This window comes from Ascaphus truei, chromosome 22, assembly GCF_040206685.1.
Source record: "Ascaphus truei isolate aAscTru1 chromosome 22, aAscTru1.hap1, whole genome shotgun sequence".
In the NCBI taxonomy this organism is placed as follows: Eukaryota; Metazoa; Chordata; class Amphibia; order Anura; family Ascaphidae; genus Ascaphus; species Ascaphus truei.
Window position 1 is genome coordinate 9,904,869 of NC_134504.1, and position 71,798 is coordinate 9,976,666.

At 46.1% G+C, this 71,798-nt stretch overlaps 3 protein-coding genes across 11 annotated transcripts in view; 1 reads left to right on the plus strand and 2 right to left on the minus strand.

Moving 5' to 3' along the window:
- Window positions 1-6,818: 6,818 nt before the first annotated feature.
- COPRS (coordinator of PRMT5 and differentiation stimulator) lies at window positions 6,819-14,630 on the minus strand. 2 transcript variants are annotated; one of them, XM_075579569.1, is made up of 5 exons: window positions 14,487-14,630; window positions 11,789-11,882; window positions 11,561-11,665; window positions 10,547-10,822; window positions 6,819-7,848 (listed from the first exon to the last, which is right to left on the minus strand). In XM_075579569.1, exons 1-5 carry the CDS (start codon window positions 14,529-14,531, stop codon window positions 7,682-7,684), a joined length of 687 nt encoding a protein of 228 aa, XP_075435684.1. In that variant the 5' UTR covers window positions 14,532-14,630; the 3' UTR covers window positions 6,819-7,681. The 2 variants fall into 2 exon arrangements, with proteins under 2 accessions (XP_075435684.1, XP_075435685.1); XM_075579570.1 differs by lacking the exon at window positions 11,561-11,665.
- A 6,965-nt stretch (window positions 14,631-21,595) lies between these two features.
- Window positions 21,596-51,020, minus strand: UTP6 (UTP6 small subunit processome component). Its single transcript, XM_075579900.1, has 19 exons — window positions 50,852-51,020; window positions 46,946-47,030; window positions 46,018-46,059; window positions 43,717-43,809; window positions 41,847-41,894; window positions 41,686-41,749; window positions 41,125-41,243; window positions 39,922-39,999; window positions 39,319-39,400; window positions 37,026-37,107; window positions 36,086-36,267; window positions 35,142-35,221; window positions 33,904-33,981; window positions 29,579-29,758; window positions 28,895-28,975; window positions 26,698-26,807; window positions 24,981-25,047; window positions 23,612-23,684; window positions 21,596-22,395 (listed from the first exon to the last, which is right to left on the minus strand). Exons 1-19 carry the CDS (start codon window positions 50,941-50,943, stop codon window positions 22,238-22,240), a joined length of 1,794 nt encoding a protein of 597 aa, XP_075436015.1. The 5' UTR covers window positions 50,944-51,020; the 3' UTR covers window positions 21,596-22,237.
- A 14,829-nt stretch (window positions 51,021-65,849) lies between these two features.
- The window catches only part of SUZ12 (SUZ12 polycomb repressive complex 2 subunit), a 38,635-nt gene continuing 32,686 nt past the window's right edge, over window positions 65,850-71,798 (plus strand). For 2 of the 8 annotated variants that reach the window (XM_075579901.1, XM_075579902.1), the window contains exons 1-3: window positions 65,850-66,530; window positions 71,044-71,090; window positions 71,175-71,239. In XM_075579901.1, coding sequence (XP_075436016.1) covers window positions 66,338-66,530; window positions 71,044-71,090; window positions 71,175-71,239 — 305 coding nt within the window. In that variant the 5' untranslated portion in view covers window positions 65,850-66,337. The remainder of the gene's footprint in view (window positions 66,531-71,043; window positions 71,091-71,174; window positions 71,240-71,798) is intronic. The other 6 variants (XM_075579903.1, XM_075579904.1, XM_075579905.1 and 3 more) reach the window with 3 other exon arrangements.

Below are 71,798 nucleotides of genomic sequence, written 5' to 3' on the forward strand. Positions count from 1 at the left end.
GACAACAGTTAGTGGGACGCATTCCGTCGCAAAAGCGAGGACAGCCTGTATATACATATTCGTATGTATGTATGTATGTATGTATATACAGTAGTCAACAAATCACCAAAAAATCTACTCGCCACCTAGTACCAAACGTGTGATGCTTTGGCCAATAGGAGCTCGCCACGATGTTAAATCCAGTCGCCCGGGGTGTGCAAATGTATAGGTTTGTCGAACACTGTGTGTATATATATATATATATATATATATATATATACTGTATACACACAAAAAATTGCCACACTAACTGAAAAATAGAGCCCTTATGGCTCGTCTGTGCAAGGTATGATGTACACACAGTTCATCCTTCATCAAATAATTATGAAATAATGAGAGGCTCCTGTTGAGTCAAAATGTTGATAGTTCTGTATTAAACCTTATTCGTTAATTTAATCTCAAGTCCTGGAGTGCCTGTCTCCATCATAAACTATATATATATATATTTTTATTTTTTTTTATTTAGATTTATATATTTACTAAAGCTGATTAACGCCAATGACATTGATGAACAAGAAATGTATTTAGACTTGCGAGGTGGGACTGTGCCTTTATATCATGGTAACGGGACCCCCCTATGGGAAACGATAAAAACAGATGCCACATCAGTTTTTAAAATAGGTAATGAGCGAGTTGTAATTGTGGAAGGCACCAGATAGCGATCTAAAATTAGCTTCTAAATTGATGGGGTGTAAATATCATATGACACGGTCGTAGTCAGTGCATACCCTTCCCCCAATTTACAGCTGCGGGGGGAAGATATTTTGTAAAAAAAAAAAAAAGTATATGTATTTTAACTGCTTTAACACAAGGCTTATGCTGCTTGATATTATCCCCAGCTAAAAAGATGTTGCATATTCGTACTTACAATTAAGTAAAACACGCACAGTCCCTGCAAGCTCAGAACCCAAACCCATCACACCATATATATTTGTGTCAAAAGGAGTGCTACTGGGATGGTGACCTCATGAATTATGGTTCTTGTTATTTCTTGTAATGATTACTGGATTACTGGAAGAATGAATATACCCATTTGTAGCCACGGGTTTGAAGTGCGTCTTTGTCAAAATTCTTCCATCATCACCCACAGAGAGCTCTAAATCTAAGAATGTTATATGTTGAGAATCAATTTGAAATGTAAATTTGAGGTCCATCTCATTGTCTCCGAATGAGGAGAGTACAGTTGACAAATTATCTCGATCCCCATCCCAGACAATGATCAGGTCATCAATGTACCAGCCATAGAAAACCATACCCGCCCCCAGCCGAGCATTATCCCACACATAGAAGTTCTCCCACAGCCACATGTAATGGTTTGCATAGCTAGGCGCGAATCTGGGTCCCATGGCCATTCCACATCTGTAAATAAAAATCCTTCTCAAAAAGAAAATAATTATGTTCAAGTATAAATAATATACTTGATGAGATGAATTCTCTCTGGGTGGTACATAGTGAGATGTCATTTTCCAAAAAATATCTAACTGCATTTGTACCCTTTAGATTAATAATGTATGTATACGACGACACGTCACATGTGGCCCACAAACAGGTGCTTTTCCATGTGATATTGGAGGTGGAGTCGATGACATGTAATGCATGCCTCAATTATGGTCTCGATTTTGTAACGTATGGTTACAATAATCAATATACTGGGACACTTTGGACGTCATCGACCCCACCCCCGAGACTATTGGACGACCAGGAGGATTGCTCAAGTACGTGAATTTTAGGGATATGATAGAAGACGGGCGTTCTTGGATGTTTTTTGTTAAGAAATGTATATTCTAGAGAACTGATAACCTTTCTCCTGTGCAGCCTTGAGGAGATCTCGAAAAGCAGATTGATACCCATCAACATGGTCCTGCTTCAAAGGGAGATAGGAGGCAGTGTCATGCAGGAGTCTATGGGCTTCATTCAAATATTCTGTCCAGTCCTGCAGGACAATGCCTTCCTCCTTGTCGGCTTGTCTGATGATCATATTTTTTCAGATCATTTAAGTCTGATTGTTCCTCTCTACAGATCCTTCATGTATGGCACCATATTGCTGTCACACATATTTTCCAGATCTTGAAGCACCAGTGTGTAAAATGTCTCAATGAAACCGCCTTTCGTTTGATATGGAAAATATGTGGACGGCGCTTGAAATGGCGAGTGCTTTACACTCGCTTGTGATGTAGATGCATTAGTTTCTATCTCAAGATGGACCGTGCAGGAGGAAGGACTAATGTTCAACTCCATTTGTGAATCTGCAGTAGGCACACATGTCCCTGGTGAACTAGAATAACCCAAATTAGAAATGCTCAGACGAATCAAGAGAATAAGAGTTACATATATATATATATATATATATATATATATATTTGTTTGTATTTGCGAATCAATGATTATTAAAGATGCAAGGTATTTGAGTTTAGGTACATGGTTATTTTGCTAAGTGCAAAAGTGCTGATCAGGGCACTACTGCAATTTAATGAATAACCCCTGTAGATGGCTAATGTGACCAACAATGATGTGTGGGAGTGCGGAACGCATTGGGGTTGTGTGATGACATTGGTTGCGAATCCAATGGGAGTTTCAGTGCGATAGTGCCCAGATGTTCACTTTAGGAGATCAATGAATAACCCTTGTAAACGTCTAACATAACTCCAAGATGATACTTAGCGATGTGAAACGCGATGGACGAGTGAAACGCGACAGACATATTAAACATCAAGATCTGGGTCATTGACTCAGGTTTTCTACCTAGAGGACGTATTTTATTGTAAGCATGGATATTTTATTGATTGTACAATATATCTACATTGTGTCAACTTTCAGTGCAGTTTCTTTCTATCTCTTGATGCTACCATATGAAGTAGAAACTCAGTGCTGTTGAAATGGGGGAAAGTCTTCGAGATCAGTCACCAAATGCAAAGTTGACGATTTTCCTTCCTTCCCATACACAATGAGAGATTGCCATCAAGTGGTGGACTCTTAGACTGCACAAAATAACATTAAGGGTTATGGACCGAGAAAACATGTCTTATCATTGGGATTCCATTGAAGTCGAAGGCCATGATCCCCAAAACTCCCTAAAATCAGTGACGTTACCTAAAACAGGAATGGACATTATGTGCCGTGAGTTACCATGTTATCCGCTAAGATAACTATATGCAAAAGCAACATTCAAACTACTCTACTTCTCATTGGCATAAGCTTCCTGCCCTCTTATTGCAGGTATCTTGTGTTATCTTCCAATAACGTGATGTTAAGCACAAGATCTTCTATTATTTTCTGCGGGTGACACATTTTGGATCCGTTAAAATAATTTTTTATTTGAAAAGGGGTTTTCTACCTCACGTAATTAAAAAAAAAATTATTGGCCTTTAAATGCGTTAGATTGTAAACTCATCTGGGCCACGTTTTTCCTTTTCTATTGTGCGATGTTGGTTGTTGCCCTTATTGTATTATAATTCCCTGTATTGTCTCTTTTGCAAAGCGCTGAGTACACTGTGCGCGCTATTTAAATAGATACATGCATACAAACCGTTCCTTTTACCGTTATGCTAGTGGTCTCCAATATAATGCAACATTGCATTTAACCACTTCTGCTAACACCGTATCCTTACTTTTTATTTTAGTTTGCTAAATGACCTGCAGACCCAGCAATATCCTACATGTTTGTTTTTAATAAATCAGTTCTGTACTATAAAAAAAAAATGCTACAAGTATTTCTCAAACTCTGAAGTTTAATGTATTAGAATGTAACAAGCATTTTTTGTTTCTATAGCAACTATTTACAAAGTCACATCCCCTTCCTAAACAGGCACTGGCACACCCCTTTTTGAACCCTGCCCTCTCTCTAGCAGTGCACCAATTGTATCTAGTGCCTGCCTGGTCACATGATCTTCCCCACAGAACTTTGCATCTTTGGTCCTTTTCTGCTGCACTGACCGCCATTTGGTGAACCCTCAGCTGAATTTTCGCCAATCAATCGGCAATTTCACTGATTACTTATTGTGTGGATTGTATTGATGCACATATTAAAGGGGGGGGGCACAGCTTGGACTGCTGCTTTAAAAGAAGGGAACAAAGTGCATAGGTTATACCAATGACAATTTTACTGTGTGAATGGAATTGCAAAAGGTCTATCCATATGAATTTCAGATGGGATTTTTACATAACTCCACTTTTTGACACAAGACTAAAATAATTAAAAAGCACAAAAACACTGGCAGGAGGAATTTTATTATAATGGGAAAAGAACATTGCCGGTCCTCAGCATATTAAATTATTGATCCAAAATGAGGTTCACAAAAATTGTACATAAGTTTTGCTTCTCCTGGTTACAACAAAAGAATTAACCAATTACCATCCATCTATAAAACTACCAACGATTGGGTCAGTACTGCGAATGGTCCGCAAATTGTGTCAGTTTCACACAAGGTCACATTGCTTGAAAAGATGCGGAATTCAACCCGAAATACAAAAGGGCTAGAATTAGACCCAGATTCACCAAGATCAACTAGGCCTTTTGATCCCGATGAGGGATACAGATCTCTTTAGTAGCTTATTATTAAAAAAAAAAAAAAGAAATATGTACACACATGGATGTATAAGAAGTTTGAATGCTCATAAATTATAGAACCACAGTATAGGTAACTAAAGGTTGGCAGTGTTTTCTGTATGGCGCTTAACGGAACGTAAACTACAAGCCACATACAACACAAAATCAACATACAGCCATTTAAAGCCCCCCACGTAACAAACATTTGACTTTCGATACACTGAAACAACTAAGGCACCAATTGCCTTCCCTAAACAAAAAGTAAAATCAGACTGAAACCAAACATGTGGACTGTTTCGGTTTCTTCGGCAATTAACTTTTCGCTTCATCTGTGCCTCTGGGTGTTTGCCAATCTGGGGGTACCCAGCCTTTAGCCCACCCAGTCAGGATAAGGAAGGAGAGAAGCGCGCCTTGCCTGTGCGAACCAGTATTGCTTTACTTTGATTCAATAAGGGTCCACATCAGCACAGAAATGCAAGGCGTTTAAAGGTACGTGTTCGTATAATCAAAAGCACTCTGACACCAACACTCCTAGGTGAAACTGCAAGGACTATTTGCACAGACTATGAAATGCATAGTGCTTTAGTTAGGTGCTTGTGCAGGAATTATACCTATATAAAAGTAAAAATGTTGCAGCGGTTCTTACATTTGCAGGTACGGTATTTGGGATTGGGAGGCATTTCTTAGAAACTCCTTACAATTGTGACAGAGATAAACTAAGGCGCTCTCTCAACAAATGTGCAGAATAAATAAATAGCGTGACGATACTCCCGTAAACCAGCGGACTCCTACGTGCACTCAAATACACAGTGCGCTACTGCGGTGTCTGCGGCTCAAACCTCAAGGAATCATTCCAGGATCCCCAAGACAAGAAACAAAATACAAGGTGAGCGCAAGAAAAACACACTGGAAACTCCTCAGACTATTGCTGAGTCAATTACTTATTTGTACACATATAGTGAGAAAAGAATTCTCACTCAAGAGTCCCTATAACTTGCACTCCAAGTACATTTATTTTTAGGGGAGATGTAATAATCTCCGAGAATATAATTATTCCCACATAGAGAATACTCTTAAGGTATAATTATTCTCTTATGTACCACTTTAAAGAACATCGGCGTATCCACAGCAGGGATATATTGGTAGATATTTCCGCAGACACATTGTTACCAGAGTCTCCGTATACAAGGATATTGTATCTGCTATGAGAATACTATAGCAATTAGATACACACCCTGTTATAATTGCCACACTCTCTAGACCTATCTATTTGGCTTACATTGACAGTAGCATTCTAAAGCACTATTAACCACATAATTATCAGATTAGAGTAACAGACTTGAACTACAATCTGTAGGTTGATGGTATATATCAATGAACATTTTTGCCATATGTCCCACATACTAATACTATAATGTGTGTTGGATAAACAACTTGTGGCAGTTTCCGAGGTTGCTATCTGTACTGTATAGCCTTATAGCAGTGTGAATATTACACCTAGTAGATAACACTGTTGCATAATACCTCAGACAGCTAATCACGAGTACTATTATCTCCGAGGAGGTAAAGTGCAATAGTGACGCTGCAGAGAGGTATACTACCACCTTATTGTATATACACCACCAATCTGGAATTAGCTTCTCCACGGGGGATTTTTAATCACATTGTAAATAGTTAAACACAGTTACGACTTTTTGCGGAATAAAAAACTTTATTGTTTTTTTTGTATTTTCAGTGGTACATGAGAGAATAATTATACCTTAAGAGTATTCTCTATGTGGGAATAATTATATTCTCGGAGATTATTACATCTCCCCTAAAAATAAATGTACTTAGAGTGCAAGTTATAGGGACTCTTGGGTGAAAATTCTTTTCTCACTCTATGTGTACAAATGTTTATAGATGTGTCCCTTTGCACCAGAGTTTAAATAAATACTTACCTGTTTTGGCACGTGGGATAGAGCACTCAATCCACTTGTTTAGTTGAGTCAATTACTTATTATGTTATACACAGCCGGTGCACTGGTAGGTGCCAATTCCAGGCTCCACCTTTGACGTGAGGGTTGGTGAACCCATGGTGGTTGCTGTAATCTACTGAGAAGACACTAGGCGGTGCACAACCTAACAGAACTGTAAAGATACCAGTTGAAGTTTTAACTCGCACAAGGCCGTGTGAGTAGTGATCATATTATATTATACTTCATTGTGATTACCCCAATATTTGGTTGACTGGCAAACTGTGCACCTACCAGTGCACAGGCTGTGTATAACACAATAAGTAATTGACTCAGCAATAGTCTGAGGAAACTCCTTACAATGCCAGACACATGTTATTTTGCATCGATAGTGCCCTGGATTTGTACCAGCTCCGGATGCAGGGGGGTGCGGGAGACACGGCACCCTCTGTAGCAAAGAAAGAAATCCTCTTGGCAGTTTAACAGGTTAAATTGGTGACTGGTGATTTAAAATCATTGTCAAATTGGGGATGTTTTGGACATCTCATTTGTACCCCCTTTGTAGCAAGGTGCTCTGGTATATGCATGTACCCCTGCCCGAGGCCCTGAGATATTGCCAGGACGGTGTAGAATGTTTAGCCACCACCGGGAGAATTCACCGCCAGGACACCTCGCTGCTCGCGATGTCGACGACGCCATCTTTAAATGTACCGCGCCACTCTGAGGACATTGACAATGTTGCATCGGAGTGGCGGGCACGCGGGACATTTAAAGATGCCGGCGGCAAGATGTCCCGGCGGAGGATTGGCCGCGCATCCCAATCCGTTGCCAGGAAACCCCACGCACCAGGTTACGATCTAAAAACATTTTTCGGATAGACTTCAGTAACCCCTTTTCCGCCAGAGGTTTAACATAGGGGTGGCCAACTCCTGTCCTCAAAGGCCACCAACAGGTCAGGTTTCCACGATATCCCAGCTTCAGCACTGGTGGCTCAATCAGTGGTTCAGTCATAACGACTGGAGTTGGCCACCCTTGGTTTAATATCCCCGCCATTAAGCGCCGTTGCAGTTGTTGACCAGTTGCTATGAACGAAACCAACATCAAAAAGGAATCCACTGGATCACAATCTGCGTTTTTTCCTTCACTGATCAGCGTCGTCAAACTGTCCCACCTCTGCTCTGCTGTACACAAAAGACCACGCTATAGGGGCGGGGTGACGTAAACTTGGGAGGTAAGGTGAGCCTTCCTGCCACTCGTACTTTGGGACATTGTTCCGCTGGGCGTCAGGGTTAACGAGATCTTCTCTGCCTAAGGTAAGAAAAGGCCATGGGCGGTTACAATGACCATTAGCAACAGGTACATCACGGTGAGGAAGAGAAATGCGTTGGAAATAGCACTATGCGGCCGTTTGTGGACATTTGGCAGCGACCAAATTAATGCTGGCGTTTAGCCGCAAGCCACCGCCCGGACACGCAGCCGCTGGCCGCTTCATTGCCAAGGTAACTCTTGCCCTAAAACCCCCTGATCTTAACACTACTCCTACCCTAAAAACCTTAACCCGTTACCTTAAAACCCATAAAGTTAACCCCCTACCCTAACCGCTAAAAACCCCTAAAACTTCCGTCATGGTAGAAGTGGCCAGCAGCTCAGTGTCCGTCGGCAGAGGTTCCCATCCGGCTGTGTGGCTATAGAAAACACTCCGCCACCAGTGCCAAAGCCATCAGTAAAACCGCTCCGACTGGTCTCCATGCATATAAATATTACTGTATGATCTATACATAAAAGGCAGGATGGCTGAATCCTCTTAATCCGGACCAGTAAAGGGAACCCAAACTTAATATCCAACAACAATATAAGCAATAGTACAATGATTAAAATGGTCATTAATATGTCTAAAGTGCTCTACAAATGCAAGATTACGTTTTCTCATCACCCAACTGCCTATTTACCTTGGAAGAATCAACGTGATCAGGATTTGAACCTCTGAATATCTGGTTTATACTTAAAGCTGCAGTTCAGTCTTTTTTTTTTTTTTTACATTTATTTTTTTACTTCAATAGTTTCATGTGTGCAATCTCTAATTACCTAAAGAACTGTATAGCTGTAGGTCAATTCGTTTTCCATGTATTGATAGGTCGAAATTTGGTGACATATTAAAAGCTGGGATTTGTTTATAATCTGCTTGACTGGCAGTGGAAGCTCATGAATATTCATCAGCACTCCTGCACTGACATGTGCTAGAGGGAGGGCAGGGCTGACAAAGGGGTGTGCCAGGGCTTGTGACAGGACATGAAGGGGCAGTGCCTTAGCAAATGGCTGTTAAAATAGAATACAAGAAAATTGGTCTTTCAAAGTTGTTTTTTTAAAAACAGAAAATGCTAAAAGTATTTTTTCTTACTACAGGACTGATTTATTTTAAAAAAACACACATGCAGGATATTGACTGAACTGCAGCTTTAAGACACCAGAAATATCTCTCCCGTATATACTGGATTTGAAATAAAGTAAAAACATGAAATTAACATTTCCAGATCTATTTTTAAGAGAGAGAACAGTTTATTTGCAGTGTGGGGGGGGGGGGGGGGCAGGAGAAATGAACTACCCTTTCTGTCACAGAGTAGCACGGATGGAGGCGATAGGTTTGTGCTGCTCCAGAAGAAGCTGTAGGCAGAAATATTACATGTATGGTTCTGCATACAACGTTTTGTGGTTGGGAAGCAGCAGGTTTTCAGACCTGAACCGCGTTGATTTCAGCTCCCGGGGACACCCTGCTGCTTTCAGCGATATTTATCTCTGAAAGTGCTCGCCGTACCATTACCCGCTGGGGAAAGAAAATGGAGGTTTAAAATCTCCAGCGGCACATGGGCCAATAGGAAGCAGCGACATCATCCTTCACAGCTTCCTATTGGCTCGCGTGACGCAGGGGATTGAAGGAGAAAGTTACCAAACGCACCTACTCGTATCTCTGGAACCAGGGGGTCCCCCTGGAACTTAAATTAACTGTTCAACTCCCGTTAAAAAAGTATGCTCCTTTAAATAATGATTTTTATTGGACTACAGCAAGAGTGGGCCAACCCCAGTCCTCAAGGGCCACCAAGAGGCCAGGTTTGCAGGATACCCCTGCTTCAGCACAGGTGGCTCAATCAGTGGCTCAGTCGAAGACTGAAGCTGGGACTGATTGAGCCACCTGTGCTGAAGCAGGGATACCCTGAAGACCAGAGTTGTTGGGTGCCCTTGAGGATTGGAGTTAGCCACCCCTGTGCTACAGACTGACAACTTGTGTTACAAATGATCTCACCAAGTCATTTGTAGATGAAATGACAGTGTACAGAGCTTGCAAAGCCTTACTGGTCACTTTACGTGTAAACATGAAGCAGAGACCTGCGAGGTTTGGAGAGCTCTGTACGTTATCGATGGAGGACGCCAACGTTGCTCTGGTAAAAGGAGCCTCGACCTTCAACAAAATCTACACTTCAATACATCTACCAGAACGTCTTACAAAAAAAAAAAACAACTTGCGAGCACATCCACGTCTCAGACAGGTCTGCTTCCACTGCAGCCAGGGATTCTGGGAAACGACACACAGTGCTTCTTATCCATTTTAACATGGATCCCTATAAGCTTAGGCCAGCCGTATTCCACACCTTGTTCGGCACAGCCTGGGTTAAAAGAAGTGCCAGGCCTGCAACCTACTCACAGACAGCCTTCTGGGTCCAGTTAATGTGAATATAGTTACTGGCCTTGCAGTGTGAAGCTGGTAGTGGTTATAACCAGACACAAAACAGGTTAGCCAAGTAAAAAAAAAAAAAAAAAAAAAAGTGGCAAAACCCTCCACCTTTATTTGAACTTTGAAATACACAAAATAACTAGCAAATCAATATGGAGATTAGTCATTTAATAACGTTATGACATTTTTCCTTCTGTAAATATCTGTGTGTGTATAGATTGTTACCAGCAAGGTTGTAAACCTGCCAGATTTTCTTTTGTTTGTTGCACGAACTCTTACCATAGGGAAACGTTTCGCAGGTACCCGACTCTTCGTCCCAGTCCTCCCTCTCGTAGTCGGGGTTCTGCTCACAGACAGACGCGCTGGGGACACCCGAAGATCCCTCTGCGTCAGAATCTAAGGAGTCGTAGCGCTCAAAGAGCCCCAGCCGGCAGTCGCAGTCAGTCGATGCTTCAGAAGAGGCATCTGAAGCCGCTGGGTGCGTTTCCTCTCCTTCATCCGGCGTCCTCCACGGATTACTCTGCCGGGGCTTAAAAGGAGTGTTAACTTTACCTCCTGTGGGGGGAAGACAAGCACACGATGCAGGTCTGCAAAATAATAAGTTATAAGCAGTAACCGCATCCAATATATTCAGTTAAAGAGGCAACCCAAACCGTTTTTTTTTTCTTCATTTTTTTTTATTGAAACAGGGGGTATCAGGAGCTGAACCCTGTAAATTTCATCTCCGGGGACCCCCCGTTTCCGGATACTTAGTAGTGGGTAACGGTAGCCGCTCTAGAGTTCACTATATATATATCTGCTTTTCAAAGCTACCATGGCCCTGCAGACCAATAGGAAGCCATGATGTCATCAGGTGGCTTCCTATTGGCCCATGTGATGAAGAAGCTGAAAACTGCAGGATACCGGCGCCCCCCGTCGGAGATATCTCAGAAAGCCAGGGGGTCCCCAGAGATGAAATGAATGGGGTTCAGCTCTGGAGACCCCCTGCTTTAAGTTCACCGTCGTGGTTTCTATGACAATCCAAACAATACGGTTTACCATTGTGACAAAAAGCCCTTTACTGAAAGAACCCATTAGTGTATGTCGGTCTTCAACAGGTCCCCAAATCAGTTTCTTGTACTTCACCATATGAAAAAAAAAAAAAATATGGATTAACATGTTTCTTTATTTTGACCAAACTTCAAAAAATTAAAATAAAATCAGCAGAGTACACGCCCTACGCGATATTTCGAAACATTGAATTCCTTTGAGAATTGCCCTGTTTTTGACGATGCGCCAAGTTAAAATTCGCACCTATTGCCTCCGCGTCACTCCCCGGGACGTCCTCATCCCGCGGTCGCTCCGGCAGGCTCCACTTACATTTATTCCGGCCGGCCAGGCCGTCAGCCCGCGCACCGCCTGGAAAACGAGGACATGCCCGTGAGGCTCTAGGTACGTCATAAAGGCCGTGGGCACTGCCGTGGGCACATGCCGTACCGCGTACAGCACAAGCGCACCTAGGTCTCAAAAGCGCAAACATACCTGTTCTAGACCTTAATGGGGAAACCGGACTTTCACCTTGACTGCTCTGTTCCTCATCCCCCTGACTGATACAGCTGAATAACCCAGCATCGGCCTAAACGGTTAAAAACCACGTTAGAGAAACAACTCCCCTCCACCCCCTCCAAAAAAAAAAAAACTGTTTATATTACAAAGAAACAGAATTTGAAGGCGGATCAGAACCATTCGGCCCACCCAGCCTGCCCATTTTCTAATCCGCTGTAACGCTTCACACTCTTAAAGCTGCAGTTCAGTCTTTTTATTTATTTATTTTTTTACTTCAATAGTTTCATGTGGGCAATCTCTAATTACCTAAAAAAAAAAAAAAAAAACTGCATAGCTGCCGGTCAATTCGTTCTCTGTCTATTGATCGGCAAAGTTTGGCGACATCTTTAAATATGGGGAATGTAAATCGTTGCTATAGGAACAAGCATGCTTGTTAAAATAGGATACAAGAAAATTGGTCTTTCAAAGTTGTTGTTTTTTCGAACAGAAAATGCTAAAAGTATTTTTTTTTACTACAGAATTGATTTATTAAAAAAACACGCACATGCAGGATATTGGCTGAACTGCAGCTTTAACTGGCTTTCTTTCGTATTTATCCCAAGCATGTTTGAATTGCCTTACTCAATTAGCCTTTACCACTTCTGTTGGGATGCTATTCCATGTATCCACCGCCCTTTCTGTAAAGAAGTACTTCCTCACCTTCTCCCTTAGCTGCCACCCCGTCCGGCTTCAGAGATCGACCTCTTGTTCCAGCACTCATTCATATGAAACTCAATGAGATATATATATACAGTGTTCGACAAACCTATACATTTGCTCGCCCCGGGCGAGCGGATTTAACCACCGGGCAAGTAAATATTGGCCCAAGCAGCACACGTTTGGTACTAGGTGGCGAGTAGATTTTTTTGTGTGGCGAGTAGATTTTTTGGTGATTTATATATATATATATATATTTGAAGCAGGTGGTCTCCAGAGCTGGACCGCATTGATTTCAGCTCTGGGGACCCCCGGCTTCCTGAGGTACATACCTACGAAGGGGCTGCCAGTGTCTCTGCACAGTTCCAATGTCCTACAGGACAAATAGGAAGCCACAAGGGATGACATCACGGCTTCATATTGGCCCGTGGGACATTTAAACGCCCATATTGATCGCCACGCTGGGGCTCCTACCAACAGCAACGCAGATAAGTATCTCGGGAAGCAGGGTGACCCCAGAGCCGACATTAACTTGGAGAATCCCTGCTTTATGCAGAGAGAAAATACGCTCTGCATTTGGATTGACCGTTTTTCACAGATTTTTTTTAATTTTTTTAAAAAAACCTGATTTTTTGTATTATTAAAGCCGGTTTTACCGATTTACACCGACTTATTAATATGCTCAATATTTTTCACGGGTACCTATCTCTCTTAAACACCAACGACATACACGAGTTTTGTGCTCTGCAGCTGGGAAAACTGCCGCGTTGCCGGTAAAACGCGACAAACGGTGGGGAGGGAATAAATAAATCAAGCCACCTGCGTATGGCGGGAATCGAACCCGCGATTGGCCCCTTGATTGGCTCCTCAATGGGGCCCGGGACGTTAGCTTTTTTTCTATAAGTTCACCAGTACGTCTGTTCTGTTAGCCCAAAAAATGCCCCAATTATGGCTATTCTTGGCTTTGGGGTAAGGGGCTGGCACCTCCGGTTACACGGTTGGTTTATGTGGATGTGTTATGGAAGTTGGCAGGGATGAGGTTTACACCCAAACGAAGCGCCTGTATCTTATTGGGGATTTGGGTGGTGCAGCCGCTCAGAAGGAATCTGCGGCCCAGTGGAGGCTGGAAAACCACGTTACATCGACGTGAGCCAATAACATATTACTAATCGATGACTCGATTTGAAAGCAGCGAACATTCAGTTTACACAGATATCAGCGCGTACGGTAATGACAAGTGTAGGTAGGGAAAGTATCCCACTCCCCCACTGAGCTCCCACTCACCCCCTACAACCACTGAGCTCCCACTCACCCACTGAGCTCCCACTCAGATCCCACTCACCCAGAGCTCCCACTCACCCCTACAACCACTGAGCTCCCACTCACCTCTCACTCACCCACTGAACTCCCACTCACCCAGAGCTCCAACTCACCCCCTGCAAACACTGAGCTCCCACTCCCCCACTGAGCTCCCACTCACCCCTACAACCACTGAGCTCCCACTCACCTCTCACTCACCCACTGAGCTCCCACTCACCCAGAGCTCCAACTCACCCCCTGCAAACACTGAGCTCCCACTCCCTCACTGAGCTCCCACTCACCCCTACAACCACTGAGCTCCCACTCACCTCTCACTCACCCAGAGCTCCTACTCACCCAGAGCTCCCACTCACCCCCTGCAAACACTGAGCTCCCACTCCCCTCACTGAGCTCCCACTTACCCCCTACAACCAGAGCTCCCACTCACCCCCTCCCACTCCACCTACTAAGCTCCCACTTACCCCACTCAGCACCCACTCACCCCACTCAGCACCCACTCACCCCCTACAACCACTGAGCTCCCACTTACCCTCTCCCACTCACCCCACTGAGCTCCACTCATCCCCAGCAACCACTGAGCTCCCACTCCCCCTAATGAGCTCTCACTCATCCCCCACTCAGCTCAGCTCTCACCCCCTCCTACTGAGCTCACACTCACCCCTCGCTGTGCCTGGGGAGCCAGAGCCGCCTCTTCCCCTGCCATTAAATCACAGCGCTGCCTCCGTGCGGCCTGTCACGTGTCAGGCTCCGCGGAGACACGTGACTCTCTTCCTCCCGGGAACAAGCGGCGCTACACGGAGCCACGCCCACCCGCTGCGGGCCGCATTTCGTGGAGGCGCAAACAAAAAAGCGCGGGAAGGGGGTGGGGCGGGAAGGGGGCGGGAAGGGGGTGGGGGGGGCGGGAAGGGGGTGGGGGGGGCGGGAAGGGGGTGGGGGGGGGGGCGGGAAGGGGGTGGGGGGGGCGGGAAGGGGGTGGGGGGGGCGGGAAGGGGGTGGGGGGGGCGGGAAGGGGGTGGGGGGGGCGGGAAGGGGGTGTGGCGGGAAGGGGGTGGGGGGGGCGGGAAGGGGGTGGGGGGGGCGGGAAGGGGGTGGGGGGGGGCGGGAAGGGGGTGGGGGGGGGCGGGAAGGGGGTGGGGGGGGGCGGGAAGGGGGTGTGGCGGGAAGGGGGTGGGGGGGGCGGGAAGGGGGTGGGGGGGGCGGGAAGGGGGTGGGGGGGGCGGGAAGGGGGTGGGGGGGGCGGGAAGGGCGGGAAGGGGGTGGGAAGGGTGGGAAGTGTGCGTGCGTGCGTGCGTCACGCGGGAAATATTGTCTGGGAGATGCGTGAGGCGACATATAGAAATATAGCTATACAGCTATATAAATATATATCACATTTGGTTTTATTTTCTTTGCCAATAAATTATTTTCACTACAGCATGAGTGATGGCATCTATATGCACCTGAGTATTAAATATAAATAATATGGGAGTATAAAGTACATTATATATATTGTTTTATATATGTGTGTATATATATATATATATATATATATATTGTTTTATATATGTGTATATACATATGTAATTATACTCTGTCTTTCTATATTCATTTACAACCTTGTGTGTCATTGGATCTGCACCTTGTAGGGGTATTTATTTAGGACAATCTTATAGCTGCAGCCTGTATTATGTAACTGTTGGTGTCTGAAAGTAAACAAAGTTTTTCCAGAATATAGTCATCACATCTCAGGATAACTACATTTCCACCTTTGTTTGATGACTATACTCAGGTCATCCTGTAGCGTTTTAAGGGCCTCCTGTTCTGATTTGGACAGATTTGTCATTTGCCATTATACAAGTGATTTTCTCTAGTAACAGTTTACAAAAACCTCAACGTTCGCATAAAATGTCGAACGGTGGTGTGAACGTTGATCTGGATTTCAGATCTGTGAACGGGGCAGGGACTCCTCTTCCGAAATGTTACTTTTATGTCTAAAGCACTTATTTCCATGATCTGTTATTTATATTATCTGTTATTTATTTGATTACCACATGTATTACTACTGTGAAGCGCTATGTACATTAATGGCGCTATATAAATAAAGACATATAATACAATACAATACATATAATACAATACAATACAATACAATACAATACAATTCTAAAAGAGATTGGGTCCTGTAAATACAGGTAATCCTTGGCTTCTAAGGTATTACATTCTTGTGAAGCATGAGCCTGCGTGCAAACAAATTGGTTTCTCTTACCCATTCAAAGCAGTTAAACGCAGCTGGTGAGAAAGATAAGCCTTTTCGTAAAAGACTAATTTGAGCCCCGGTCAGAGAGATGAATAACTTGTAGGTTATCAGAGCTGTCAGTGCTATTTAATAACTTTGTTTTCTCTTTGGCCTGGTGTTGTAATTCACAGGTGGCCTGTCTCTAAGCCTGTTCTTCTTTCGTGATGGGATGTGATTTGCCCTAAAAAAAAAAAAAAGGGAGGGGCAGTCACAGGTTTGGGTGTTTGGAATCGATTTATATTGGACTTCAGTCTAGTTTCTAGATTGATAAACGTCCCGATGAGATTTCCATTTGGATGTGGCTACAAAGTATTTTTCCAAGGTCCTCGTTCACCTCAGTGAGTTTTTTTTACACTCACGTGTGATGAGGAGCTCCATCAATTGTTTAGAACAGCTTAATGGAGGCGCGTGCACGTGTGAAAGCCGCAATCTGCGGTTTGTGGTTGAGCTGCAGGAGATCGCGACTGGGGAGGGGGGGGGAGGGGCATGACATCACATGGCTGGTTCGTCGCCATGATGTGGCCAGCGCTCCATCGCCACTAGAAAAGACAAAAATCTTGTCTTTTCAAAATTTGGTCACACATCGCGATCTCTCCATGTGCGTGCAGGCAGCTACTGGGCTCGGCACCAGAGGGGCGGATCTTGTTCCCGCCGCTGCTAACACTGGGACCGTAGCCTTAAGCTTTCATCAGTGATTAAATGTGTCTACAAGCACTCCTAAATCCTTCTCCATCAAGGATTCCCCCAATATATCCCCATTTAATTTGTAAGTCGCCTTTTTATTTTTGCATCCCAAATGCATAACCTTACATTTATCTGTATTAAACCTCATCTGCCATTTACCTGCCCACGTTTCCAGTCTCTCCAAGTCCTTCTGAAGAGAAATGACATCCTGCTCTGATTCTACTACCTTACACAATTTAGTATCATCAGCAAAGATGGAGACTTTGCTCTCGATCCCAACCTCAAGGTCATTAATAAACAAGTTACAAAGCAGGGGTCCCAGTACCGATCCCTGAGGTACTCCACTCACGACTTTAGCCCAACCTGAAAAAGTTCCATTTATGACAACCCTCTGTTGTTTGTCCTTTAACCAGTTTTCAATCCAGGTGCACACATTATTACTGAGTCCAATTTGCTTTTGATGCTCTGTTTCTATTTTGGACTTTTTAAGGAGGGTCTAATAAATTGGCCCTAAACTCTGCAAATGTAGAATAATAACTTTATTTCATATAGCAGTTTTCTCCCAATGGGACTCAAAGCGCCTTCGTCATTACAGTATAGCGCACGGTCTTAAGGCAGGGGGGTTCAAACTGGGGGGGGTAGGGGGGAAGCGCAGCGCCTCCAGAGGATCCACGCTCTTCCCCGACAACATTGGGGGAAAAAAAATCGGGGGAGCACGTGAGAACTCCGTATGTCTCCTACCTGCTCTCCGGCGGCTTCTGGTGACCCGTCGCCATGACAACGCAGAGTCCAATGGCAACGCGACATCACGAGGTTGTGACATCATATGATGCCGGAGGAAAGGTAAGTTGGGGGAGGGCGAGCGCAAACAGAAAAGGTTTGCGCGCCACTGCATTAAGGTACGATCTCACCCGCTTTCTTGCCAGAAATGCAAGCCACGCATTGCCAAGCCATGGCTACAGCAGGGTTAATCAGCGCGCCCCCCCCAAGCAGTATGTATTGAATATAGTGTGGCTATGCCAAACATGAGAATGACTTTATTTTACTATTGTAAATCCTACAGGTCATCTACATGAGCAACTGGCTAGAAAAATGTTTCGCTTCAAACGTTCGACGCCCTGACCGTGATGAACAGTTATTATGCTATGGGCACATACGGCCCGCTTATCCTTGCGGCACCCGTGGCTGTGGCAGTGGCCACAATGCTGTTATTCTTATATAGGACGGACAGAATTGTAAGACCTATTCAGGGCCCCAATGAGGAACGTGATCAGCTGCTCGAGGATGTCGCCCGCCTGGTGTTGGAAAACAAAGAGGTGACCGAGGAGAACGGGCATTTGCTGGTAGACAACATTCAGCTGTCCCAGAGAAACGCGGTGCTGATGTACGAGAACGCGCGGCTGAGAGGAGGGCGGCCAGTCTGAGGGCGGGAGATGGGATAACCGTCCCGGGACGCAACATGCAATAAAGAAAATCAATCTCTATATTCAACTGATCTTACAGGAGCAATAACGTTTTACTGGCGGTACAAAATCAATTATTAAGCAAATATTATATATATATATATATATATATATATATATATATATATATATATATATATATATATATATATATATATATATATCTATATCAGGGGTGCGCAAGTTCAGTCCTCAAGGGCCACCAACAGGCCGGGTTTTCAGGATATCCCTGCCTCAGCACAGGTGGCTCAGTCAAATTCTGAGCCACTGATCGAGCCACCTGCGCTGAAGCAGGGACTGATTGAGCCACCTGTGCTGAAGCTGTGACTGATTGAGCCACCTGTGCTGAAGCTGGGACTGATTGAGCCACCTGTGCTGAAGCGGGTGGGGTGCGAGGGAGGGAGGAGACAGAAAAGAAGCATACAGAACAGCGCTACACACTAAACAGCGCCCTCATTAAATGATGGTGATACCAAACAATTGATTAATATCCGTAGTGTCTTATGGTGAAGACAATGGTTGCAGCCTTAAAAAAAATTTAAAAAATGGCTCTCTGAGTCCCAAAAACATTCACGGTGCGTAGACGGTTCTGTTGGGCGCCGTGGGTCAGTCCAGAGGTTATCTGCAAAAAAAAGGAGAAGAAACAGCAGGGGGCGCAAATCATGTAATCAATTCCAACAATTGGAATTCTTGTGGTTTCAGAATGATGGAAGTCACACTTTGCTCCTCTCAGGGGTCTGTGTATCCTGTCAGCTGCCCATCAGATCGCTGCTTTAACCCCTCCAGGTCTGGATTTCAGTGGACACAGGATACAAAAGACCCATGAGAGGAGCATAAAACTCAAGCGGTGCGAGTTCAATAGTTCTAGAACTACAAGAAGAATTCAAATTGTTTGAATTTATTACAATATTTGTGCTCCCCGCTGTTTCTTCTCTTTTTTAGATAACCTCTGGACTGGCCGACTGCGTCCAAGAGAACCATCTACACACTGTGCTGAAGCTGGGACTGACTGAGCAACCTGTGCTGAAGCAGGGATATCCTGAAAACCTGACTTGTGGGTGGCCCTTTGAGGACTGGGGAGTTGCCCACCCCTGCTACATACTCATCTCCCGCACGGCAGCGGTTCAATTAGGGCATTTTATAGCAGCGACCATCACATAAGAAACCAAAAATATAGTTTACACACCAGCAACGGAATAAAAATACAAACTTATTTTTCATTAAATTAAAAAAAAAAAAAAACTATCCCTTTAGAATTCTCAGTATTTTTTTGGTTTCTTAGGCCGAGGCTCATGGTTGCGGCGGGGGGGGCGCGCTTCCGTGCCCGCCCCCGCGCGCACTCCTGCAGCCCCAGCGATGTGTGCGCTAGCTGCGGGAGATGGGTCGCGGCGATCAGGGGCGTGGCAAACGCGTCACGGAGCTGGTTCGCCCTCATTGGCTGAACCAGCTGCCGTGACACTGTCACGCGACTGGCGACAAAATGTAGCAGTGACGACACGCGCGGCGCCGCGGGCACTTGAGGAACTACCATAGGCAAGCAGGTAAGAGTCCTTGAAGTGCGCGCGGATACGTAGCGATGCCGCCACCATGTGCTTGGCCTTAGAATTCAACGCTAGGAACTTTCAGCTATTAATATATATATATATATAGCAACTGTAAATATTCCTGTATATTCATTTGCATGTCTTAGACAGGTCTGCAACCCTGTCTTTCACCATTATCACCCAGCACACAGCACTTCCACTGCAGCAAGGGATTCTGGGAAATGACATGCAAATGAGCACACAGTGCCACTTTTTATCTCATGCTCACATTACATGAGCAACCCTTAGTCAATGCATGCTGCTTTAAACACAGCTTTTAAGCAAGGACTTGGGAGATGCAAAGTCAGTTAACCCACTCACAGACATGTTTCAACCTTGATGGGTCTCATCAGTGTGAGGTTGGCTTACTGACATTTGCTCAAATGAGATAAGACTAGGTAATCACCACGACTATTAAGGTTATGGTGGGTAAAAAAAGTGACTAAAACCCTCCACAGTAAAGCATAAAGCAACTGTAAATATTCCTGTATATTCATTTGCATGTCTTAGACAGGTCTGCAACCCTGTCTTTATATATATCTCTCTCTCTCGCACGGCAGTAGTTCAATTAGCATGTTAAAGCAGAGACAAAAGGTTTTTTTTATCTGCTTATTTGATCCAGGGTGGGGAGAGGTGTGACCCGCAGCTGAAATGGGGTACCTTAAACTTGGGGGACACCCTGAACAACAAGAAACACAACTTTAAAAAAAAAAAAAAAATCAACAGGGCAAATACTTGCCCAGGATAATATGACCTCTGGGGTATCTGCTCGGGCAGCCAATAGAAAACCTGCATTGGGAGATGACAACGCGCCCGTCTTTTGGGTTACTCAGCAGCTAGAATTATTACTGTAAGTGTTGAGAAAACACACCACCATTTTGTTTTTCCCCTGTAGGTCATGTAATTTCACTCTTCTCCCGGCGGCTTTGAGATTGCATCTCCTTTCCTGGATTACAGCAGAGTTTGTGATCTCAGGTTACATGGCTGGACCCGTCGCAGGTGCAGTGGGAGAGAGAAGGAACGTCACGGCCTTTTCATCGTGCAACATTCGGATTTTTTTTCATCCGTACTCTCGGGATATTCTGGGTAACAGGCACCAAACGTGGCTGATCTCTGCCTTCTTATCTTTAATTTACATTTAATATATTTTGTATATGGTTTGACTATCCATGCGGGGAGAGGGGGGTGGGGGGGGTACCTTTTTGCTATTAAAAAAGGAGCAGTCCCCACCAGAAGCCTATATACCAGGGGTCTCAAACGCAGTCCTCAAGGGCCACCATCAGGCCAGCTTTTATGGATATCCCTGCTTCAGCACAGGTGGCTCAATTGAAGACTGAGCAACTGATTGAGCCACCTGTACTGAAGCAGGGATATCCATAAAACCTGACGTGGTGGTGGCCCCATGAAGACTGAGTTTGAGACCCCTGGTATAGATGTATAAATCATATAATCTTATCTTGCTCCCCGAGTATGTTCTGCTCTTTTTTTTTCTTTTCTAAAAGAAATGTGTTTTTTTTTTTGTTAGTTAAAAATAAAGATTTTCTCAAGTTCTAGGCTGGGTGCGGGTGCCGGGCGAGACTGGGTGCAGGGTGCCGGGCGAGGCTGGGTGCAGGGTGCCGGGCGAGGCTGGGTGCAGGGTGCAGGGTGAGGCTGGGTGCAGGGTGCCGGGCGAGGCTGGGTGCAGGGCGAGGCTGGGTGCAGGGTGAGGGGTTCAATACATTGTACGATTGGCATTATATTAAATTTACCACCACCAAAGAACTTCGAAAAGCTTTTTTAAATGACACAAAGAAGCTACTTAATAACAGACCAACGCCAGTGGAACAGGAACATATTTACCATCAAAACGTTTGTACAAACACGTTAGAAAAAAAATAGCATCACTGCTACAGTGTGTATTGATCAGCGATTCCCAACAGGGAACCCCTAGGGGTTTGTGACGGGTCTACAAGGGGTTCGCCCCCCAAAACATAATAATGGTGGATCGCAGGCAGTAGAGCGGGTTCCTGAACCCGTGTGGGGACTGCGCGCCTAGTAAGGCCCCGAACTGCACCGTAGCGTGGGGAGGTTGTCGCTGTCACTTACAGCAAGAGCTTCCAACGCTGCTCTCCCACAATGCTTTGCATCCACAGCAGCAAGGCATTGTGGGGCGTTACTTTAGAAGCTATACCCGCCATGTTGCCTGCACACACTGAGGGGCAGTTAGGGGAATTATTCATTATGACCTCAGGACACTATACTGCCTGGGATCGGTCACACAGATTTATTAGCGATCCCCCGATGAGTCGTTAATAAGATTTATTAATTAGGGGAACAAATATTATCTTGCAGGGGGAGCGCAGTGTAAGAAAGGTTGGGAACCGCCACTGTACATCAGGATGCCTGAAGTTGTTTTCCCCCCCCACTACAAGTGTCCCGTTTGCAGCAATGTGTACTTAGAAACAAAATGCTCCACGTCGTCCCCTTGCAGCATCTTCATGGCTCGCCAGTGGATAGGGCCACAGTTTTCGGGTTGTCCCTCGGCGTGACCAAGCTCTGCCTTGATATAATCCAGCCACAGGTCTTCCGAAACGAAAAGAAATATATTGGGAATCAAAGGCTGCCGTCCAGCTCATGTTATACATCTGTAAAAGCCCCTGATTGTGTGCCTAACAATGGCTGACCTTCTGACTCAATGCTGCAGCTGACCTTAAGTTGTTACAGCTTCCAGAGTAATAGACAGTCTGCCGTTTGGAATGCAGCAACAAATCTGTTTGTGATACTTTGTTGCCAAAGTGCAGAGCTAAAAAAAGGTGTATGCGAGAGCCTGTTTCAAGAGAGGAAGTGGATAGGACTACCAAAATGGTTGCTGTAGCAACCAAAGCATAATCAGTAAATTCAAATAAATCATTACGAACAGAATTAGGAGTAAACAAAATGCACACAGTATTATCGAATACAGGCAGTCCTCGTTTTACAACGCTTCGCTTTACAACGAATGGCTTATCCAACGCTGTGCAATGCATAACTATATTCATTTTTACAACGCCAAAATGGCTTATCCAACGCTCTTACGGCGCTTTGCAACGTTGTGTATGTGTATATAATATATATACACATTCACATAAACAACGTTGCAAAGCTTCGTAAGAGCGTATATATATATAATATTATACTCTATAATATTATATTATATAATATATTATTTATTATCTTATATTATATTATATATATATATATATAAAATACAGTAAAATGTAGAATCAATCTGAGTGCTGTCTCGGTTCTTGCTGTGTGGTCTTGGACTCCTGGTCTGCCTGGTAAGGAATCTACATTTTATTCAATATTATATGGGACAAGCACCGGCTTTCTATCTTTATTGCGAGTGACATCTGCCTTTGTATATATAATACAGTATATACACTATATAATGTATGTGTGTGCTGCATATCTTATTGCCTGCATAAAATATTTGGTGTATTTTAGTGTTAAAAATGCCTTAAGGAACGGAACCTTTAATTTAAACAGTGTTCCTATGGGAAAACGTGTTTCGCTTTACAACGCCATTTTGAGTAACGCATTGTGTCGGATAACCGAGGACTGCCTGTACTACAGAACTGATTTATTTAAAAGAAATATATAGAATTTTTCCTGTTTTGCTGCTTTATTATTGCTCATTTTAGGACACAATTTTTTTTTTTATGCTGTGAAGATATTTGCACTAAATCTTTTCCTTGCAATGTTTGATTCTGGTCTGTGAACAGGAACTTGTTATTTAGAAGTTTACAATTTCACCTACCTGGGTTTGTCGAACCAAACTCTCTCAGCGCCCGTTCATAGTATTCTCGTAAATTCGGCATGTTGCATGGTTCCTTCATTTGAAAAAGAAACAGTTTTGAGTTTTTTTTGTTTTTTTAACCTTTTGAGAGAATAAACCTCCATTTACCAACTGGTCATGTAAGCACGGCCTACTTTGGCAGTATACATACTGGTACTCCCAGTATTCAATACAGCCAGGAACAGAGAACCGGGTTTGGACTAACAATTTATGTCATGGGACAAGTTTTCGAGAGTTCTCCTCTCTTCCTCTGGTCAGCAATACTGATTAACACAGGAATCTGTGGCTAAAACAGGTTAGGAAAGCGGGGGGGGGGGGGGGGGGAACAGATGTACTGTAGATAAGGTTGGGTGAGAAAGTGGTGTTTGAAGACGTTGGAAGGGTAATAAAACGATGACAGTGAACAGCATGGAGGGGGAAGATGCTGATGGGGCGGGGGGAGGTGTGGATAAGAACATTGGCAGAGAGGCAGGCAGGATCATTACAAACAATTGTGATAGTGTGTGAGAAACCCCATATCCACATTAAGTCCTCTTGTTTTGGTGCAAAGAGTCTTATCATTCGGAGTTCAGATGTTTTCCGTTCTTGGGGGCGTTTAAACATTCCATTGAGGATTTTGATTTTTAAATCATTTATGGAATGATCTGGTTATGAGAAATGATGTCCCACAGGTGAGCAGTATCTTCCTTCTTCGTGGTGTTGTATAGACTGTCTGTGCATATTCATTCTTCCCTTTAGTTTTTGGCTGGTTCCCCCAATGTAGCATCCTTGGTCACATTCGTTGCATGGAATCATATAAACCACATTCCTGGATGTGCAGCTGTATGATCCTTTAACATTGAATGTTCCGTGGCTGTGACTGGCTGTGGGATGTTGGCAAATATGTTTGCAGAGTTTGCAGCGTTTGTTGTTGCACGGTTTTGTGCCATTATCAGTGTCTTTAAGTTAGTTATGAAGTTCCCTGCTGACTAATTTCTGTTTGAGGTTTGGAGGTTGCCGGAACGCAAGAATAGGAGGATTGTGGAAGATTTCTTTTAAATGTCACATCCTCTGCCAGCATGGGTTGCAGATCTTTGATTATTTTTCGTATTCCCTCTAGGGTAGGGTTGTATGTGGCCACTAGTGGTATGCGTGTGGTAGGTTCTCTCTGTCTGTACTGTAGCAGGTGTTCTCGTGGGGCTAAAAGACCTAACGGACTGAAATGATGCTGGAAAAGATGTGTTCTGTTAAATTGAGAAAAGAACCCGGATCGTGGACTATTTGATATATCTCTGGAAGGTGGGACACTTATTTGCAAACATCTAAAGCAAATCTATAGCATAAAACTCACTTGCTCCTTTTCTATACGAATCATCTGCTGAAAAAAGGCCTCCGAGAACGGACGATTTTCATTCAAACTAAAAATCAAAGAGTGAAAAAAAAAAGGGGGGGACCCTTTATATACAGACATATTCCAGGAAAGAAAAATACAATGTATTAAACCGCAGTTCGATCAACATGAGAGACGGAGGAGTCCCACTGCTCTGTATTTGCAGGCCAATGTTTAGAAAGGAATTTCGACCCCTTCGCTCCCCGCAAAGAGGGGTTACACAGAGTCCCACTTTCAGGTCTTAAAGGCCATGTACATAGTGTGATGTCCTGTAGGGAAGAGGTGTGCAAACCAGGGGTGCAAGGTTTTCGGAGGGGGTTGGGAGGGGGAGGATCGGCGGTTACAGAGCTCTCGCACTCTCCCCCAAGGCATTTAAATGAAATGCCGGGGGGCTCACACGTGGCCTCTGTAACTAACTTACCGTGGCTTCCAGCGACGCGTCGTCATGGTAACCCGGCATCAAATGGCACAGTGGGGTAACGTGACGTCACATGACCCCGCAGCGTCATTTGACGCCGGAGACGCGCAGGTGAAAAAAAGATTGCACACCCCTGCCTTAGGGGGCCAGAGAGTACCGCGATGTATACAAGTCTATGCTATGTATAAAAAACATCGAAATGTCACGCCGTCTAATAAATCAACAGGGATTTATTCTCACACGGGCCTCTCTCCCTATTCTCACACGGGCCTCTCTCCCTATTCTCACACGGGCCTCTCTCCCTATTCTCACACGGGCCTCTCTCCCTATTCTCACACGGGCCTCTCTCCCTGGGGTGATGTTAAAGCAGAACAAACACGCCTGTAGAGAAGAATGAATACAGAGAGCACTGCCCTTTCCATTTGCAGGAATATGCTACATTGAAATGAAGCCGTACTACCGCTCTCTAATTCAATTAATTTAACCATCTACTTTTCTTACAAAGTTTAAACCGCAGGGGGGTGGGGGGGAAGCTTGGGGCCATCTACAGCTGAACCGGAGCAGGTTTTAGCACACTTCCCCAGCAGTGAAAGATCTTTGCAACACTTTCCTATTTGGGAACATTTGTTGCCAAGGTTCCCAGCACTTTGAGCTGCAAACTGTAACAATAGATAATGTAATAACAGGATACATTGTAGCCGCAGAGTTACACTGACTGAAGGATGGGTTGAAGCTGAATGGCGGCCATTTAGTGAACCCTGGGAAGCAGGATTTTGCTGATCGATCACGGGAGAATGAATGGATTGGCAGTTTAGGTAATTTGTTATCAATAAAAGGTAATCAAAAGCTGCATGTATTAAAACAAAAAGGAGATATAGATATATATATATATATATATATATTAGTGCGACTTGGGTTGCCTGTTTTAAGCCCTGTCCACACAGCTCGCGCAACAGTATGCGCGGTGCAAACAAGATACGGTCGGCCCCAGTCACTAGACACGTGCACCTGCAAAAAGCGCGATCACCTTTTCCCAAAGACAAGATTTTTGTCTTTTGGCGCAGCAGCCGAGCGATGGCCACATCACAGCGGTTCAGCCAATGAGGGTGAACCAGCCACGTGATGCCATGGCCGCTCCACCGCCTCCCCCCCCCCGTCGCAGATCGCTCGGGTGGAGGGAATGGGCACCGCCAGGCGCTACGTCGCGCTCACCGGGGGGCTGGAGCCTAATACGAGACAGGGGATCCCTAGTCTGCCCACCTGGTAAAAACCTTCCTGGCTTTCTTGTAGCCTTTGGTCCTGTGGGCCCAGTCGAGGTATTTCTCCTTCATGACTTTGGAGACCCCAGGAACGGAAACGAGGATCCCTTTCTGCAGAGAAGACACACATACATTTCCATCACAGCGCAATTAACTCTGAAACACCGAGTAGCAGGATGTGTCCTGTGTCTGCAACTTGGAATTAAAGTTTCTCACATCGACAGCGGCGCTCTCTAGCAAGGAGATTAAAAGGACAACAAAACTGTACCAAATGCAGAGGAATTTACAATGCATCTGATCTCAGACGCGCTATTAGAGAGGGTTGGGGATCCTTACAATGCATCTGATCACAGACGCGCTGTTAGAGAGGGTTGGGGTTCCTTACAATGCATCTGATCTCAGACGCGCTATTAGAGAGGGTCGGGGTTCCATACAATGTATCTGATCCCAGACGCGCTATTAGAGAGGGTTGGGGTTCCTTACAATGCATCTGATCTCAGACGCACTATTAGAGAGGGTCGGGGTTCCTTACAATGCATCTGATCTCAGGCGCGCTATTAGAGAGGGTTGGGGTTCCTTACAATGCATCTGATCTCAGGCGCGCTATTAGAGAGGGTTGGGGTTCCTTACAATGCATCTGATCTCAGACGCGCTATTAGAGAGAGTTGGGGTTCCTTACAATGCTTCTGATCTCAGACGCGCTATTAGAGAGGGTCGGGGTTCCTTACAATGCATCTGATCTCAGACGCGGTATTAGAGAGGGTTTGGGTTCCTTACAATGCATCTGATCCCAGACGCGCTATTAGAGAGGGTTGGGGTTCCTTACAATGCTTCTGATCCCAGACGCGCTATTAGAGAGGGTCGGGGTTCCTTACAATGCATCTGATCTCAGACGCGCTGTTAGAGAGGGTCGGGGTTCCTTACAATGCTTCTGATCCCAGACGCGCTATTAGAGAGGGTCGGGGTTCCTTACAATGCATCTGATCTCAGACGCGCTATTAGAGAGGGTCGGGGTTCCTTACAATGCATCTGATCTCAGATGCGCTATTAGAGATATTCCTCAGAATTTCACATAGGGTTCCTTAACCAAAAAAAAGGTTGGAAACCAGACAGAGGATTGAAACATTGCAGAGATGGGAAGACAGAGTTATTTATAGGCGCACATTTGGATGCATGCCCATTATAACCACACTGAGTAACGCTACTTCATGCTACACCACATCCATAAAAATGTCCCTATCCCTCCCTATAACCCCTTCCTCCCTCCCTATAACCCCTCCCCGTCGATTTACGCCTCTTGTAACAGCCCTTTTTGCTTTTGCAACACCTAATCCTCTAATCCTCAACCTGCTCTGGGGCCACGCTTCACAGCTATCAAAACCTTCACGTCTGCTACCACAGACTGCCGAATCAGATATGTGGAACTGCGCCTTCATTAAGTGACTCAGAAGCAAAGCCAGAATTTACAGTGCAGAAAAACGCCGTCTTGTAGCTGAGAGGCCACGCCCACATCAGACTAGTTTGTACCTGACTTGACTTTGTCATGTTGGAAAATATGGTCTGGCATTAAAAGCGCGCACACCCTACAGCTGGAATTATTGTTGGCTGGAGTGCCAGAAAATCACCCAGATAATCCAATTTACGCACCAATACAGAGACACGAGGCAAGGTGGCGAGATAGGAATTGCAATTTCCCCCAGAGCCAGAAATAGGGGTTTTGCGAGGTGGAGGTGGATGAGGAGAAACACCGGCTGAAGGATTGATTTAACCTGAAAGTGTGCGGATCCCTTGAGGAGTACAGGACATTCCACTGACAATTTGGCGCCAGGTTTTTCTTTATTTTGTGTTATTCTGTTAGTACTGGCAGTATCACCGGGCAGCCATACTTTATTTAAAGTTTTTTATTATCACACTGTGTATCACACTTTAGCGCTAGTTCACAATTTTTGTTTTCACCATTCTTGTAACAGCCCAGCCATAGGAAGGAGAGAACTTCAACCAAAGGGGAGAAAGGAAACTGAAAAGGCTGCACCAATAAACACCAGATTAAAATGTGCCCGTTTCATACTTTCACCGTTATCACCGGTAACCAGATTATTTAAATAAAATAAACACCGGGAGGGGGGAAAAAAAACCCCCACCCATTTTATAAAAAATTAAAATACACAGGAAACCGGAATCCTTATCTCGGCGTTTACCTGATACAAGGTTTCCGTGGCCTCCTGAGCGTCCGTTTCCTCGCTCCACTCCACCATTAAAATCCACAGAGGTAAACAGTCCTGAAGCAGAATACAAAGCCAACGTTAGCGGGCAACACTCAATCCCGTACGTCAGGGGTGCGCAAACTGGGGGGGCGCGAGATTATCTGCGGGGGGCGCTGCGGTTACAGAGACTCCCGCGCACTTCCCGCAGGCATTTAAATGACATGCCGGGGGAGCAGAGACGGCCTCTGTAACATCACTTACCTTGGCCGAGCCGGCTTCTGGCGATACGTGATCCCGCGGCGTCATTTAACACCTTGTTGCCAGAAGACGTGCATTACCATGGCAACGTGACGTCAGAACACCGGAGCCAAGGTAAGGAGGGGGAACGAGCCAGTAGGGGGCGCAGGGGGGGAAAAAAGATTGCACACAGGCCGACACACAGGCCGACACACAGACCGACACACAGACCGACACACAGACCGACACACAGACCGACACACAGACCGACACACAGACCGACACACAGACCGACACGCCAAGCGTCATCAGAACAATAATATTTCCCATGTGGCCCCAACACTGAGCACTGCACAGTACACAGAATTCTGCAGGCGCGAGTCCCTGCCCCGATATCGCCGACGCGTTACCCAGTCAGCCCTAACACACAGAACACGATACCTTTGCCTTCACGTGTTTAAACGCCTCTTGGAAAACCTGTCGGACATCCTCTCTCTTGAGCGCTATGCAGACCCGAATCCGGGTCTGCCACGTTGCCACGGAGTCCCGGAAACGTTTGCTGGCCTCCGTGGCCGCATCCAACGCCGCCTCAGCCCGACCCAGCTCCAGGAGCTGCGAGATCTGGGAGAGGATTACAGCGCCAACATGCCAGCGTGTTAACCCTTTGCCATACCACCCCATTGCTCTACAATGTCCCCATCTGGGGCAACAGTATCTTCTACACACTATTTACTTGGGAGGGCTAACCCAGTGGCGGCCAACTCCAGTCCTCAAGGGCCACCAACAAGTCAGGTTAAGCATATCCCTGCTTCAGCACAGGTGGCTCAATCAGTGGCTCAGACTGATTGAGCCACTTGTGCTGAAGCATCCCTAACACCTGGCCTGTTGGTGGCCCTTGAGGACTGGAGTTGGCCACCCCCTGGTCTAACGTCTGCTGTGGGAGGAATGAGCGTCGTCGTCGTCGTCCCCCGACAGCTAACACTGGGTAATAGTTAACATATTAACAGCAATTCACATTAAAGAATGTTAATGCACAGTTACCAGTGTCACCCCGCTACCGTTCAGCCCACTAAGGACATCTCGCCAACGTATACATGATACATCGTATTCTCCAACCCCACAGAATTCTCTGGAAACCGAGGTAAGGGGGGGCGAGCACCAGGGAGGAAGCAAGTGTGGGGGTGGGGGGGGGGGGTGGGGCGGCACCCCTGTCTTATCCAACCACCCGTTTTTTTAAACCCATGTTCCTTAGCACCGATTTAGGAGAAAGTGTGTCGTAATCAGCAGCCCGATTTCCACCTGTGTCCCGTGGATACGGAATGTGAGACCTTCCTGTATATTAAACTAGCTGAGAGACCCGGCGTTGCCCGGGATGTAAATGCGTAATAGGTCGTATTATTTATAAATCGTGGAACAATAGGTGAGTATTTGTTGTAAAGGTTGGATAATAATGTTGAAAAGAAAGATGGAATAAAATGTAATACGATGTTGTTTAAAAATGGTTTATTGTAAACACACCACAGTACAATGTATATTTTGGTGACATAACAGATGTAAAAATGTGAGGCGTGTGTCCTGCTAGGGTGTGAGGCGGCAGGTGGCGCGTGGGTTGTGAGTGCTGTCTGTGAGTGGGGGTCCTGCTAGGGTGTGAGGCGGCAGATGGCGCGTGGGTTGTGAGTGCTGTCTGTGGGAGTGGGAGAAAGGGGAGCGGGGGGGAGGGGAGAAAGGGGAGCGGGGGGGAGGGGGGGAGGGGAGAAAGGGGAGCGGGGGGAGGGGGGGAGGGGAGAAAGGGGAGCGGGGGGAGGGGAGAAAGGGGAACGGGGGGGGGGAGAAAGGGGAAAGGGGGGGGGGGAGAAAGGGGAAAGGGGGGGGGAGAAAGGGGAACGGGGGGGGAGAAAGGGGAGCGGGTGGGGAGAAAGGGGAGCGGGGGGGGAGAAAGGGGAGCGGGGGGGGAGAAAGGGGAGCGGGGGGGGGGAGAAAGGGGAGCGGGGGGGAGAAAGGGGTGCGGGGGGGGAGAAAGGGGAGCGGGGGGGGAGAGAAAGGGGAGCGGGGGGGGGAGAGAAAGGGGAGCGGGGGGGGGGGAGAAAGGGGAGCGGGGGGGAGAAAGGGGAGCGGGGGGAGAAAGGGGAGCGGGGGGGAGAAAGGGGAGCGGGGGGGGGGAGAAAGGGGAGCGGGGGGGGGAGAAAGGGGAGCGGGGGGGGTAGAAAGGGGAGCGGGGGGGGAGAAAGGGGAGCGGGGGGGAGAAAGGGGAGCGGGGGGGGAGAAAGGGGAGCGGGGGGGGGGAGAAAGGGGAGCGGGGGGGGGGAGAAAGGGGAGCGGGGGGGGAGAAAGGGGAGCGGGGGGGGGAGAAAGGGGAGCGGGGGGGGGGGAGAAAGGGGAGCGGGGGGGGGGGAGAAAGGGGAGCGGGGGGGGGAGAAAGGGGAGCGGGGGGGGGAGAAAGGGGAGCGGGGGGGAGAAAGGGGAGCGGGGGTGAGAAAGGGGAGCGGGGGGGAGAAAGGGGAGCGGGGGGGGAGAAAGGGGAGCGGGGGGGAGAAAGGGGAGCGGGAGGGGGGTAGAAAGGGGAGCGGGGGGGTAGAAAGGGGAGCGGGGGGGAGAAAGGGGAGCGGGGGGGGAGAAAGGGGAGCGGTGGAGGGGAGAAAGGGGAGCGGTGGAGGGGAGAAAGGGGAGCGCTGGAGGGGAGAAAGGGGAGCGGGGGGGAGAAAGGGGAGCGGGGGGGAGAAAGGGGAGCGGGGGGGAGAAAGGGGAGCGGGGGGGAGAAAGGGGAGCGGGGGGGAGAAAGGGGAGCGGGGGGGAGAAAGGGGAGCGGGGGGGGAGAAAGGGGAGCGGGGGGGGAGAAAGGGGAGCGGGGGGGAGAAAGGGGAGCGGGGGGGGAGAAAGGGGAGCGGGGGGGGAGAAAGGGGAGCGGGGGGGGGAGAAAGGGGAGCGGGGGGGAGAAAGGGGAGCGGGGGGGAGAAAGGGGAGCGGGGGGGGAGAAAGGGGAGCGGGGGGGGGGGAGAAAGGGGAGCGGAGAAAGGGGAGCGGGGGGGGAGAAAGGGGAGCGGGGGGGAGAAAGGGGAGCGGGGGGGGGAGAAAGGGGAGGGAGAAAGGGGAGCGGGGGGGGAGAAAGGGGAGCGGGGGGGGGAGAAAGGGGAGTGGGGGGGGGAGAAAGGGGAGCGGGGGGGGAGAAAGGGGAGCGGGGGGGAGAAAGGGGAGCGGGGGGGGGAGAAAGGGGAGCGGGGGGAGAAAGGGGAGCGGGGGGGGAGAAAGGGGAGCGGGGGGGAGAAAGGGGAGCGGGGGGGAGAAAGGGGAGCGGGGGGGAGAAAGGGGAGCGGGGGGGAGAAAGGGGAGCGGGGGGGGAGAAAGGGGAACGGGGGGGGAGAAAGGGGAGCGGGGGGGGGGAAAGGGGAGCGGGGGGGGGGAGAAAGGGGAGAAAGGGGGGGGAGAAAGGGGAGCAGGGGGGGGAGAAAGGGGAGCAGGGGGGGGAGAAAGGGGAGCAGGGGGGGGAGAAAGGGGAGCGGGGGGGGGGAAAGAGGAGCGGGGGGGGGAGAGTGGACAGGAGGGGGGGGAGAGTGGACGGGGGACGACGACCGGTGAAAGGACAGCGGACAGGATGCGAGGGGGGGAGAGTGGACAGGAGGGGGGGGGAGAGTGGACAGGAGGGGGGTGGGAGAGTGGACAGGAGGGGGGGGAGAGTGGACAGGAGGGGGGGGAGAGTGGACAGGAGGGGGGGTGACAGTGGACAGGAGGGGGGGGTGACAGTGGACAGTAGGGGGGAGAGTGGACAGGAGGGGGGGGCAGTGGACAGGAGGGGGGGGGGCAGTGGACAGGAGGGGGGGGCAGTGGACAGGAGGGGGGTTGGTTTTCTTTAAATTGACGGGCGCCTCCTCTCCACTCCCCCTGTATCTTTCTCCGCTCCTGACCCCCCCACCCACCCCCCCATGTGTAGCTCCGGTCCCCACTCTACAGTGTCTGAGACACAGTGTAACACACACACGCACACAGACACACACACAGTGTCCCACACACACACTGTCACGCTGTGACACACACACACACACACACACACACTCACACACACTCACACACACTCACCTCTCCTTCTGGCCGCCGCCATGTTAGTTAGTCCGCGAGGGAGGAAGGGGTCCTTCGTCCGCCGCCATCTTAGGTGCTGCGTGCAGCGGTAGGCTGCCCTGGCCAATGCCTGTCCCCGCGCCAGGGAGGTGAGCGGGAGGGAGGTGAGCGGGAAATGAGCGGGAGGTGAGCGGGAGGTGAGCGAGAGGTGAGGGGGAGGTGAGCGGGAGGTGAGTGGAGGGAGCGGGAGGTGAGTGGAGGCAGCGGCAGGTGAGTGGAGGCAGCGGTAGGCTGCCCTGCCCACTGCCTGTCCCCGCGCCGGGGAGGGAGTTGAGCGGGAGGGAGGTGAGTGGAGAGGGAGGTGAGTGGAGCGGGAGGTGGAGGGAGGTGAGTGGAGAGGGAGGTGAGTGGAGCGGGAGGTGAGTGGAGAGGGAGGTGAGTGTGATGGGGGGGGGAGAGGACAGAGAGAGGTGTGTGTGTGTGTGTGTGTGTGTGTTTCCCTGTGTGTCCTTTGGCCCGTCACTCCGCCTCAGGCCAATGAGAGGTGTGCGGGGGCGGGCCAAGGGACCAATGAGATTGCCGCTAGGGACGCAGACATACAGTGCTTTCAGAAATATATAGTAGATGGCGGTGACGCAGAACCTCAGGAATACAACGGTAGAGACACCGGCCGGCCTGGAAGCAGGGTCCCCCCGCATGCGCCCTGTTCTCCTTACCCACTCTGCGTATTTTGCTTCGGCCAACAAGTCAGCTCCGTGCGCTTGGGTAAAAGCTGCCAGCACCCGCTCCTGCCTCTGAAAATAAAAGAAATCAACATGGATAATGTTTCACTGGGGGCTGCTTTCCTCTGGATCAATATACACACAAATAAAAGGATGAGTATTTGTCACCGACATATAACATAGTTGAACTCGATGGAGATGTTTTTTGTTTTTAACCTCATGTACTATGTAACGATCCCTCCAGTACAATTCTGATTTTAACTCTTGCTGTTTAAAAGGTCCACTATGTACTGATCCGGAAAGTTTTAAAACGCAAGGTTAACAGACCCGTACTTTTTATGCAGATTGTACAGGCATAGAATTTTACAGCCACCCGCCCACTGTTCCGCAGAGCTTACATTCTATTCCCACCAAGCCATCCCAGCAGTAGGGCACTGCTTAGCTTTACTTCACTATGGGTGAGAATGTCAAAACGAGATACAGGTGCTTAATCCTACACTGACTCATTCAAGTCAAATGAGGCAATTGAGCTCCGGAAAAAAAAAATCTCTGAAATTACATTTTTAATGTATAATGTAACAAGCATTTTCTGTTTCTATAGCAACCATTTACAAAGTCACATCCCCTTCCTCTTCTCTGGCACAACCCTTTTTTTCCGCCCTGTCCTCTCTCTAGCAGTGCACCAACTGTATCTAGTGACTGCCTGGTCACATGATCTTCCCCACAGAACTTTGCGTCTTTGGCCCTCTTCTGCTGCACCGACAGCCATTTAGTGAACCCCCCGAGCCGAATCTTCGACGATCGATCACAGGAGAACGGATCGATCGGCAACTTAGCTAATTACTTATCATTGTGTGGATTGTGTTGATGCACAAGGGGAAAAAATTAAAATGTAAAAAAAAAAATAAGTCAGCTTGGACTGCCGCTTTCAATCGGAGTTTGGCGAACCCCCGCCTCCGTCAACCATTTCAATAGTCCATACGGTCTCACAAGCAAATACAATACGCAGATTCAGCGGACGGCCGCATTTTGAGATACAGGGAGGAATCCCACGAATCCCTTTTGGGATTTTTTTTGACTACTTTGAAATGTAATAATCCCCCATACTTTAGCTCGTCGCGTCAATTATGTCGATTTGTAAAAAAAAACAAAAAAAACCACCATGTCTTTAAACATTTCTGCTCCGCAAGTCACAGCCCATCTTCCGCCCGGTTCCTCTGAACGGATTTTACCTTCTGCCTCAGCTCCGCGCTGTTCGTCTTCCGTTTAAACCTCTCCAGGCAGAAAGTGATGTATAAATCCCACATGCTCTCTGGAAGAATTCAATGAGAGAGAATTTGACCCTCGTGTAACGGATGCAACGTTTCTAAGTCCGCACACACAAAAAAAGGGGGGCTTCATTCGATCCTTTATTGAGACGTAAATCAGACATTCGCTGTTTTGGCTTCTTGGGAGATTAAACTGTCCCCTCAACCACTGGCGCGCTCAGCTCTGCTGTATCCGTTACACACGCCTATAACATATCTGATCTCTTACTGTGCATGCAATGTCTTGTATAGAATATATAACGCTGCTCACTTAATGTAACTGTGTATTTGTAACCATGTATCTGTCATCATCACTCTGTGCCCAGGACACACTTGAAAACGAGCGGTAACTCTCAATGTATTACTTCCTGGTAACACATTTTATACATAAACTCCAGACCTCAAGACCCCCCAACAGGTCAGGTTTTAAAGGTATCCCAGCGTCAGCACAGGTGGCTCAATCAGTGGCTCAGTCGAAGACTGAGCCACCTGTGCTGAAGCTGGGAAATTCTTAGAAGCCGTCCTGTTTGGGGGGGTCTTGACAACTGGAGTTGAGCCCCCCTGATCCATCTCACCCGGTCTCTGTCAGAAGTCAATAACTATAAGGATGGAGGGAAGGGGGGGAGGGGGGGGGGGTGGAGCGTTTTTTGCCGGTGCAAACTCCTGTTCAGCACAAAATGAAGCAACCGAAGGTAACCCAACCCATCCAATGCCTTTGCTTCCCATCTTACACTTTTAAAGACTATTTAAACATATCTATATAGACGGCAGATATTAAGATTAATGGGGGGGAGTCTGGGGAGGGGGGATTACTGCTGTAAAGCGGTTTCCATACAATGCGAGCGTTATATTCCGCGCAGATTTGAGACCTGTCTTGACGGAGTTCAATGCCGTCTCGTACACGGCGCTGCAGCGCTCCTCTCTCCGCGCCAGGTCCGACGCCTTCGCCTGCTTGGAAGTGTGCTCCGAGGAAGGCGGCGTTTCCGCGGCCAGCTCCCGGCGAGCCAGGAAGTCCCACGTCAGAGGATCCGCGGCGTGAAGAGTCTGCAAGCTGATCAGAAAATCAGTGAGACCAATCGGACGCCGATCAGTCAGACAAGCAAAGCACCGGGTCGCCGACCTCTCGGGCAGCGTAGGGGGTCACCCTTTCTTTGTACAACTTGCACCTACCTTTTCTCCAACACTTAAACCCAGGGGGATCCCAACTCTTGTCCTCAATAAGTCAGGTTTTAAAGTACATCCCAGTTTCAGCACAAGTGGCTCAATCAGTGGCTCACTCGTTGACCGAGCCACTGATTGAGTCACCTGTGCTGAAGCTGGGATATCCTTAAAACCTAATCTGTTTGGGGGTCTTGAGGACTGGAGCGCCCCATGGCAACCCTTTTGCCAACGCATTAATTAGCAGAACGAGGAGACTGAAACAAGGCGTTGAATTACCAACGTGGGCATCAGTTGCTCGTTTGAATCTTTTCGGTGATGGTGGCCCAACAAGGCCGGCGTGCCGGTGGCCCAACAAGGCCGGCGTGCCACCGAACCAGCGGCCGTGGTGCTCATGTGATCCAGCTTCAGCAGCGCTGACCATGGCCCCTTTGGCGACAGAAATGGACAGAACTCCCCTTCTGTTTTGATCGGGCCAGCCTCTCCGTTGGAAAGGACGGTCCGATCGGCACTTGGAAAACCGGTATCGTCTCCCGACTTATCTGCTGTATAGTGGGAAGCGGGTAACAAACACACACACACACACACACACACACACAGAAATGAACTCTGCAGCTGCCAGTGAAATGTTGCTCTCGCTCCGTAACTTACTCATCAAGGATCATCTTTTGTAGTTCCTGAGTGAAGTCAAACATGTTCGCAATGGACAGGAGAGACAAATGGAACTCGGCACCTGCAGAGGGAAAGAAACACGCTGTCACAGGGGCCAGTCCCTCCCAGGGGCAAGGTGTACTAATGGCAGTGACAGGGTTAAGGGGTAAGTCCCTCCTAGGGGCAGAGTGTACTAATGGCAGTGACAGGGTTAAGGGGTCAGTCCCTCCTAGGGGCAAGGTGTACTAATGGCAGTGACATGGTTAAGGGGTCAGTCCCTCCCAGGGGCAAGGTGTACTAATGGCAGTGACAGGGTTAAGGGGTCAGTCCCTCCCAGGGGCAAGGTGTACTAATGGCAGTGACATGGTTAAGGGGTCAGTCCCTCCTAGGGGCAAGGTGTACTAATGGCAGTGACAGGGTTAAGGGGTCAGTCCCTTCTAGGGGCAAAGTGTACTAATGGCAGTGACAGGGTTAAGGGGTCAGTCCCTTCTAGGGGCAAGGTGTACTAATGGCAGTGACATGGTTAAGGGGTTAGTCCCTCCCAGGGGCAAAGTGTACTAATGGCAGTGACAGGGTTAAGGGGTCAGTCTCTCCTAGGGGCAAAGTGTACTAATGGCAGTGACATGGTTAAGGGGTCAGTCCCTCCTAGGGGCAAAGTGTACTAATGGCAGTGACAGGGTTAAGGGGTCAGTCCGTCCTAGGGGCAAAATGTACTAAGGGCAGTGACATGGTTAAGGGGTCAGTCCCTCCTAGGGGCAAGGTGTACTAATGGCAGTGACAGGGTTAAGGGGTCAGTCCCTCCCAGGGGCAAGGTGTACTAATGGCAGTGACATGGTTAAGGGGTCAGTCCCTCCTAGGGGCAAGGTGTACTTATGGCAGTGACAGGGTTAAGGGGTCAGTCCCTTCTAGGGGCAAAGTGTACTAATGGCAGTGACAGGGTTAAGGGGTCAGTCCCTTCTAGGGGCAAGGTGTACTAATGGCAGTGACATGGTTAAGGGGTTAGTCCCTCCCAGGGGCAAAGTGTACTAATGGCAGTGACAGGGTTAAGGGGTCAGTCTCTCCTAGGGGCAAAGTGCAATAATGGCAGTGACATGGTTAAGGGGTCAGTCCCTCCTAGGGGCAAAGTGTAATAATGGCAGTGACATGGTTAAGGGGTCAGTCCCTCCTAGGGGCAAAGTGTACTAATGGCAGTGACAGGGTTAAGGGGTCAGTCCGTCCTAGGGGCAAAGTGTACTAAGGGCAGTGACATGGTTAAGGGGTCAGTCCCTCCTAGGGGCAAAGTGTACTAATGGCAGTGACATGGTTAAGGGGTCAGTCCCTCCTAGGGGCAAAGTGTACTAAGGGCAGTGACATGGTTAAGGGGTCAGTCCCTCCTAGGGGCAAAGTGTACTAATGGCAGTGACATGGTTAAGGGGTCAGTCCCTCCTAGGGGCAAAGTGTACTAATGGCAGTGACATGGTTAAGGGGTTAGTCCCTCCCAGGGGCAAAGTGTACTAATGGCAGTGACAGGGTTAAGGGGTCAGTCTCTCCTAGGGGCAAAGTGCAATAATGGCAGTGACATGGTTAAGGGGTCAGTCCCTCCTAGGGGCAAAGTGTACTAATGGCAGTGACATGGTAAAGGGGTCAGTCCCTCGCCAGAGGCCACAAGTTCTGTTGAATTTCTAAAGAAAAGAAAGGAGCCAAATCTTTGCTTTTAGCACCGTTAGATTTAAGGAAGACAATTAGAAAAGAAAAAAAAGTTGCAGATATCTATTCTTCCATTAAAGATAGAAGCAACAGATTTAATCAGGCAATTCAAGCAGGCAATTAGTTTGGCGAAATGATATAGATATATAGATAGATAGATTTATTTTTACAGTGCACTGAACCCCATTAAATTTCAGCTCCGGGAACCTCCATCTTCCGGAGATACCTCCGTAGGGGGTGTCGGAAGCCCCTCCGGCTAGCTGGGGGTTCACGTAATGGCTGCTTTTCAAAGTTCCCGCGCCCTCCTGCTGGCCAATAGGAAGCTGTGACATCATCCGGTGCAGCTTCTTATTGGTCCACATGACGCGGGAGCTTTAAACTTGCAGGAGATAACGGCAGCACCTACGGGGAGGCAGGTATCTGGGGAAGCAGGGGGTCCCCGGGGCTGAAATTAATGGGGTTCAGCCCCGGAGACCCCATAGTTCAATCCTATGTTAAAAAAAAATCTGCAATTAAAAAAAAACCAATACAATTGCCGGCTCGGATTGCCTCCAACTAAATTACTTCCTGAAAACAGGCCCCACAAATCGCCGCGTCACATTATTACCTGGGATTTTCTGCACGGCGTTTTTGTAAACCACTGTGGCCAATTGGCCTTGAAGAATCTCTTCCGAGTAGCCGGCTTCCCCCTGCAAGCAACGGACTGCCGTTTATGCCCAAACAAACCAATGAGAAGAAGCCCAGCGCAAACAACAGGCTTAGAACGTCAGCAGCAGAGAAGAGTATGGGCACGCACGCGTCAGATCGGGCGCGCGCGCGTCAGAGATCGGGCGCGCGCGTCAGAGAGTCTATCAGTGGACTAGAGATACCAAGTATAGCTATATGTTACAGCATGATCATATTCATTTATCAGCTCCCCCAAAAGCACAAGAGCTGCTATTTCACCCCAAGGCGTCACCCATGCAAGTTGCTAGGCCGTCTGGCAATAAGGGGGTTAATAGAGCAAGTGACCTCATCATAATAAAATATTAAAAGAACAGTTATTTTAGATCTTTGTAAGTATTTTAAGAGAACCGCGCGGAGATGGGGAGGAGATAAAACTGCACTTATTAAACCTTTCATCAAAGCTTGGAACAAACCGCGCCTGTAATATCCCGCCGGATAAACGTGCCCAATGCCGATAGAAAAAGGAGTTGGGCGTTTTACTTACTAGATCCATCTTGGCGCGCTCCAGCTCCTCTTTCTCCTTCCTCTGTTTCTCCGCATTCATCAGCTCCATGCGGAAATACTAAAGCAATAATAAATAAATCGACAGCCACCGCTTAGAAGAAACCTGCGACAGCGCACGCGTTCAAACGCATGCACGGCGGCGGAATATAAGTGAGTGCTGTATATTAGGGGGGCCGCTTAGCACGGACGGGATTAGGGGATGGGAGATTTAATAAAAAACAATGAATTCCTGTGACGTTTAACCCTTTGGGTGCCCCAAGATGTAGTCACTACGTCATGGGGCAGGCACTCCAGGGGTTACGTCATGCCCGCAGAGTAATTTTTTTTTTTTTACCCGATTGCTGGCGTTTTCGGACGTCATGGCAACGCCACGTCATTTGATGCCGCGTCGCCAGAGATCAGGTGAGTTACGGAGGCCGTGCGAGCTCCCCCGACATTTAATTTAAATGCTTAAACCCAGAAAATCTCACGCCCCCACCCCCCCCAATAGAGGACAACTCCGTTTCCTGGGTTAAGGGCCGCCGCTGTCACATGACCACTGTCACATGACCGCTGTCACAGTGCTGTGTCAGGCGGGGTCCCAACTCCCAAGGGTCGAGGGGTCTCATCTGTGTAATTCATACCTCTTTCCACCCAAATCTGTCACCTATAAGTATATATAATGTATTTATTAAAGGGAGACGTGGGAGGGGTGTGATTTCCTCTGGCTGCTCCCTTGTGTGTGATGTCACTGTGTGATGTCACTGTGTGATGTCACTGTGTGATCAGCGAGCGCTTGTACAGCCAGACTCCCCCCTCCCCACCTCTTTATTGGCTCTCTGATAAGGACGGGGGGGGGGGGGAGATAAGGGGAAAGAAAATACTTGACTGACAAACACCCCCCCCCCCCATTCAGACGCCCCCTAAGAAACGCAACTGTCCGACTACGTGGGACTGCAACTTTCACGCAGCGCTAAAAGAAGTGTGCGCGGCCATATCCTTCCTTTCCTCCATGTTGACCCGCGAGGGAGAAGCAATAGGTAGCGCCAGATAGCTGATAAGTTACAAGGTTCTTCCTCAGGTGTCTGTAGGTAGTTACTGGCCCCGCTGCCAGCGGAGGGTTAGAACAGGCACTAGCTGGGTTGCAATACCCCAGGGGGATTAAAGATCCCACAGCTCCGTGGGGATTCTTCTCGGGACTCACTTCTCGATAGACTTTGGCAGAGTCTGGGTGAAAGCGCAGGGCGCGGAGGAACACGTGTCTCGCGCTCTCCGACGACAGCCGGTCCTCCATTTCCCATTTGGCCGTCATGATCCACAGGGCTGTGGGGACACAGGGAGGCGACGGTGAGAGGTGCGGCCGCCGGACGGAAGGGACGCCATGCAGCGGGTCAAAGCAGCAATCCATGCAGCATATAATGTTTTAACATCGGTATGAAGCAGGGGGTCCCCAGAGCTGAACCCCAGTCATTTCAGCTCCGGGGACCCCTCGCTTCCCAAGATACGGACCTCCGAAGGGGGCGCCGGTATTTCGGCAAAAGTTTAAAGGTCCAGCGACACACGGGCCACTAGGAAGCCGCACCGGGTGACATCACGGCTTCCTATTGGCCCCGCACAACGCAGGGGCTTTGAAACTCCGCCATTACGTGATCACCTGCTAGCCGAGGGGAGCGCTGTGCTATCAAACCCCGCCCCTCCCGCCGGGCACGCGTGCCACAGTGAAGACTGGGGACTCAGCCTAAGCCTCCAATCGGCGTCGCCTTACCTGGCTTGTCCGGGTGAATAGCCAGCACGGCGGCGAAGGTTTTGCTGAGCTGGGATTTGCAGTTCTGGGAAGGGAGGGAGATAGTTCAGGCCCCGATGCCGCTATCATCATCATCATCAACCGTAAAAAAAAATCATTCAAAAAGAAGACGAACAACTCACCCATTTCTTACAAAACGCCACGTGGGACAGCCAGAGCTGCAGGTCATCCTGAGATGCACACAACGGAGAAACGGTTACGCGGAGCAAGGCGATCAGGGAACAGATACTTATTCTGCCTAATTACACGACACAAGCCGGCCCCCGCCCTGCGTCATGCTCTGAATTATATAGTATCGTGTGCACGTGTTGCCGTGATCTGTACCTGAATTAACCAGGGCTACCTCCGCAGAGGCAACTGCATCCTCAAAAACAGGGCACACGGGGTCGCTAGAATTAAATACCGTAATTGCCAAATTATAGGGCGACCACCCTTAATTTCAGTAGTTGCTGGGGAAAAAATATATAAACACACACACACACTCTCTCTCTCTCGGCTTGAGCTTACTGCCACAAAGTGGATCGGGCCCGATTATAGGCGAGTACAGGCATACCCCGCATTAACGTCCGCAATGGGACCGGAGCATGTATGTAACTATGTAACACAGGCACACCCCGCATTAACGTACGCAATGGGACCGGAGCATGTATGTAAAGCGAAAATGTACTTAAAGTGAAGCACTACCTTTTCCCCACTTATCGATGCATGTGCTGTACGGCAATTGTCACATACGTGCATAACTGATGTAAATAACGTATTTGTAACAGGCTCTATAGTCTCCCCGCTTGCGCACAGCTTCGGTACACGTAGGGAGCCGGTATTGCTGTTCAGGACGTGCTGACAGGCGCATGCGCGAGCTGCCGTTTGCCTATTGAGTGAGATGTACTTACTCGCGAGTGTACTTAAAGTGAGTGTCCTTAAACCGGGGTATGCCTGTATATAGGTATATTTCTTCTAGTGATCCTGCGCGCTCTGTTTTAAGGGCTCATTTGCCTCTTCTATGGGAGGTAGTTAGGGGAGAACGGAGGAGGAGAGAGGGAGAGGAGGAAGAGGAGGAGGAGAAAGAGAGGACTGCTGGATGAAAACTCCCCAATGATCTTCCAGGTACTGCGGTTACAGCCTCTATACCAAGGCTCTTCAACTAGTTCTCCAAAGCGGACAGATCCAAAAACATTTAGGAGTAGAAGGGCCACAGGCTTATTATTACAAGCGTATTGTAATTTCATTTTAAAACCCATTTATAAAAAAAAAAAAAAAAAAAAATTGAAAAAGATAATTTTTTCAACGTTTTGCCAGCGTTTATAAACATCTGTACCGTATATATATATATATATTTATATAACCCTAACTTTAGTGTGAGAAATTGCCCTTCACCCCTGCTAATTTCATACTAGTTCCTTGGGCAGAGGAGAGTCCGATAGTCCCTTGTGGGGCGCCAGTTAAGAGCTCTATATCCTACACACGCCTAATATTGTTGGTTTATTCACTCCGTTTGGGTGGCTGAGTTATATTTAGCATTACTGGGTTATGATCTGTACACAAATAGCTCATTAAAAAAAAATATATATATATTTATTTTTAATGTCCAATATGACGAACCCGTTTAATACGCTCTGCAGCGGGGGCGAAAACACCACGTCTCGCAAATGAATGCAAAAATTATGCCGATTATACACGATAAACATAAATTTAACAAATCCCGGTGTAAGCCGATAATCGAGACTGAATGAAAACATCCATCCAAGGTTCGCTCTCCAATGCTCTGCTGGCCCCAGAGGAAGCTAAACCAGGGGCGGAGAACGCCAGTCCTCAAGGGCCACCAACAGGTCAGGTTTGAAGGATCTCTCTGCTTCAGCACAGGTGGTTTAATCTTTAACAGTGCTGAAGCAGGGATATCTTGAAAACTTGACCTGCTGGTGGCCCTTGAGGACGGGAGTTGGCCGCCGCTGAGCTGAAGGGTCCGAAACCTCGCAGGAAAACCCGCGTGCTTACTTTCCATTTGTTGGTTGCGCGGCTGAAAACGCGGTGGATCCTTTGGACGATGACGTATTCAATTTCGTCCTTCTTAAACGAATAACCAACGCGCTGCAACGAGGGGGGGAAAAGAAACATCAATGGGGAATCCCGATCCGACGCACGGCGGAGCCGCGTGGAAATGAGGGACGGAGGGTTAATGTACATTTTCCTTCGCGGCCACCATACACACACAGCTTCGCATAGATAGGATACGGAACTGCGAGAAGTAAATCAGATACAGTGTATACTCGCGAATATTGGGAATATTAACGCTGCAGACCAAGCAATATCCTACGTGTGTGTTTTTTTTTTAATAAATCAGTTCTGTGCTATGAGAAAATACGTGTAGAATAATTATTTTTTTAAACAACTCTGAATTACATTGTTAATGTATTATAATGTAACAAGCACTTTATGTTTCTATAGCAACCATTTACAAAGTCACATCCCCTTCCTCTTCTGAAACAGGCTCGTGCACACACGTTTGAGCCCTGCCCTCTCTCTAGCAGTGCACCAATTGTATCTAGTGACTGCCTGGTCACATGATCTTCCCCACAGAACTTTGCATCTTTGGTCCTCCTCTGCAGCACTGACAGCCATTTAGTGAACCCCCAAGCTGAATCTTCGCTGATCGATCGGCAACTTAGCAGTGTGAGGATTGTATTGATGCACATATTAAAAAGGGGGGGGGGGGTGAGAAAGAACACAGCTTGGACTGTAGCTTTAAGGTATAGCACCATATAAAAACGATCATGCCCCAAATACTATACTAGTATATATTATAGTATAGTCTATTACAGTGTATACTAGTAGTATACTGTAATTTCAACTCGGATTGTAAAGAGAGATTGCCAAACCTTGGCGGTTCCTATTTCCAAGTTTATCATTGAAGAAGGCTGTGCTGAACAAGCTGTGTAATGCGGCAGGTGTACGCTTATAGGATTCCATGTTAAAATGGGCAAGAAGCAAAAAAGGTGACACCCCGAGTGCTCATTTGCATGTCATTACCCAGAATTCCTGGCTGCAGCGGAAGCATGGCATGCCAAGAGATAATGGGGAAAGGCACCACCAGTGTGATTTTCATTGGCACGGGGAAGGATGTGTCACTTATTTTTAATAAATGCCAGATCAGCGCTCAACAAATAAAACGAGACGAAGATTGCAATCTAACTCGTGGAAGACAAAATAGCTTACTAAGCAGGAGTTATGATTTGCCAGAAGTCAGCAACGATAAACATAAAATAAAAAAGGTGGCAACATTTAGAAATAAATCTCCTTACTGAGATTGGAAAAATGGATGGTATGGAGCTGGGGAAAAGACAGAAAGATGATCCGGGTGGCCTCTGAGGATGGTAGTGATCACCCATCCCGATATCCCCCCCTTCACCTCCCCACCTCTTTCTTGCTGTACTTTCCTCTCTCTCTTCTCTCGACCTATAGAAACAACACCCACTGCTTGGGGCACGCCCAAATTCTACATTACGTTTGAGAAAATTATCACAGCTCGCTCTCTGTACGGAATTGATAGAAGACTACCAAGTAATAGCCGAAGTGCCTTCTTTCTCTATTTTATGTTTAAATGAACGACTATCCAAGTCCATTTTGATTTTCTGCATCCATATGTTGTGAAGATGTTCATTTTGTTTCTGCTCAATAAAAACTTTGTGAACAAATACAAAAAAGAGAAAATGACACTCGCGTCTCCCTCCTGTTCTCGCCCAGTATCTTATGTAATGTACATATTGAAGAAGAACCTTGGTGAGACCAAAAGGAAAAACGTGAGTCCATCACCTACTCTTATTTATTTGTTTGGGTGCTGATCCGGTATGGGTTTTCTTTTCACTTCTTGTACTCACCATACCCCTGTGTACTTACATTGAAGAAGAAACCCATTGAGGTTTGAAAAGCTCTGTAACCAGGGGTGCTCCACTCTAGTCCGCAAGCCCTCCCAAACAGGTCAGGTTTTCAGGATATCCCAGCTTCAGCACAGATGGCTCAACCAGAGGCTCAGTCAAAGACTGAGCCACCTGTGCTGAAGCAGGGATATCCTAAAAGCCTGACCTGTTGAAGGGGGGGGGGCTTGAGAACCCCTGCTCCGTACACTATACTATAATCTATGTAGAAGCCTATATCGGAGCACCACAATCCCGACCTGAAACTAATGTACATTTCTCTATGATCAATACAGCTACTAAAACCATCTAAGAGGTTCATTCAATAAGATGCTAAATTGTTAACGCATTATTCATTCCAAATAAAAAGCATCTCGAAGCTCACCAGCCTTCTCTTCTTTAGGAGTTCCAAAAAGTTTATTTCATACTAAAAAGGAGACGAAACATGGAGAAAAAAAAGTTAGGGGGGAAAAAAACCCGACAGCTGCAATACAAAAGACAACGCGTTCTACTTATCAAGCGCCGCAAAACGCGTGTTCAGCTTTCACAGGACAATATATATTGGCAGAGATTTTCATGCAAGGTAAAAAGCAGGCCCAAAACGGTAACCCAACCTAGAATGTGCATCATATAGTTTCTCATGTGGACACTTGAGATATGTGATGAAGCTGCCTCTTCCACAGCACAAAGCAACAAGCACACCTCTATCCCTTGAAACAGCCACCCAGATCGGATTTTAAACACATACAAAAAGGAAAACAGTTACCAAGATTATCCCCATTCTCTGCAAGAAACACTACACAGTTCAATCCCATAGTCAGTCGGCCAGTTTCATTTCTTAGGGGCCTATGAGTGGGGAAGGGTTTGTCATTCAAGTGACTTCTTTCCCCCTGTCCTGATCAGAAAGCCAATAAAGGTAAGGGGAGGGGGGTAGGCGGGACTCTGGCTGTACAAGCGCTCGCTGATCACACAGTGACATCACACAGTGACATCACAAAGAAGGGAGCAGCCAGAGGAAATCACACCCCCCCTCCCACGTCTCCCTTTAATAAATACATTAAATATACTTATAGGTATCAGATTTGAGTACAAATGTTATTCGATTACCCAGGTAAGACCCCTTAAACATGTCACTGGAATTAGGTCACTTTGATCCTAGGAGGGATTGACCCTTTAAAATCAACCGAGTTCTACAACTGACGCTACACCGGTACTGTTATTACAAGCAGGACGCGGTTATCAGATGTCAGTGGCAAGGAAGCACTGCGGTTAATGACATTTCAAGAGAGTAACCGTACACTTCGGCAAATCACCTGGACGTAGCCGATGAAGTCTTCTTTGCTAACCGATCGCCGGTGAATTTTATACTCTAGAGCGGTTACCTTCTTAAGCACAGATCTGCAGACAGAGAGAGAGAGAGTTAAAGTACGAGCAGCGTGGCGGGGACAACGTGCATTAGTAGTTCATCTCAAATCCTACGTTTTCTTGTAAAGACACCACGGCCCGTCAACTGGTTTGTCAAAGTGGCTTAAAATCGGAATGATGCCTAGGAGGGCATTGAGACCTAGAATTAGACGGTGGATCAGAACCACTCTGCCCATTCCCCCATCTGCTATAAAACTGCAGACCCGATTTGAACCTTGGGGCTTTCTTTTGTATTTGCAAAGTATGTTTTAATTCCCCTGTTGTATTAGCCCCTACCACCTCGGCTGGGCAGCAATTCTATCAATCCACCACCCCCTCGGTAAAGAAGCACTACTTCCTCATATTTCCCCGTAGCTGCCGCCTTCCTGCTTCAGCGCGACGACCTCTTGTTCTACTATTCCTCTCTCTTTGGCATTGTAATTTAAGACTTAAAAAAAAATATTGCACATTTTGCAAGCGTCTATATTATCTCGATCAGAGAGATTTTTAATAAACCATGCTTAGGCGGTGAGATTAAGTATGAAAAATGTGCACGTCATGAAATTAGCAGGAACGGGGGCCGTCCGGGGGCCACTCCGAGACCCTTCGCCATAAATATGCAGAACTACTGCTCTGCGGAGCCCAGAAAATGCCTGGAATTCTCAAATGTTTACAGTCAGTGACCTACACTCTGAGGCAGAATCATCTTTCTAAAGGATATAACTCGGGGATAAAGCTGCAGACCAAACAACATCCTACATGTGCGGTTTTATTTTTTTAAATAAATCAGTTCTATGAGAAAATATTTGTAGCATTTTTTTACCAACTCTGAATGACATTTTTATGGTATTATAATGTAAGAAGCCTTTTTTGTTTCTATAGCAACCATTTACAAAGTCACATCCCCTTCCTCTTCTGAAACAGGCTTTGGCACACCCCTTTTTGAGCCCTGCCCTCTCTCTAGCAGTGCACCAATTGTATCTAGTGACTGCCTGGTCAAATGATCTTCCCCACAGAACTTTGCATCTTTGGTCTCTTCTGCTGCACTGACAGCCATTTAGTGAACCCCCGAGCTGAATTTTCGCCGATCGGCAACTTAACCAATTCCTTATCATTGTATTGATGCATATATTAAAGGCGGGGGGGGGGGAATTAAATAATAATAAACGTCAGCTTGGACTGCTGCTTTAAGGTACAGCGCCATATAAAATTAGCCAGGAAATTCAAATCAGTGACTGTGGGTTTGTCACAGGCAAGAGAAATATATTACGTACTCCCAATGTATTTCACAGGCAAAATGGTAGGTGTGATTCAAATACATGTAACGGGCAGGAGAAACACACGTGCTGGGTACACATCTGGGGAACGGGCTGCTTGTCCTGAAACCTTGTATATGGGATGGTACCTGCTCTGATGATTTTATAATAAACCAAGAGTAAGCATTAACTACATCAATGCAGCCAGAATGCCTCCTCTTTTTGTTTGAACTTCTCTACGTGCAAGTAGGGTGCAAGGTTTAGGGACGGTGGGATCAACGAGAATTGAGCACTAGGTCCCTCTCCATAGATTTATTTGTGAGTACTGGAGTGTCACTTTGTGCAAGAGAAACACACTGTCGAAATGTGTTAGGAGAGGCGTGTTCCCAGGACACCCGTATTTTCCCGCCCGTGTTCAATTCATTTATTAGATTAGTGGTTTTCAACACAAGCCCTCAAACCGCCCCCACAGGTCAGGTTTTCAGGATATCCCTGCTTCAGCACAGGTGGCTAAGAGGCTCCGTCTTTGACTGAGCCACCTGTGCTGAAGCTGGGAAATCCTGACCTGTTGGAGGGGTGTCGGGGGACGGGCTGGAGTTGAGCACCCCTGGATTAGATCACATCTAAAAAACCACTGTTTTTAGTATGCATCGATAGTGTGGACCAAGATAGAAATAGTAATATGGAGGTTTTGGGTTCATTCTAGTGATGTACCCGGGGGAAAAAGAAAAATGACACGGCCAGTAGCCGGGTACCCGGCCCGGTTTGGAGGACGGCAGCCGATGTCGGCAGAAGAGGACCATGTGAGCGGAGCAGGGGCGGCACAAGAGAACAGCCGGGGAGGAGCTGCGCTGTAGCAGTGGCAGACACCGACCGGTCATCCTCCTGCACCGCTCACATGGTCCTCTTCTCCCGCCGCCATCCTCCTCTCCTTCCCTCCGCCGCTGGCTGCTGCTGCCCCAGAGGAAGGGGGTGATTGAGGAAGGCCGAAGGCGCAGAGCAGGATGGAAATACCCAGCACCCTGGGCCGGGAAATTTCCGGGTAGCTTAAATATGGCCGGGTATGCCAGGTACCGGGTAATTACCGGGTACATCACTAGTTCATTCTCTCAAAAGTTGGTTTATTCATATGAGAAAACAGAAGAAAAAATATGATTGCATTATATTACGTCACACATGTGAAGGATCAAAGCTCCCAGCACGTCACAAACATGCGGGATCTGTGTTCCAAGCACCACAGGCACAAAACACACACACATATATACATACATTACACACACACACTTATTTTTATATTCTTATATAGCGCTGTCCGTGTGCATAGCGCTGCACAGAGAAGTTTGCGAGCACGAGTCCCCGGCCCCATAGGGCATACAACCAAATGTTATAAGGCACTTGGAGATAAAGTGACTGAAGTGCCCAAGCAGTGGACACTGGCATGCAAATCAGATGAGCCCATCTCAAAAGGTAGTGACATTGCCATGTGCTCCTTCAGTCAGGGAATACCCAAGAGGCGTCTTGCCCGTCCTTTTTGGATTTAACCCCTTCTCTGCTAGTGAAAACTCCCCATGCTGACAACAAGCAGCAGTGATCAGCTGGAGCTCATTAACCCCTCCGCTGCTGGTTAGCATTTGAATCACAGATACCCTGTGCAGTGACACAGCTCACACCCCCCTCCTGCAGGACACAGCTCACACCCCCCTCCTGCGGGACACAGCTCACACCCCCCTCCTGCGGGACACAGCTCACACCCCCCTCCTGCGGGACACAGCTCACACCCCCCTCCTGCGGGACACAGCTCACACCCCCCTCCTGCGGGACACAGCTCACACCCCCCTCCTGCGGGACACAGCTCACACCCCCCTCCTGCGGGACACAGCTCACACCCCCCTCCTGCGGGACACGGCTCACACCCCCCTCCTGCGGGACACGGCTCACACCCCCCTCCTGCGGGACACGGCTCACACCCCCCTCCTGCGGGACACGGCTCACACCCCCCTCCTGCGGGACACGGCTCACACCCCCCTCCTGCGGGACACGGCTCACACACCCCTCCTGCGGGACACGGCGCATACCCCCCTCCTGCGGGACACGGCTCACACCCCCCTCCTGCGGGACACGGCTCACACACCCCTCCTGCGGGACACGGCGCATACCCCCCTCCTGCGGGACACGGCTCACACCCCCCTCCTGCAGGACACGGCTCACACACCCCTCCTGCAGGACACGGCTCACACCTCCCTCCTGCAGGACACGGCTCACACCCCCCTCCTGCAGGACACGGCTCATACCCCCCTCCTGCAGGACACGGCTCATACCCCCCTCCTGCAGGACACGGCTCATACCCCCCTCCTGCAGGACACGGCTCATACCCCCCTCCTGCAGGACACGGCTCATACCCCCCTCCTGCAGGACACGGCTCATACCCCCCTCCTGCAGGACACGGCTCATACCCCCCTCCTGCAGGACACGGCTCATACCCCCCTCCTGCAGGACACGGCTCACACCTCCCTCCTGCAGGACACGGCTCGTACCCCCCTCCTGCAGGACACAACTCACTTGACTTCCTTCCCGGTTAAGAGCCCCACTCTCTCCAGCTGTTCTAGCTCGGGAATCCTGTCCTCAATCCGCCTCTGGATAAACTCAGCCATTCTCTATGGCCTCTTCCTGCTGTATACAGGCACATGTAAGCTGCACACGCACAAACACACACTTCCGGTCCCACTAACTTTTGCTTCCCCACGGGTACAATGTGTCCAGCACTGTGGATTCTATCACTCTTTGGTTCTACCCTCACTGTACTCAGAACTGGGGGGTTCCTTTTCTAGAATGGGTTATATTTATTTATTATTTCATTTTTTATTTTCATTTTCACCCTTACAATATCTCTATTGGAAGCTGCATCATAACTAGAATTATATATGTATTATTTATTACAGATCATAAACCACCATGTAAATGACAGCGGGTTTCTTCTCTATAACCTCTTTCTTCTCTGTAACAGGAAATAGGCGCTTTGGCCAAAGGGTTAAACTAAATGACCCCTTTTTCAAGAGAATATATAGGTATTGCACTGTGTATTTTTGTCATATTGGAAGTAGCTTTGGGCATCTTTGTCTTGGTTTGTGAGTGTAAACTTTTTTACATTATTTTTTTTCTGTTGTAAAGCTATTTGTACTATTTTCTGTGTCCTCCATTTTCCACATATGGGATTCTCCACCCCCTGTCTCGCTGCACGATTGTACTGACAGACATCACTGCTGAAATCAACTCCTGATAACCAAAAAGCCCTGATCACTCACGGAGAATGTGAGTGAATTGCGTATCATTTATTCCAATCACGTATGTCAAAACCTTTTTGCTCTATATGTGTATGTTTTTTTCTTTTTATATACCCCCGGATTTGAGTGGATACCCCCGGATGTGAGTGTGCACCTGACCCTTTGCTTCTACAACCCTATCTGGTCTTGGATTGAGTCAATCTCAGGAGCCATTCAGAGGACTGTATGCATTTTATTATTTTTATTTTTCACCTTCACATGATCACTTGATTTATTTAAATACGCTCTTGTTTTTTTTGTCTTCAATTTTGCCTATAACAGTAACATGGGCCTTAAAGAAAGCTAGAAGCATTTAAGGCATTATTTACTAAGCAGTGCTATTGAGGGGGAGGGGGGAGAGGAGATAGGGGGGGGCGCATGAAGGTATGTTTGCGCACCCTTGGTGTAGCCCATTACAATGGTGAACGTCACAGAACCAAATTCAGAGACATTGAGAGTTCCGGACTAAAACAACGCGCGCCCCTCCCCCCCCCCCACCCCCCCCCCCCCCGCCTGCTCCCCCCAGCTGCTGCCAAGTGGCAAAGCCTCCTGGGGGAATAAAGGAGGGATAGGTTATTCCCTACAATTACCATCTTTCTATGCAGTAGCTTCTATATACTCCGAAGCGGATGTTCAGACCGATTTCCGGCCAGCAAAACCCCATTGAAGTCATAGCTTCCCCTGAGTATCTGGAATTTGCCCCTATGACAATGATTCTGTATAGTGAGAAGCGGGGGTAACGCACAGATAACCATACATCAATCTCTATTCAAGTAAATGGAAGTCGGGGCATTGTTAACTGTGCGTTACCACACTATATTGGGTAGAGGCCAATGACAGTTGGACACATATTGATCATCATGAATTTATTTATACAATGTTTTACCAGGAAGTAATGTGTTGAGAGTTACCTCTCGTTTTCATGTACGTCCTGGGCACTGAGTTATGATGACCACACATGGTTACATTAAATGAACAGAGGTTATACATTTATATTTAAAGACATTTCATGGACAAGTTAGAGATAATATATGTGTAACAGGTGCAGACCAGACTGAAGTTTGGAAAGAATTTAGCCTGGCGGCTTTGAGAGTCTCTGGTAGGTTTGTTCCAGACGGGAGGTGCACGGTAACAGGAGGAGCGTCCGGATACTTTGTTGAGCCTTGGGACCATGAACAGTCTTTTGGAGTCCGATCTCAGGTGATAAGTGCTGCGTGTGGTAGGGGTGAGGAGCTTATTCAGGTAGCCTACTTTCCTTGAAAATTGGTAACCCTAAGACACACGTACCTAAAGGTGGTGAATATTTTCTAGACGTAATGTAACAGACTGATGTAGGTATGAAATTGATGCTAAAGTGGGTGACGTAGGAATCGTAAGTGGGCGATGCATATCTCCAGACGTTCAACCTAAATAATGTATTATTTTGCTTGCATTTTGTTTTTTTCCTGAGCCTGCATTAAATATAAGGGGTTTGTTATTCAAAGTGTACAGCAAATACAAATCCCCCGCGTGAGCACACTCACACAGGTCTCAGACAGGTCTGCAGCCCCGCCTTTCCCCATTATCTCTTGGCGTACACTGCTTCCACTGCAGCCAGGGATTCTGGGTAATGACATGCAAATGAGCACTCACAGGGCATCACCTATTATTCAACAGAGCTAACATTGGACACTGATTTTGTGGAAGAATCACTAAAGCCAAGTCCGAGCTGCAGATGCTGAATCTGAGCCATCCAATTGTGATTATTTCCCAAGTAACTTCTGTAATAAACTCTCTCAAAATCATTCACTGAAACACAGCACGGGCGTGGAAGGAGTGAAAGTCAATCAAAAGAACTTTGCTATGTGGGCACATGTTTAAAATGTCTTTCTTGCCATGAATTTTATGCAAGAACCTTGATACATTATCCTCTAAAACCGGAGGTGCTCAACTCCAGTCCTCAAGTCCCCCCCAACAGGTCAGGTTTTCGGGATATGCCAGCTTCTGCACAGGTGGCTCAATCAGTGGCTCAGTCAAAGACTGAGCCACTGGTTGAGCCACCTGTGCTGAAGCAGGGATATGCTTAAAACCTGACCTGTTGGGGGTGTTGAGGACTGGAGTTTAACCCCCCCCCCCCCCACCTTCTCTAAAACACATTTTTAAAACGCACTTCTTCATGTCACTATTTCAAGTTATTTTGCCCCGTTTAAATCCTATTGCAATTTGAGGAGTGGTGAGAGGAGAAGTTATGGTTCCATTACTTCTACAGCGCTGGGCTTTGGCGAGAGCTCCATTGTAATCTCCCGGACACTTAATATTTCAAACGACTCTATCTCCTGAACGGAGCATCCGATTTGAACAACAAAAAGGGCGTTGGAGGTACCTTGCTTGTTGGCATATTACAAAGCGGCTCAATTGTGTCAAATTGTCCAGTGACACTCAGTCCCAAGCAAGCGGAGATGGGTGGCACTGGAGAAGAAGTGCTGTGCACCAGCAGCGTTGCACAATTTAATTTGGCTTCCCAAAAAATGCTGGAATACAGCAGGAATGCCGCTGCGGACTATGGCGAACTCGTTGGCGGTATGGAAGTCTGTGAAATTTCGTTATCACCTAACCAATAAAGACTCTCTGATGACCCCGATATTGGGGAACCCGGACTTCGCTCCAGGAATGTCTATCAATAATTGGGGGTTTTGGATACAGGCGGGATATACCCGGTTAAAGGATCTGGAGGGAAGGAAATATATCAAAACATTTGAGCAGATTAAAGCAGAAAAAAAAATACCGAATTCTTTAGGTTCCTCCAGATCAAGGCCTTTTATAACAAATTTCCAATCCGCCCGGCAAGGACAATTTTTGTACAGCTGTGTTCCAGAGATACGGACACAAGGGGACTAACATCTAGGATGTACAAGGAAGTAGTCTGTCTGGAGACTCCAGACACATCGCGACTTAAATATATGAGACAGTGGGAAACAGGTCTAGGGGAGACTTTAGAGGACGAAGACTGGGACCGGATCCTGCAGGCGGCCGCTAAGAGCTCAATCTGCACAACGTTAAAGGAGAATGCATACAAAGTCCTCATGCGTTGGTACCATACCCCACTAAAACGATCCAAATTTGTCAGGGCTTACTCCCCGCTCTGTCCAAAATGGTGCGGGGAGATCGCTGACTTAAAACACATGCTGTGGTCTTGCCCGAAGGTGGTCCCGATTTGGGACCATATTAGAGAATGGCTTCAAAAAATACTCCAGTTTTATCACTCCCCTTTGAAAAAACAACAAATTACTCTTGGAGACTTAACGATTCGTTATTAAATCACCCAGAGATAGAAAGGGAAATAAGAGCTTCACTTAAGGACTATTTCTTTTTCAACACAGGTACAGTTTCCTCTCCAGCAATCCTATGGGAAGCCCATAAGGCAAACATCAGAGGGAAAATCATCTCCATCGCCTCCCATAGGAAAAAAGCCCGCCTAATACAAATCAAGGAACTAACCGATAACATTAAAACAATAGAGCAAGCCCATAAGGCAGACCCTACAAAAAAACTATATAAACAATTGCTTGCAGCTAGATCAAAACTTAGGCAAATTCAGCTGGAGGATGTGGAAAAGGCCCTTAAATGGACAAACCAACTGTACTACGACAAAGGGAACAAGGCTGACAGACTCTTAGCAAGTAAACTAAGAGGGGTGCAAAAGCGATCCCAAATAACAGCTATCAAAGGTAAATCTGGTGAGATACAATATAGTGAGAATAAAATCGCAGAAGAATTCACTAAATACTACACGGAGTTATATAACCTCAGATCCAAAAATGACCGCTCTCCACCAATAACCATAGAAAATATAACACAATATCTGAATAAATGCCAACTCCCCACCTTAACGGAGGAGGAAAACACAGTCCTCAATGCTGAGATTACAAAAGAGGAACTAGAAATGGCGGTCAAATCATTAAAGATCACCAAGTCTCCCGGCCCTGACGGTTTCACCAATGTTTACTATAAAAGATTCCTGCCCACACTATCCAAACATCTTCTAGCTACATTTAACCATTTCTTGGAAGGGAATCAGATTCCCGCATCAATGTCTCTAGCCAATCTGGCCATTATTCATAAGGACGGCAGAGACCCGATGCAGTGTGGAAGCTATCGTCCAATCTCCCTACTTAACAGTGATCTCATACTATATAGTAAAATTCTGGCTAACAGATTAAATCCCATCTTACCGAGGCTCATAAATATAGATCAAGTCGGATTCGTAATGGGCAGACAAGCCTCAGATAATACTCGGAAGATAATCAACATAATTGAGCATGTCCACCTCTCGGGGACCAAAGCACTTTTATTAAGCCTAGACGCAGAGAAGGCGTTCGATAGGATAAACTGGCAATTCCTGGACCAAACTATGCGTAAATTCGGCTTCAAAGACGCATACCTAGAGGGGGTCCCCAGATTATACCACAACCCATCAGCAACGGTAAAATTACCTGGCGGCAATAACCAGAGGTTCGAGATTACAAATGGTACTCGACAGGGGTGCCCCTTATCTCCTCTCCTCTTTGCACTAACCATAGAACCGCTGGCATCAGCAATAAGACTCAATAGAGACATCCAGGGAATAGAAATTGGACAAAGGCAGCACAAAATATCCCTATTTGCTGATGATGTCATACTAACCCTCTCCAAACCTCAAATCTCCCTACCCAACCTTCATAAAGAACTCCATGAATTTGGACAAATTTCAGGATATAAAATAAACCAAGACAAATCGGAGGCCCTGAATCTAAGCCTGCCAGAGCCAGAGGTGAAACTCCTCAAATTAAATTTTTACTATCGTTGGAGCTCCTCCTGTATCAAATACTTGGGAGTTAAGATATCGAGGACCTACCAAACTCTTTACCAACATAACTATCCGGCACTGTTCAAAAAAATCAAACAAGATCTAAACAAATGGGGAGGATACCAAATATCATGGACCGGGAGGATGGTCTCGGTTAAAATGAACATACTCCCTAGATTGCTATATTACTTCCAGACACTCCCGGTCCCCATCCCTGGCTCAGAATGAAAGAATATTCAAAAATCAATTCTCCACTTTATTTGGCAAGGTAAAAAACCTAGAGTCGCCAAAACGGTTCTTCTGGCCCCAAGGGGGAGAGGAGGACTAGGAGTCCCAGACGTATGAAGATACTACCTGGCCGCACAACTGCGACAGGCGGTGGTCTGGAACACTAGCCCGAAACAATGCTGCTGGCTAGGTATAGAAACACATTATGCCGGGACGCCCTCACTGCCAGCTTGCCTTTGGTCCATGAGTAAGGAAGACATGCCAAGTAACAAATTCCAATTAGGCCCAATGAGACACACCTGGGAAATTTGGACGACTTACACCCAACTTACACCAATCCACAAAAACCCAAAATTCCCACCTGGATGTGAGCCCAGACAATTTGACCAATTTGAAACCAAAAATATCAGAGCAATTGTTGACCTCCTGAGCTTTGGGCAGTTCCTGAGTTTCCAAAATCTACGGACCAAATATGAACTAAGAGACCTAAACGTCTTCAAATACCTACAAATTCGGCACTTCACTCAAACACTATCCCCAACGTTGGAATTTCCCCCTCTCACTGGCTTTGAAAGGCTCTGCAGAGAGCCCGGCCATCAGAAAGGTCTTATAACGCAAATATGTGCAGAGCTTGAGAAAGCCTCAGAAGCTCCGACGCACGACTATATGCTGCATTGGGCAGCAGAATTGGACATTGTTATAGACCGAGAGGATTGGGAAAGTATTTGGGAGACAGCCTCAGGAACTTCCATATGCACCACAATAAAAGAGAATATTTATAAAATCCTGTTTCGCTGGTATCTTACCCCAGCCAAAATTAGCCAAATCTACCCACTGGCCTCCGACCTATGCTGGAGAGGCTGCGGTCAACGGGGGGACATGGCCCACATCTGGTGGTCATGTCCAGAAATTCAAAAATACTGGGAAACTATACATAATCTTATAAAAGAGGTCACAGACCTCACAATCCCAATTGAACCGCTGACCTACCTCTTGGCCAGGCCCTTAGAGACACTGGACCGACCAACAGGCAAATTAATCTCCCTTATTCTCACGGCGGCCAGATGTGCGGTGGCAGCCGCCTGGAAGAAGGTGTCTCCCCCCTCCAGACAGACGGTGATAAACAGAATCAATGATGTAAAAGACATGGAGAGACTGTCTGCATTTGTGAAAAGGTCCACTACCACCTTCAACAAAACTTGGGATCCGTGGTACACACGTATGACCCAGACCAATAGAACTAATACATAAATACAGCCCTGGAGGCCATCATAGGAGATGGCAAGTGTTTGGGCGGATCAGGACGAGGGGGTGATACACCCGCTCCCCCCCCCCTCCCCCCCCTCCCCCCCCTCTCTTCTTTCTCTTTCATCTTCTTTCTGTTTCAACTCCATGCTACCCCGATTGACCCCGGAGGAACAGGGGGACGTGGAGTCTCTTTCTTTCAAAATGTTAAAAACTGTATTAGGCCACATATGATCTGTTTTAACAAATTTGTTAACAATTATTATTGCCTAATAAAAAAATTTGGAAAAAAAAATAAAAAATACTCCAGTTTGAGATAACCCCTGGATCCGTGGCTGTTCATTGTGGGCAGACGAGTGCAGGGAGTGTCGAATGCGACACACAAATTGGTTGCGCATTTTGCAACCGCTACGAGGTGTGAGATTGCAGCACTGTGGAAACAAGCTGAATTACTAATAATTCCCAGAATCAGAAGTAGAATTTGGCATGTCTGCCAGATGGAACAGTTGACTAGCTGGATCAACGACACTGGCGCAAATTTCCTAAAAGTTTGGGCACCGTGGCTCGCCCAAACAGACATCCCGGGGATAAGGGCCGACACAATTTTGCATTAATAGTATTTGATGCGTTCTCCTCTAACACAACAGGATCCACGACCACATAGTAACGAGACAGGTAGGTCCTGCCCCTTTGTTAAGTGATGATCTCCCAAAGAGCTGTGGTAGCTGAGCCAAAATCCTGAGACGCAAAAAGAAGCAAACGCACCAACCAGGGCTGCTCCTTCCCCCCCCCCCTCCCCCATTGTCTCCCACGGTCCTGTCCCTGTCATGTAAGTCACGTTCGTCTTGACTAATGTGTAAATGTAGTATGTCAAGTTAGTCTTATGTTTAAATGTTGCCCCAGATACACTGGGGATGTTCAATTAATTTACATTGTGGTATTATACAATGGTATGTGATAAAATGTAAGATGTGTAAAACCTAATAAAAATGAAAGTTGAAAGAAAAAAAAAACGGCGTTGGAAAGGGCAGGCTGAGACCTCTTCAAGTAAGTCAAAAAAATAAATGGCGATCATGCTCAGATGCCCACGTTTGGAGCTTGGTGAATCCTAACCACAGTGTTTCTACATTTGGAGAGCCACCCTTTGAAATTTTACTACAGTTTCGGGTGGGATTTCAACTTTTGAGGACGTGTCTCTTGTCATTGCAGCGGGGGGAGAGGTTTTTGTGTGTCTTTCACTTGTGTTGAGGTACTCGAGTTTTAATTTCCCCTAGAATAATTTTTCTCCTGCTGGTGCAGAGAAATCACAATTCCCTTAGCAGAAAGGAAATCACTGTAGATGGGAGGGAGTATCCCTCTGCGGCAGATGGTATGTAGCAGGTGTTGAGGCTCAAGAGAGACCAATCGTTGTCCTATATTTCTAAACTACGTGTGTACTTCATTTAGTTTTCATTCGCAGGACAATTTTCATTATATATCATAGCAAAGTGCAATTTCATTCCAGTTTCATGGACACGTTTTAATCAACATATGATAGCTAAATTAGATACATCTCAAAGTAGCTGGCATTGTAACTCTGTAATGCATTAAAAAAAAACATTTGGATTAAATTACAGTAAACAAGTATCCAGCATTAAGCTACATTCATGTAACACATACATATAAGGAATATTCAATTACAGAACCACACGCGGTGCAGCCAGACTATACTGTACATTACTTTGGCAACAACATTTAGGAAGCAACATGAGTTCACAGTCTTTTAGAATGGAAAGGTATACAGGGATATACAAAATAAGTAAACATGGGAAGGATGTTGGTCCAGGGAGTAATCTGATTGCCAATTCTTGGAATCAGGAAGGAATTTATTTTCCCCCTTATGAGATATCAGTAGATGATATGTCACTGGGGTTTTTTGTTTGCCTTCCTCTGGATCAATAAGTAAATACAGATATAAGATAAAGTATCTGTCGTCTAAATTAGCATAGGTTAAACTTGATGGATGTATGTCTTTTCTCAACCTCATCTACTATGTAACTATGTAACTATGTAAAACACTCCAAAGCTTAAAAAAAAAAAAAAAAAAAAAAGACATTTCAATTTACTTACAGACTGGTTTTAAGTTTTTACTAGAAAACACGTTAAATATATCAGAGTTTGAGAAAGGACATGACATCACCAACTCTCAAGCATGAGCGCGGTCAGCGCCAGCGGGGACGCAGCCTACGAGTCTGACACTTGTTTAGTAGTGATTGATGCAAAAAAGCGGGGAGCGCAGGTAGTCGGTGGAAACATAAAAACAAAAACAGAAAAAAACACAATAGTGCAATTCTGTATGGCACTAGGGCCGATGGAAAAAATCTCCATAAAGATACACTCAAATTAATCGATTCGTTTTTTAATCTTCTGACTGAATGTTTGAAGTGTGTATTTCTATCCACCTCATCTGTCTAACAATTTTTTTTTTATAAAAAAAAAAAAACAGACGCCGTTCACTGTATTATATTTTTTTCTTCTCCTGTACAACTTGTAAACCTGTTCTTTTTCGGCGATTGCTACAGAATATGAGTGCATAAAACCAGATCAAGATATTTTATTAATCCCTTAGGACCGGTAATGCAGTGCAGAAGCACAAATTAAAATAATGCGTGAGCTGCATCTAGCGTTGGAGACCCGCTTACATTTGAAGGGAAAACATTGCAGTTTAGTATAATTTAAATCTGCATGAAATGATTGACCTTTTATATGCTGGCATGGCATGCAACACACTACAACTATGGACATGCATTGTAGAAATCTTGATTCTTTTGCAGTAATTTCATAGTATTAAATAGACAAAGGGACATATTTGCTAAATTGTAAACTTAGCAAACATGTCCCTTTGTGGATTGTGCAAGTGAGTGGGCTGAAAGTTAACTTATGCTTAGTAAATATGGCCTATATTTTACACACATACCAACTCTCACTGATTTTAACTGATTTAAAGCAGCATTGCGTTGGACCTGACCCATTGTCTCCTGAAGTCCGGAGACACTCCGCTTCCAAAAGCGTTGAGACGTTTCTCCACTAGTCAAGAATAATAGTTTCTGGCGGCCAATAGAAGGCCGCGATGTCACCAGATAACGTTCCATTGGTGAGACCCAGCGGCCATTTTGTGGTTTTCTCAAAGGAGCTACAAAAAAAATAAAAACTTGTCGCTCGGAAACCAGGGGGTCCCCGCATGTCAGAGGGCAGTGTTTCAGTTCTGAGGGTTCAGATTAAATAGTAAAACATTTTGGGGGTTGGATTGATGCGTTAACGTCGGCCTTACTGATTTTAGCATCAGCAGACTCACAAACTTCAATGGAGTAGCACTGATAATAAATAATACTTTTCTAATAAAATACAATTTTTCTGGTGCAGAACCTCCAAATCTCAATGATTTCAATTTTTGGAGACTAACATATGAAAGTGCTAAACTCTGCTTAGCTTGCAACTACTGTATTTACCAGTTTTGTCAAACTGATATAAACCATAACATCGCTTAAAAATGTGTTTACATAGGAGCAGCGGCTCAGTGAGTAACGACTCTGACTGTAAACCATGACAGGCTTTAAATGGGAACTTGGTTCAATTCCCGGTGTCGGCTCCTTGTGACCTTGGGCAAGTCACTTTATCTCCCTGTGCCTCAGGCACCAACATCATAGATTGTAAGCTCTGCGGGGCAGCGACTGTGTCTGTAACATTCCTATGTGCTGTGTACCCCGTGCTATACTGTAATTGTGACGCGCTCTGTGTCCCATTGGGAGAAAAGCACTATATGTGATAGTTATTATTAATATTACATTATTCTTGTTAATACTGCCTATTTATCCGGGTGACTTATTGATATTTAATTTGAACATGTTTATCCTGTTTTGATAAAGATTCCCTCCTCCCAATGAACGTTAAAGAAATCTCCTTCATTTCCATTCCAAACTTAGCTGCTAGAAACTTCTATGTTGGCCAATTCGATGCGTACTATATTTAGAAAGCGTCTCTAAAGAGATGACTGAGGAACAACTTGTTCCATTTCCTGTTAACCCCTTTGCTACCAGAGAGATCCCATGAAGAAGCCATAGGCTGATCGGTGGTTCCAGTCGGACTTTGACTGTGGTGGTGACAGCGGTTGGGCGGAGCCAGTGCCATTATCGGTGGGTGGAGCCAGTGCCATTATCGGTGGGTGGAGCCAGTGCCATTATCGGTGGGCGGAGTCAGTGGGCAGAAGCTGTGATCCCGGAAGCGGAAAGAGCGCTCCAATCTGCTCCAATGGGTAACCCATGTTTCCATAAGACACAAACACCAATCAAAATGGACAGACCATTTTGAGAAAGGAAATCTGCCTCCCTATCAAGGCTCCTGATTTATCCCTGTCTGCGACTGCAATATTTATATCTCCGGTCCACCTTGTGATTAAAACTGCTACACTTTATATTTGTCCTATTATTGTTTCTTTACTGTGGATGAACATCCTAAACTGGAGAAGCAGGGAGGGATTACCAAGCCAGTTTATGTTCTCCACAGGGATCATTCATCAGGGAAATATATATATTTATTTATCAAATGTGTTACCAGGAAGTACATTGAGAGTTACCTCTCGTTTTCAAGTATGTCCTGGACACAGAGTTATGATGATAAACACATGGTTACAAATACATTGTTACATAAGTGAACATGGTTATACATTATATACAAGACATTACATGCACAGTTAAAGATAAGATATGTTATACTGTATATAGCGTTTACAACGACTGCCATCTTGTACCATGGGAAACGAACGTTCTGTTTTATATTTATTAAGTACATGTCTTATTTCTAAGGAGAAAGCTGAAAGGCAAACACTTAAGGGCTGAATCTTTCGGTGCCATACAATATAATTCCTATTGTTGTAAGGACATTGGCTTCTGTGTAAAAGTTCTCGTTGAGATGTGGTGTAATGTTGTAGAAATCTGGTACTCAAGGGTATTGGAAGTTTCCTATTCAACATTTTTGCTAACAGGCAATTAAAACCCTCTGCTCTCACCCCGTGGGAGGCACAGATGGGTTACAAACACACTTAGCTCTTAAATTATAGTCCTTTCCTTCTCAAACTATATTGGTATATTCCCAAAAAGCACTTGAATTGCATATACCACGTGGTATGTGTATGCTCAAAGTCCATATACTGTAAAGTTAAAACAGCGGAGCAGTAGTACAAGTATTTGCTCATAGTACAGAACTTATTTATTAAATAAAACACACGTAGGATATTGCTTGAACTGCAGCTTTACGTGGCAGGATAGTGGTAACTTTACGAAATGTCAGATCCCCCGGCCACTGACCAATGACCACCATTGGTTCTCCCCGGCCAGACGCTGGTCTTAATAACCCGGGATTGTCCCATTTCCCGTGTTTGAAAGTTGGTAGCCTTAAATATACTGATTTAATGCCAAAAAGAAAACCTTTCATGGCCTTGGGAGACGGGGGACTGTCGGTCGGGGGAATTTTCTAGCTGAATATCATGTTTGGGAAGTCCCTTTGCATCTGAGAATGAGCTGACTGGTGTGCTAAGAAGTACTGAGTGTGTGTGTATGTAATCTCTTCATTGCTATTAAATTACCTCCCTCTCTAGGGTATGGGCTGGGCAACTCCAGCCCTCAAGGGCCACCAACGGGTAATGTTTTCAGGACATCCCTGGGTCAGTACCGGTGGCTCAATCCATGGCTCAGTCGATGACTGAGCCACCTGTTCTGAAGCAGGAACTGATTGAGCACAGCGACTCAGTCACTTGTTTACTGCCCCACACGATTCATTCATATGCTATACACTAACCACATCGATAGTCATTAAAAATGTCACTTTCTTGCAATAATTTGCTAAAACAACATTCTAAAATGTATCAACAACAGATATAATATATCGCATTTTCTTCAAAAGGGAGGTGCAGCTAAAGGGGGTAATAAATATATTCAAAACATAGTGTAGACATGCCAAAAATATAGGGATAATCAAATGATCTTAATGAACTCACATGTGGTCTGTTGATATCAAGCCTGTTAACATGGGTTGTGGTGGATTCACGAAGTTCATGCACTCACATACATGTCAGATAAATATGCAGACCGAGTCAGTATTAGTCTAGAACAGTGCACAGGTAGTGCCTGTTAACATGGAGTGTATGGGGAATCACACAATACTTGTGTCCATCAAACACCAGACATACCTCCTATAGGGGGGCTGGGCGCTAATAATGGCAATCAGATTTCTCACTCGATCAACATCCTTCCCATTTTTACTTATCTGGTATATCCCTGTATACCTTTCCTTTCTAAAAAGATGCCCAACCTTTTGTTAAAGATATCTACCGTAGATCTGCCATCTGTATCCATGGGTAATGAGTTCCACATTATCACTTTCCTTACTGTAAAGATCCCGATCATTTGCTAATGGTGAAATCTCCCTTTCTCCCATCTCAAGGGCTCCCTCTGTGTCTTTTGTACTGTCCCTGGGCAGAAAAGTTCCCTTGGAAAGTTCCTTGTATTGACCTTGAATATATATGTATATAATCATATCCCCTGTTGAATGCCTCTTTTCTGATGTGAACAAAACAAACTTGGACAGCCTTTTCTTATAAGTCAGAGCCTACATTCACTTTATTAATAATGTGTATTTCCTTTTAATACGTACACTTGACTTCTTAATTGGTGTCAACTCATTAGGCATGGCACGGCCATTGGTTCACTTTGGTCCCATCCTCATCCTATTGTACCTGCTTACCAGGTACTGTGCCTATGTTTTAAGTCCTTTACCTATTAAAACCAGCTGTGCCTATTTCTGCCTGTGTTTAAGAAGTCTCATTGGTTGCAGCTCCGAACCGGCAGCTAATTGCAGCATCTTCAAACGACATAACTGATCTGATAACTGCTATAGGTAGTGTTGTCAGGTGACTTCTCCAAAAATACTGGACACAATGGTGAAAGGTGTGACGTGCTCAAGAAACATACACACACCCTCTCACCGGTCTATGCTGTTTCCTCCTCTCCTTGGCCCCACCCTCAGGCTTCTGACATCTCCTCCTGATTGGCTGCATTACCCAGCAGCAGGCAATCAAGATGGAGGAAGTAGCCCAGCCCCCTAGCAACAGCCCTGCTCTCTCTATTGCCGCTCAGGGAAATCCTCTGGCCCCTCCAAGCCGGTCAGGTGACTATGTCCACGTGCGCGATCGGCATTCGCCAACCGCGCGTGCGCGATTGGCGTATGCCGGTTGTGCCTTCACGGTCAGCAAGTGCCGTTCGCGCATGCGCAGCCAGCAAGATAGAAAACCGGCACAGCACCCCCAAAATGTCGGGACGGAGGCCTAAAATCCCGGTACATTTGGTCACCCTACCTATTACTTTTAATATTGACAAACAAAAAATAATATCACATGTATAAAATATAATATTTAAAAAAAAATGAGTGCATTTCATATTATGTCACCAGCAACGGGAGGTTCTGTGCACCTAGGTGTCATGGTGAGAAAGGTGGAGGACAGGGCCCATTTACAAGCGTGACTTGGCACCATGTCGTCCCCCCTCAATTCGTGTGCCTCCCACAATGCACCGCGGGGCGGCCGGCGGGCTGCTGCGATTCCCGCGAATTCAGTTCAAAGGAGGGGGGGCGCGCGAGAGAGAGGCGCGCGCGCGCGCACGCTTCAGCGGGCCGAGCACGCGCCCTGCGCTCCAACCAAACTTTTTTTTTTGCAGCAAGATTCGCATCAGGGCTGTGGCGGTGAGGAGAGAGGGATGGAGGGGAGAGTGACAACCAATAGCCGCGCGCCTCTCACTCGCAACCGGCCAATGGGCTGGGCCCCATCCGACGAAGTGGGCGGGGCGCGGCGCGTGCCCTCAGCGGTTGTGTGCGGCAGAAAGGGGGGGGGGTTTCAACTTGTTGTGAGGGGAATTTTGTTTCCATCAGGGGGGGCCGCAACTTTCCATTGCTAATCTACCTAAATATTATAATATATATATATATAAACTACAATAATAACATTACCGCCTCCCCCCTTCTTCTTTGGGCTTCCTCGCCCATTGTTAATTCCCCTCCCTCAGGTCCCCCCCCTTTCCTCGCGCCGGCCCCGCCCCCTTTCCTCGCGCCGGTCCCGCGCTGAGTGAACAACGGCCGTTACTATCCCCCCCCCCCCACCCGTGACTTCTCATTAACATGAGTCGCTGCCGCCCCACGGTCACGGCTCATTGGTGACCCCGGGCCTCGTGTCTTCGGATAGAAGGAAGAGCGAGGCGGGTTTCCGCGCTCCTCCCCGGCCGAAAACAACAATAATTTACCCCAGTAACCTCATCATTTATTTCCCCCGGTTTAATTCGACGTTAAAAGCCTCCCCCACCACCCCCCCGCGAGGTAGTGGGGGTTCCGGACTGGGGCAGATATATGGCGCCTCAGAAGCACGGGGCGGGTGGTAGTTCGGCCTGCGGCGGTCCCGGCTCCGGTTCGGGGGGGTTCGGCGGCTCGTCGGGCGGGAAATCGAGCGCTGGTTCCGCGGCCTCCCTGCTGCCCGCGGTGAAGAAGCCGAAGATGGAGCAGATCCAGGCCGACCACGAGCTCTTCCTGCAGGCCTTCGAGAGTGAGTCTGAGGCGGAGGCGGAGGCGGGGGCGGGGAGGGGGCCTCATGGCAGGCTGTTATATATTGGTATTATTCATCTTATTAGTATTATTAATATTCATCTTATTAGTATTAATAGCATTTGTATCATTAATAGCATTGGTGGTATTGGTATTAATATTAATGGTATTGGTATTATGGTATTAGTAATTATGTCATTGGTAGTATTATTTGTATTAGCATTATTATTATTGGTATTAGTATTAATTGCATTGGAAGTATTATTTGTATTAGTATTATTAATGGTTGTAATTATTAATGGCATTAATGTCATTGGTAATATTAATGTTTGATTAATTATTAGTATTAATGGAATTTGTGGTTGTAATGGAGTTCATATTACTAATGTTCGTCTTAATGTTTATTATAATTAATTCATAAGCGAAACATCCACTCGCAGTGTAATAACATTCTTATTAAACTAAAGAAATAATGATGATTATTATAATGATGAATTCACTTATGATAAACTCACCAGCCGCTTACATTGTAATTGAATGGTTGGGAAACGCAAATCTATTATAATTGTTTATTATTATTATTAATAAACTCAGGTTGCCCAGATCTTCTTGTATATTAATAAACTAACTTTATTAGCCTGATTTAGGGATAATAACGTGGATGGCATAACCCTGTTGCATGTAAGTTGGAAAGTAACGCAGTCATCATTTAGTGAGCATGTTATATTTGGAAAGGAATACTAATGAATTCTAGTTTGTAAAATAATATAATATACAATTGAACTAACCCATGTTACCATTAGATTGTAAACTCTTTGGAGCAGGTATAAATCACCATCTTTTATAGTGTTAATCCTTTAGCTGCTATAGTACCAGTGCATCAAAACAATAAATCTCCCTACAATGTAATTAAGCCATCTAATAATGATTGTCTCCTTGATGCACATACTTATGTATATAGCGTATCAATTATCTCTTCCAGTGGCCATCCAGTAGGGAAGCGGTTAAAATACACCGCCCCACGTAGATTGCTTCCAAATCTTATGTTGTGTTGCTTTTATGATGTCCTCTTTCATTCTGGCCACATACTTTTATTGTTACACCCTCCACTAAGTTTTGAAAAATATTATTTTTCTGGGCTCTTAAATGGCTTCTGGAAAAAAGGTTACCGGAGACACAAGTTGATGCTCAAAAAAGGTGCATTATACATAAAAGAATATCAAAAAATGGACTGACGTTTCGGCCCCAATGTTCGAAAAATCACATTGGGACCGAAACGTTGGTCCCCCCCCACCCCCCCCTTTTATTTATTTTTTCATGTATAATACACAGTTTTTGAGCATCAAGATATTTGTCTGGGGCACACTTTTGTTTCAGTAGCTATACACACTTCAATCTGAGAGGTGTTTTTTTGCAAGACACTTAAGTAATGTTTTTCTTACAAAAAGCTTCCCAAATGACTTGAACTCTTTAGCGTTTTCTGATCAGCTCTTCTCGTTACAACTTTGGGATTGCTGCTACGTTATTTCCTCACCTTTGAGGAAAGTTGACGTTTACTTTGCTTTCCACAGCTTTGAAGATTTAATTTGCTAACCTGTGTAAATCGTTTTTTTCCTGTGAAACAACCATTTAAAATTGCAGTTCGGTGTATGTAATTTCAGTTCCTGTTTTAGTGCTGGACTTGGTCTTGCTTGTATTTGGAAGAACACCTTTTAATTTGGTTAATCACCTTTTCAGTTAACCATCTTTACATACTTTACATTGGCTCTTGCCTTTTCTTTCTTGCTGTAGCGCTAAATAAATATGCTTGTGGTGTTTAAATATTGAAAGGTGAAGGCAATAATGTTTTTGCAACCCTAGGATACATTTAAATTGAAATGAGTTTGTGCAAAAGGGATAAGACGATACAAATGAGCGCTGAATCGAAAACAAGTGCGTTTTATTTGGCAGAGATTATTGTGATGTCTTGTTTTTTTTTTTTTATCATATTCTGATTCTGTTTTGCAGAATGTTTATCTAATGAATCTAGTTATATTCAGTGCCGCCCATATCTGTAAAGCCCTCATCCCACACAAGTGACTCAAAATAGCTTTTACATTTTCATCCTAATTGTGCACCTTCATGTTAAAACACTCAACGTTTTTAATTTCCAGAGAAATATTGGTATGAAATTACTTTGCGTCTACCTTGGCCACAAAATGCTCCCGCTTAACACGGGTGACGTCACTCACGCGCACGCCTCTGCGCGGTTTTCGGCTGTATGGACGCAGCCTTAGGGCTTGACCCCGCTGCCTACTACAGCGTCCGCTGTGGCAGACGCTGCACGCACGGGGGGCCGCAGCGCTGAGGCGCGAGCTGCTCCTGCTCTCAATAGAATTGAGAGCAGGACTCGCGTCGAGCGATACGGCACGCCCCCCGGCGGTTCAGCCAATGAGGGCGAACCTGCCGGGTGACGTCATGGCCACGCCCCCCGTCTCTTCCTGCAGCTCCCTGCAGACCAGGTAATCGGCTGCACGCGCCGCCAATCTCGCGGGCGCTCGTTGCAGCTGAGTTACCGGGGCCTTAGCCTTACAGTCCTGAGCATAGTCACACTAGGTGAATGTGGAAACTTTGGGGGAATGGGGGGAAGAAGTGTAGGTACCTCTCGGTGTAACCCTGAGGTACTTCTAAAGGCTGAACACTCCTGAGATGCCCATACCAGGTTTCTGGAAACAAATTGTAAAATTCCAGACTGTCTCACAGGGAAAAAGGCTAAAATATAAATGTTGTAATACTTCTGTCTAACAATTTTGCATTGTCTGTATTTATCTGCTCTTTAACTTTGCTCTGCATGAACAGCTACTTAAAGCTGCAGCCAGCACCGAAACTTGTTTGTTTTTGCCCTCTCCCAACGCCGGTTTTTTATAAAAAAAAATTTAATCTGATGCATTCAGGATATAGAAGTTTTGAAATATTAAGTGTCTGGGAGGTTAAAATCGAGCTTTTCCCAGAATATAGTGTAGTTTAATCGGTGTCCTCCATAATTTGTAATGCTAAACTTTTTTTTCTTAAATGTAGGGCATGATCGAGGAGCAAGGTCCTAACATTTAAAATCATATAGGTTTCTGGGGGGGGATTGCCGCTTTATTATTATAATAATAAAAAGTAGCGCTTTAGAGACATTTTGCAGGCACAGGTCTCTGCCCCATGGAGCTTACAATCTGTTTTTGGTGCCTGAGGCACAGGGAGATAAAGTGACTTGCCCAAGGCCACAAGGAGGGAATTGAACCAGGCTCCCCTGCTTCAAACTCAGTGCCTGTCTTTACTCACTGAGCCGCGCCGCTCCTTCTCCCGCTTTAAGAAAATGTACTGCATCATCAGAAATTGACATCCATTTCCTAAAAGTTCTGTAAACTGTTTGTTTTTTTTTTTTTTGTTTTTAAATCTAATGTATACATGTTTTCATTTTTAAAGCTTGACATCTAATCCAACTGGTGTTTTTAATTTTTATTTTTTATTTTTAAATAGATATCACTCAGGAGGTTGATACATTTAAATAGTTTGCTTTTTTTTGTGGCTAGGGAGCATAATTTTAATGAGAAACAACATTTCTGTTTTGATGACTTGCATTGCTTTTGGAAAGGGCATTTAAAATAGATTAAATTGAAACATTTTGGGTTTGTTTTAAAATGTACATGTTGATTTTGGCATACTCATGCACTTTAATCAGCTGGAATAATACAATACAGTTTAATGTTCACATTTAAATGTTTGTATTTTAGAAAAATTCTCACATTTTGAAAATGCAGATGTTGAATTTAGAGCCATGTAAATGACATCAACGTAGATACAGATGTTCATTAAGGTCATGTGAACATCACTCTTTAAATATATTAATGCTGGGCAATCAGATAATAGGGATATTGTAAGTGACGAATGTAGATGTTTTTGTAAAGTGTTCCATATTGATTTGTCTGAGAGCAACTTAATGTTGAATGTTTACAAATATGTAAATTATGCTACAAATTTAGTTTGACCAAGCTATGTCACTTTGAAATATGTGCTAAAAATGGGGTGTTAATCTCTGCCATCAAATTCCACAATTTTGATAAATATAAGTGGGGTTTTCAAATTAAAGTAATTTGCTTTACTTTTAAAGTTAATTTAACACAAACACTGCATGCATTTCAAGACATGGGAAAATTAGATATGTAAAGCAATACCGTTAAAATGTGGGGAGTTTTATGTATTATTTTTTTTTCATCTTAAATCGTATTATAAAATCTAGTTTTTGTAAAATAAACAACTTTTTACAACATTTTCTTTGCTAATGAATGTTTGTTTTAATATCTCAATTCATAACTACATAATTTGGTAGAAATGTATCAGTACATATAGTGTAACACTAATATGCAATTTCATTCAAACTGGCAAATATAACTGTTTTTTGAGTAATATAGCCATTCTGTAGTCAAATAATTGTAGGTGCTAGTAAATAATCAGGAAACAATTAAGGTTTTTGTTTTGTTTTACAGAACCTACACAGATTTATAGATTTTTGCGCACAAGGAATCTTATAGCAGTAAGTAAATATTTCCATTTCCTTAAAATGTATTGTAAGATTTAATTAGCGCATGTATTAAAACATTATTCTTTCTCTTTGTAGCCAATATTTTTGCACAGAACTCTCACGTACATGTCTCACAGAAATTCCAGATCAAATGCCAAAAGGTAACAATTTAAATTAATTAAGTGTGGTAATTCCATTTTATTTGCAATGTAAGTGTGCAGTCCAATGATAGAAATAGAATATACTTCATCTTGACCTTGTTTTAATTGTTGAAAAATGCAGTTACTTTTGTATTGTATGCATGATTGTAAATTAGAGGATAGTAAAATAACAGATTGTATTGTTTTTTTGTTTTTTTTGCTAACCAAATCAAGAAAAGTAGTTTAAAATATATTTTTGTTCAGTTTACATGTAGTCCTTTCACCTACAGTTTAAAATGAATAAAAAACAAATTGTAAGTGGTAATAAGAAAATGTTGGATTTTGAAAGAACTACATTCTGAAAAATAGGATTTGACCAACAGCCTCAGTTTGTTTAAATTGAGTTAAAGTGCAGTAAACATCTTGTGGGTGTGTATATAGGAGAACTGCATTAGGCAGTAAAAGAAACATTTTGACAGCTGTCTGGATGGCGCCTTAATCTTGATATTATTTGGAAATTGGTAAGGAAAAATATATTGGTTAACCTGTGTGTAGTACAGAGATTGGTGGCAGATTAGGA

Bases quoted from the DNA above. Each gene is read 5' to 3' on its own strand.
- COPRS (XM_075579569.1), bottom strand. From the start codon at position 14,531: ATGGCAGGGGAAGAGGCGGCTCTGGCTCCCCAGGCACAGCGAGGG. The intron at 11,883-14,486 runs GTGAGTGTGAGC...TTAACCGTTTAG, and splicing joins CTCCCCAGGCACAGCGAGGG to GCCGATGCTGGGTTATTCAG. The intron at 7,849-10,546 runs GTAAGAGTTCGT...TTCTTACCTTAG, and splicing joins CTGCGAAACGTTTCCCTATG to GCAGAGAAGATCTCGTTAAC.
- UTP6 (XM_075579900.1), bottom strand. From the start codon at position 50,943: ATGGCTGAGTTTATCCAGAGGCGGATTGAGGACAGGATTCCCGAGCTA. The intron at 43,810-46,017 runs GTGAGCTTCGAG...CCCTCGTTGCAG, and splicing joins TCCTAAAGAAGAGAAGGCTG to CGCGTTGGTTATTCGTTTAA. The intron at 33,982-35,141 runs GTAAAATCCGTT...TTTTATTTTCAG, and splicing joins GCGCGGAGCTGAGGCAGAAG to AGGCAGGAGCGGGTGCTGGC.